Raw genomic sequence first — 64823 nt, 5'->3', positions numbered from 1 at the left:
AAATCCTGTTCTAGGAAGAAAACAAAGGGTGCGCACATTGTCTTTTGTTCTGGTTTGAAGGCAAACCTGGGGGAGAGTCTAAGTCAGAATTACAATTTAATAAGAAAGTGAAGACCAAGGCAATTATACAGAAACACTGCCTTAAACGGACAGTGTCAGGATATGACCTGACACCCTGTTGGTCAGCGTGGTGGCAGCAGTCCCATTAAATGGTGGCTGCAGTTCTGTTGGAGTGATCAACGTGATTCTGTCAGAGCAGTGATCCTGGAGAAGGGTCTGGTCTTCCTCTGGAAGTCCAGTGGTGGTTATGGAGCTCTTGTCCTCTGGGAATCCAGTAGGCAAGGTGCTCCTGGTGTGGCAAGTCTCAGCTTATATCCATGTAGGAATGCTTGGTTCCTCCCCCTGGGCGGAGCATCCCACAATGGGATGATGGAATTTTATCAGTCCTGCAGTGACACTCAATGGCCCATTAGCAGAAGATATCTCCCCTGGAGGGCGTTATCAGGGCTGAGTCATGGAAGAGATAAAGAACACTGCCCCGCCTGTTTATAGCAGTTGATGAAGATGGGGATTGAAAACATGCATTTGGTTACATCTTACATGGCAACCTGAAACAGTGGGGTAATCCCTGCTCAGGGGGGGTTGAACACCACCCCCTTTACCCAAACTGGCTCAGGTGTAAAACCCCCACCCTGGGAAGGCCACACACACAGGGGACAATGTCACACTTGCCCTGCTCCAGGGGAGGTCTCTGTCCCTGTCCCTGTCTGTTGCTCTCCCCCCTTTTCTCTTTCTTTCCCCCTTTCTCTCTACCTCACATTTACTCTTCAATAAAATATTCTTTGGATTTGGCCTCATTAGCACCTTAATTGGGCAGAGGAATTGTTGAAGTGAGGGGAGAACGACCATCCTATAATGCATCGAACTCAAGTTTATTGATCGATCAGTCAGCTTAAATAATAGTGTTAATGAACTTCATGCATATTCCAAAATCCAGGTTTATGATAGGCTAACAGAGAAAACTCTAACCACTCCTTTTGTTTTACAATACCATTGATTGTTTACACAAAATTAAACCAGTGTTCCCACTGTGATATGTACGGTTCCCAAAACTTCCATATATGTTCTCAGGGTGCCATCTTTTCCCAGAGAGGATGTTTCCCTTGTTATGGGAAGACTGCCTGAGAACCTTATTGTTTATACAATGATGCCTGAGAGAGTCTAATTGTTTATAGAAGTCAGGCTGGGAACTGTTTTGGAACTGCTTCACAGCTACCTGTTACTTTTCTCTCAATTGCATGGCTTCATGGCCTTTTTCTTCAAGCCATGCCTGAACTAAACTTTCCACATTTCCCCCGCTTTTTTCTTTGAGAGAAATGAGGTTAGTTTGCCAGGTTTTCTCTATCATCCTACTAACCATCTTTTGGATACAGCTACAGAAACAAGATAATATAAGTAAAAGCAAAAAGAGTACCCCTGATATCCCTATAGCATATGTTACAAGGTTTCTTAGCCATAGTCCCAATCTTAAACTTTTAAGCCACTCATCAATACCTAATCCTTCTTCTTCCTTAAGCTTATTAAGCCCTAGCCGTAGCTCTTTTATCTTAGCATGAATAGATACAGAATGATCAGACAAGTTCATGCAACACATCCCTTCAAACTCTTCACACCCATGGCCTTGTGCTAATAATAAGAAATCTATGGCAGCTCTATTTTGCAGAACAGCGTGATTAACACTTTGTACATCTGAAGTTAACATATCTAATATCTGTGAAGTTTTATTCAATTCACCCTTAGCCCAACACCCTATTTGTTTTGCTAAAGTCAATGCTTTGCTTGCAGCACCCCATGGTAGGAAAGCTGAAACCATCACTTGTTTACATTTACTCCAGAACCATGGATCTCCTATTTGACTACAGTCTAAATTATGTAAGCTACGCTTTTGCCTGTTTATCTTATGACTTAATTGCATTAACACAGATATATTAGGGTGGAATAGTGATAACTTGCCTAAATAACAAGGTCCACCCTGAGGTTGGGCACGTATACCATTCCAGGCTCTATCTCCGCAAATTAGAAATATCCCTGTAGGTAGTTTCTTAGGTGTCATGATGCTAGAGCCTTTACAATGGTTGTAGAGTTGTTTAGACACTATGTCTGGACTTAGAGATGAATCCAGAGTAGCCCATGTTTGTTTATGCTAACTCATCTTTTGAGGATTAGAATAATCAAAGCTGAACCATCCACCGTTGGAAGTGCTGGTCATGCTAGCATTTGCACTTCCAAAAAGCTCCAACTCCTCAGGTGGAGAATGCAAAGGAGTATTAAGTGATTGAATTAGCAGGCATTGACGGTAGCCGTCACTCTGGCTGGCAGTATACCCTTTCTGTGCAGGCAATTTAATATTTACCATACTGCGCATACATAAGGCACGGTTATTAATAAAACTGCAGAATTCTTGAGGAGACCATACTGGAAGCCCTACCAAACATGTTCGAAAAGGGTTAGTAACTCCTCCAAATGCTGAGACAAAGCGATGTCTGATTAATCTGCCTAGCAAGTGTTATCCATACATTATCTCTAGGTTGACTAAAATATGTTACCTTTAATTCTTCAGCTACCACTACACTAAGTAATATAATAAAAGGAAACCTCATTTTTCTGGTTTTACTCTGACCTTCTTTTTCTTATCAGTTTTAACCTTACTGTTCCCGAGACCTGAAGACCACACCTTTGTAACCTTCTAATGCAGTTGTCTAATGCCTGATTGGGATCTCCTTTTATAGGCCCTACAACGGAATGTTGTGTTAAAGGCACCAGTTTTCTACACCTTACTGAGGCTATATATGATGCACTTTGAACTTTAACCCTTTTCAAAATACACTGTACCTCCCACCGATAATAAGCCAAGATTTTCTGCTCATGTGATTCATAAAGATCTAAAGCTGAGGCAGTGTTTAGTCCTGTTTCATTCCGTAGTGCCCACTCCCAATTATGTTCCAAGGTATGTCTATGATTACAGGTATTACACCATAAATGAAAAAGTGACAACTGATCCACCCAAAAGGTCCTGTCACAACCCCCACAACACAGTGCCACCCAAGCAGCACAATTTGGGCTGTGACATTCAAGACAGTTCTCCTTTGCCGGTCCTTTTATATGGAAAGATGATAATGATTCAATAATGTCAATCAGTTCCCTGGTCGTCCGGCAATGGCGTGTTATGACCCTGTTGATCACCTTTGAGTGTCCCTTCAGTTGAAGCAGTAGTGGTCTCAGGATCAGGAGCAGCTTCTTCTCCAGACGGTCCTTGTCCTCTTCCGTGAGTTGATCCACCAGTCGCTGCATCAAGAACAGGTTTAGTTCACTTGGCAGGTACCCACAATGCTCCTGTAGGGGTGGAAATACAAAGATATCCCCTTCCCCAGAACAGTACCTTAGCAGGATCCTTCCATAGCCCTGTCTTGGGATCTCGGTATTTTACCCACACCTCTTTTTCCTGTTCACCAGTTTCTTGTGGCTTATAGTGTAGCTCTGCTGGGGGCTGCCCTACATCACCAAACACACACAAATGATTGATCACAAATAAGCTTTTTAGTAATCTAGAGTGGGGGTCAGTTACCTCTTCCTGCTTGGCTAAATACTTCTTTAAGGTACCATGTGCCCTTTCAATGATGGCCTGCCCTGTTGGGGAATTAGGAATACCTGTAACATGTTCAATCCCCCAATGTCTTAAGAATTTCCCTATTCTATGACTGGTATAGGCAGAACCATTATCTGTTTTAATTCTCTTTGGTGTACCCATCACTGCAAAGCAACTGTACAGATGTCTTTCTACATCTATGGCTTTTTCTCCTGACTGAGCTGTTGCCCATATATATTTGCTCTAAGTATCAACGGACACATGTACATATTTTAGGTTGCCAAAACTAGGAACATGTGTAACATCCATTTGCCACAATTCATTTGTTTGCAGGCCTCGTGGATTTACTCCTAGGCCTAAACCACTTCCCCCATTATGATGACTACAAATTGGGCAAGCCCTCACAATAGCTTTTGCTTCTGAGAGTGTTATCTTAAATTCTCTGCTTAAGCCTTTTGCATTCTGGTGAAACATCGAGTGAGCTTCTCGAGCCAATTGGTGACTTGACAGAGGTGTACTTTGGGTAATGGTAACCAATCTATCTGCCCTATCATTCCCTTCTCCTAAACCAACCTTCCATTTATGACTTCTAATATGTATTACAGCATAAGCATGTTCCCTGGATCTTGTAGCTCTCTTTAGCTGCAATAGTAGTTCATATAGTCTTTGATTTTGCACCTCCTTTATGGAAGCATCTTCAATTCTTGCTACAACTCCTGCTGCATACAGAGAGTCTGTAACAACATTCAAAAGTTCCTTAAATTGTACCATTGCCCATACCACTGCTAACAGTTCCATGGTTTGTAGGCTGTCCACTGCTTCTGCTTGCAGAATATGATGCTTCCATACTCCCTTTTCTTGCCAGGTTATTGCAGCAGTTCTTGATTTCCTGCCAGTGTCTGTAAATGCAGTAATGGCACCTGAGATAGGAGAATTCTCTCGCTTTGGAGGAGTTATCCAGTCCCAGTCCCCTATCCATTGAATGAACGCTGGTCGAAGCTAGTGTGTTTCAATAGGGCAACATGCTCCCAGAAGGGCTTCCTGCATTTCCTCTGAATTAGTCAAATACCAGTCCAAGGTATCCTTCTTCATTGGTATCTTGATGGCAGCTGGTTCTAACCCAGCTACCTGCAGCATCCTTTCTCTGCCCTTCTTTATCAAGTTCGCTAACATTTCAATTTTTTGAAGAAGAGTCTTGCTTTGCTGTAGTGGGGGGGAGATCCATTCTAATATCCGTGTTTCCCCTGTTTCTTTTACATTGTGTAAGTGCTCCCAAAAGATATTGTGGGCCTTTCCAAATGGTAAGATCTACGGGTACATCTGGATCCCTTCGATGAACATGTCCATGCATAACACAGTCCATAATTTGTTGAATGGCCCACTGTTGCTTATCAGTAATGCACACCGGATGGGCTGGATCAGTTCCTTTTAACAGTGGACGCAGCTCATCAAGCAGTTCATTAGGTATTCCCACCATCGGTTTTAACCACTGTAAATCACCTAAGAATTTCTGAGCATCATTTAAGGTAGTGATTTTTGTTTTTAATTGCAGCTTTTGAGGTTTAACAATTTGTTCTGTTATAGACCATCCCAGATATTTCCAGGGAGCAGTTGTTTGAATTTTCTCAGGAGCTACTACTAAAGAATACTGTGCCAGTGTTGTTCTTATTTCCTGGACTTGTTGTTGTGTGAAAGGCATCGGCTGAGCAAACAATACATCATGCATGTAATGATATATTACTGTATTAGGCCATTGCTTCCTAAGAGGTTGCAAAGCTGCACTGACATAAAGTTGACACAAGGTGGGGCTGTTCCGCACGCCCTGCGGAAGAACCGTCAATTCAAACCTCTGATCGGGTGCTTCTTTGTTAATTGCAGGTAATGTGAAGGCAAATAGTCGCATATCCCGCGGGTGAAGGGCGATGTAAAAAAGCAGTGAAGTAAAAAAGCAGTCCTTAAGATCAATAATTAGAAAAGGCCAATCCATCGGGATCATGGCTGGGTTAGGTAATCCAGGTTGTAATGAGCCCATAGGTTCCATCTGATCATTAACAGCACGCAAATCATGGAGCAGTCTGTATTTTTCTGACTTCTTTTTAATTACAAAAATTGGAGTATTCCAGGGGCTGGTAGACAAACGCAAATGTCCCTGTTGAAACTGTTCTGAAACGAGCTGATGTGCGTGTTGCAAACTTTCCCCTTTCAAAGGCCATTGCTTAACCCATACCGGGGTATCATCGACCCAGGTGATGGGAATTGGGAAAGTCCAAGCAATGGCTTTTACTCCAAAGGGTGTTCATTTATTAGAACAACCCCTAGCTGAGCCATAATGTCCCGGCCTATAAGGCATTGAACAGTAGGTGGTAACTGTACCACTGAAAAAGTCGCCGTCAGCTGCTTCCCGTCGATATGAACCTGAACTGGGGGTGAGTGACTCTCCAGGGTAAATCCTCCTACCCCGGATACTGCAGTGGCTGCCGGCTGCAAGGGCCAGTGATGAGGCCAGCAGTTAGGACTAATGATGCTGGAATCTGCTCCAGTATCCAGCAGACCTGAAAATGACCTTTTCTGTCCGTTGATTTCTATCTCATCTTTTTTCTTCGGTCTCTCGGCCAGATTTAAAGTTAACAAAGTAAGTCCTCCTGTAGAACCAAAAGTGCTGTCTCTCCTCTCTTGGGTTTTAATGGGTTGTATTCCTTTCGTCATTTGCTCAAGCGGTACCAGCTGAGCAATCCTTTGTCCTTTGTTTATTTGAAGAGGAGGAAAACGGGTATAAACCATGACCATAATTTCTCCCGTGTAATCCGCATCAATAACGCCAGGTAAAACAAACAGTCCTAACACAGATGCAGAAGATCTCCCAAATAGTAGCGCACCCACCGCTTTGTTTTGTATAATGATAGGTCCTTGAACCCCCGTAGGGATTTTTTGCGGGTGCGGAGTCATCAGCGTAATGTCTACTGCGGCTGCCAGGTCCATGCCGAGGCTCCCTGCGGTGGCGGGCTGGAGACTCCCGGCTGTGGCGGGTTGGAGACTGCCTGCTGCGGAAGGTTGGAGGCTCCCTGCTGTGGAGGGTTGAAGGCACGGGGTGGTGTTGTCTCTGCAGCGGCAACTTGTGTCTGGGCGCGGCTGCTACAGGAATATGCGCTCCTGGAGAAGTTTCCCGACCTCCGCTTACAGGCGCTTGTATGATGATTATCCATACAGCATTTCTGGCACCAGATTCCAACAGCCTGGCACTCCTGGCGCGTATGGCCAAAGCCTCTGCAGCGAAAACATTTCAGGTGGCCCCTTTTACTTGATGCTGCAAATGCGGCTGACACGTGAAAAGGTGCAAGCGCGGCTAAAACCTGACTCTGAGAAGACTTTGCCTGTTGCAAGCCTACTCCTAGCTGTTTAATTGCGTCTACTACTAAAGCCTGCTGCCCGGTTGGCACAAGAGCCATCCTCTCTAATGCCTCCTCTATAGTCCAATTTGCTCCTAAGGTATTAAGTATGTTTCTAGTGGCAGAATTACAATTTTGGATCGCACACTGTTTGAGGAGGGCCCCGTGCATATATTCCGCTACTCCCGCTCTCTCAATTGCAGCCGCAGCTCTATCAATAAAAGCGCCAAATGATTCTTCTCTGCCTTGCTTAATTCCCATATATACTGGTATCCCTCCTGGTTCCTTTACTCTTTCTATTGCGAGTCTGACTAACCTCATTGCCTCCCGGCACTTCTCCTGACCTATTAAAGCTTGTGCCTCAGTGCGAAGGAATGGTCCCAGACCCATAAGCTCATTAACAGTGATGCCATGGAGGGGGTCACCCTGCTGCATTTGAACTGCCACGCACTCATTTACGAGTGCCTGCCAATGGGCGTTAAACAGCAATTGCTGATGTTGGGTAAAGATTAATTTAACTATGCCACGACAATCATTAATAAGAAGAATACTGGTGTCAAAAATATAGTCGAGCATTTGCTTGGCTGGTTCGCTTTTAAAGCCAAACTGGCTAACAGTGGCTCGCAACTGAGATAACATCTTCCAGTCTAAAGCACTAATTGTAGCTTGAATGCCTCCTCCGGCCTGAGGGGTGAAAATAACCGGACAAGCCAGTTCGCTCACCAAGCTTATCAACTCCTGGTCTCCCTTTTCCACGGCATCTTTGGCAAGAGCTGCCCACGCATCCCGTCTTTCCCGTGCAATCATCGCCGCTCGATTGTTTTCCAACCCAGGGCTCTGATTGCTTTTCGGGAATGGAGCATACGTTTTTGGCTCTGGCTGCTGCGATGCAAGAGATACGGGAGACTCAGAAGTGCGATGCATAGCCTGCAGCAAAGCGGGCAATAAAGCACCCTGCGGAGCACCCTGCGGAGCTTGGCTCGTTACGGGGGGCTGGCTTGTTAAAGGAGGCGGCGTAAGCGGCACAGCAGGGAGAAAAGCCCTCTGGGGAGTTTGGCTCGGGGCCTGGCTTGTAGCCGGGCTCGCAGCCTGGCTCACAGCCTGGCTTGCCGAGCTCGCAGCCTGGCTCACAGCCTGGCTTGCCGAGGGAGGTGACGAGGTTGGTAATAAAACCGTCCTCATTGCAGGGCCGAGAGGGGTCCCCAACTCTTTATCAAACTCCCTGTCTTGATCGTATTCTTTATTACGATCCTGAGCGGCAGTAGCCTGATGGGCAGCCCTCTTTTCCGCCTGAAACTGCAACAGCTCGGTGTTAATGACCCGCCATAATTTACCCATTTTCCTAGCAATTTTATCATCGTCTAACGTAGCCTGCCATAATAAATCACCAAATTTACGCCATTCAGACAACTCGCGAATCGTGTGGGGATTCACAAAGACTCCCCGTTCCAGACCATAAGCCAAAAGACCTTGCAATTCCTTCTGTAAGTCTATCCCTTATTTTGCCTTTTTTGCAAAAACGTAATAAAAAGTTCATATGCGGCTTGCCTTTCCATACCTCTTTTAAGTGCGCACTTTCCCTTAGCAGCTTTTTTCCAGGCATTGGCCGCACGTATCGGCTGGACCCATCTAATTTGGTCGCCAGGGCACGGCGCGTATCGGCGGCTTTTTTCCTCCGCTTTGGTTTCGCACTTATTTGCCGCTCTGGCTGCTTCGGAGCCCGAACCAGTCCTCACTTCTCGTGGTGTTCGCAATCCCCATGGTGTTCGCGATCATCGTGGTGTCCGCTATCACGTCTGGGTGTCACCATTTGTTGAAGTGAGGGGAGAACGACCATCCTATAATGCATCGAACTCAAGTTTATTGATCGATCAGCCAGTTTAAATAATAGTGTTAATGAACTTCATGCATATTCCAAAATCCAGGTTTATGATAGGCTAACAGAGAAAACTCTAACCACTCCTTTTGTTTTACAATACCGTTGATTGTTTACACAAAATAAAACCAGTGTTCCCACTGTGATATATACGGTTCCCAAAACTTCCATATCTGTTCCCAGGGTGCTATCTTTTCCCAGAGAGGGTGTTTCCCTTGTTATGGGAAGACTGCCTGAGAACCTTATTGTTTATACAATGATGCCTGAGAGAGTCTAATTGTTTATAGAAGTCAGGCTGGGAACTGTTTTGGAACTGCTTCACAGCTACCTGTTACTTTTCTCTCAATTGCATGGCTTCATGGCCTTTTTCTTCAAGCCATGCCTGAACTAAACTCTCCACAAGGAATCTCTATAACAATTTGAGTAACAAGACTGTGACATTATTTTGGAACAGTGAGTTCAGGGCGCTGTTCTCTGACTCCAAGTGCCTTTAACCACAGCATGGTTCCCTTCTCTGAGGAGGCTGTGGTTCTTTCTGGGAGAACTCTTGGAAACTTGGAAACAGTCCCTCCTTCCTCCTGGGGAACTTATGGGAGAACTGATGAGGAAAATGGCTGTTGTGGGTGGCCAGTGAAAAAGAAAATATTTTGTTGTCCTTCCTTGAAAATTTGTTAAAATCACTGGAGGAAAGGGAGCAAATTATACCAGTGAGACTGACAAGGTTCATTCACCCCACGGTGAGGAGCACAAGGGGCTGCTAAAAGTCCCAGAAGAAGCCCAGTTCAAGTAGTTAAATTCCCAATAACTCCAGCCAGGGGTCACAGGGAGGATTTTTTGGAGAGTGTTCAGAGCCAGCAGATCCCGGACTAGAGCTCCGGATATCTCTGGGCTCCCTAAGAGGAGCTTTTTCGGGGACAGAGGAGCCGCGGTCGCCCCTTGGGAGGGTCCTGGGGTTCTCGTGGGGATGGCCCAGTCCCGACAGGGCGGGACATTGGTTTTGGGGATCCCCGTGAGAGCTGGGGCTGTGGAACGGGGGACCCGCGGGGCGGGGAGTGGGGAAGGGGAGATATCGGAGCTGGGGGACCCCCAGCAGCCCGGACATGAGGCGGGGATGAGACCCCCTGACTCTGACAGGGGCATGTCCTGAGGTGACTTCATGATGCTTTGTACCCCCATCGGTCTGTTTAGCCCAGAAATGAGTTCTGCACCTTTAAGGCTGGTTCTGAGAGCGAAGGGGAGGAGGAAGAAGCTGCAGTTTGTTTTCAGATACTGCACTCACTCCTCTACATTCCAGCTGCTGGATGGACAGACAGCAGGACAGAGCTCTCCTTTGCTTTTAGTTAGTTTTTAGGTCTCTGAGGCAGAGAAGTTCCCTGGACTGTGGTTTTTCTTTTTCTTTGGAGCTGTTTAAACCTGCTCTGGACTGAACACCCAGAACACCACCGGCAGCTCGTATCTGTGGCCCACCTGGCTGAGCCTGGGCCACAGCATTTCCAGTGCTGGAGGGACTGATAAGAGACTCATAAGAGACTGATAAGAGTCTGACTGAGCCCAGCTACAGCCCATGGAAGGACTTTGTGAGTTTGTCATCTCTTTTGGAGCAGCAAGAGGTTTTATTATTTAATATGGTTCATTTGTTTTGCTGGTGAATGCTTTGCCTGCTAAATAAACAGGTTTTTTGCAATTTTCTCCAAGGAAATATTTTTCTGAATCAGTCGTGGAAGAATCTGCTTGAATCTCCTGTCTAGAGAAACCCCTTTTGAGGATTTTCTCCCAAATTTGCCCTAAACCAGGGTAGGGTGGTGGGGAATGGGGGGAGCCCCAAGTGGCTGGATTGAGGGGAGGCTGGAGAGGGGAACCCAAAATCCCCCGGAATCCCTAAGCAGCACTGGAGAGGGGGGATCCCCAGGACCCATGGCACGCCCAGCAGCCCTGAGATGGGGTACTAACCAGAACCCGAGAATGATGAGACTGGAAATGGGAAACTCTGGGTGGCCTTTTTTTATGCACTCTTGATTTCTGGATATCAGGTGACTTCTAGGAATGGACTTGGGTGGGAGGAATCCCCAACCGAAGGCATTCACACCTTTTTTTCCCCAAACCAGGATTTTCCCCAAACCTTCTGGCTGTGATATCCCCCCTATCCTGCTCTGGTTGAGCTCATACAGAAACCTGATCCTGGTCTCAATCTCACTCCACATTGAGACACACTCATAGTTCCGTATTTAATCTCATCCCAGTCCCAAACTCGTCTAGCCCCAGACCCAATCCCAACCCCAGGCCTAAAGCCAATCCCATGTTTAGCCTTAACTCCAATCCCAGCTCTAATCCAAATCTCAGCCCCAGCTCCAAGCCAGTCCCAATTCCAGCCCCTTCCAAAATCCTCAGACCCAAACCAAATCCCAGGTTCAGCCCTTCTGGGGGTTTGCGGGTGTCTCTCTCCCTCTGACCCCGATGATGTTTGGTTGGGGTCACACCAGGGCTCAGAGGGACAGAGACCCTCCCCGGCCTCCCAATATGGGAGAAGGTCAGAGAGCCCCTCCAGCCTCAAGCACCCTCAGGAGTGAGAGGGACACAGAGGCCCTGGTCCCCAGCCCTGCACAGGAATTCTCTGGGGTGAGAATGATGGAGACCCCCCTGGGGAATGGCCTGCAGTGACAGGGACAGGGATAGCCTATGGGGAATAGCCTGGGGTGACAGGGACAATGACAACCCCCCCCAAACCCCTCCCAAGCACCCCCAGGGTGAGAGGCACAGAGACCCCTTGAGCATCTCTGGGGCACTGGACAAAATAAACTTGGCAGAAATCAAACTTTATCCTATGTAAAATACCTTGGTGAATATTTGATTTCCCACAAGGCACATGTGATGAAAACACAAATCCCAAACATGAATAAACTTACAATAGAAGCAATTCTATGGCAATTCCAATTTACATTGGTTCCTGCATAGCTACAGCTCAGCTGCTGGCAGGTTCCAATAAAAGCAAAGTGCAAATTTGTCCAATACAAATATTATTAAAAGAAACGGGAAACTCAGCATACCTGTCCAAAAAGGTGACAAGAATGAAGAGAATAATGATTCTGATATTTGACAAAGCCCCCAAGCCTGTGAATTCTGGAGTTATTTAGGAATTTAGCTACTTGAACTGGGCTTCTTCGGGGACTTTTAGCAGCCCCTTGTGCTCCTCACAGTGGGGTGAATGAACCTTGTCAGTCTCACTGGTATAATTTGCTCCCTTTCCTCCAGTGATTTTAACAAATTTTCAAGGAAGGACAACAAAATATTTTCTTTTTCACTGGCCACCCACAACAGCCATTTTCCTTATCAGTTCTCCCATAAGTTCCCCAGGAGGAAGGAGGGACTGTTTCCAAGTTTCCAAGAGTTCTTCCAGAAAGAACCACAGCCTCCTCAGAGAAGGGAACCATGCTGTGGTTAAAGGCACTTGGAGTCAAGAGAACAGCGCCCTGAACTCACTGTTCCAAAATAATGTCACAGTCTTGTTACTCAAATTGTTATAGAGATTCCTCTGCCCAATTAAGGTGCTAATGAGGCCAAATCCAAAGAATATTTTATTGAAGAGTAAATGTGAGGTAGAGAGAAAGGGGGAAAGAAAGAGAAAAGGGGGGAGAGCAACAGACAGGGACAGGGACAGAGACCTCCCCTGGAGCAGGGCAAGTGTGACATTGTCCCCTGTGTGTGTGGCCTTCCCAGGGTGGGGGTTTTACACCTGAGCCAGTTTGGGTAAAGGGGGTGGTGTTCAACCCCCCCTGAGCAGGGATTACCCCACTGTTTCAGGTTGCCATGTAAGATGTAACCAAATGCATGTTTTCAATCCCCATCTTCATCAACTGCTATAAACAGGCGGGGCAGTGTTCTTTATCTCTTCCATGACTCAGCCCTGATAACGCCCTCCAGGGGAGATATCTTCTGCTAATGGGCCATTGAGTGTCACTGCAGGACTGATAAAATTCCATCATCCCATTGTGGGATGCTCCGCCCAGGGGGAGGAACCAAGCATTCCTACCTGGATATAAGCTGAGACTTGCCACACCAGGAGCACCTTGCCTACTGGATTCCCAGAGGACAAGAGCTCCATAACCACCACTGGACTTCCAGAGGAAGACCAGACCCTTCTCCAGGATCACTGCTCTGACAGAATCACGTTAATCACTCCAACAGGACTGCAGCCACCATTTAATGGGACTGCTGCCACCACGCTGACCAACAGGGTGTCAGGTCATATCCTGACACTGTCCGTTTAAGGCAGTGTTTCTGTATAATTGCCTTGGTCTTCACTTTCTTATTAAATTGTAATTCTGACTTAGACTCTCCCCCAGGTTTGCCTTCAAACCAGAACAAAAGACAATGTGCGCACCCTTTGTTTTCTTCCCAGAACAGGATTTCCCATTCCCAAATCTTGATTGGATGGAGGAGGAGGCTACGAGGAAGAGGAAGGAGCCCTGGGATACCAACGCAGGTGAGGAGGAAGTCAGTACCCCTTTCCCCCTCTCTCCCACTCCATCTCCCAGCCCAGCACGGCCCCTGGCTGCAGGACAACCCTGCTGCCAACCCCGTCCTGCCGGGGATGCACTGGGGAGATCTCCTTCCCTCTGGCACGGAGGCAAATCCCATCCTTTCCTTGTCCTTCCTCCCCCAGACAAGAAGCTGAGGATGGAGACCACAGAGGACAAATCTCCTTGGAAGAACCTTGTGGAAGAGGCAGTTTTGAGTGACTCCACAGTGCAGAATTACAGTGGGGAGGAAAATCCATGGAGATTCCACAGGAGGAGGGGCTTCAAACCCAGCCCAGGGTGCTCTGAGGAGGAAAGACCCACCCTGTGCCAGGAGGGTGGACAGAGCTTCACCCAGAGCTCGAAGCTGGTGGTCCATGAGCAGTTTCATGATGGGGAGAAGCCCCACAAATGCTTGGAGTGTGAGAAGAGCTTCAGGCAGAGCAGCACCCTGATCAGCCACCAGAGGATCCACACTGGGGAATGGCCCTATGAGTGTGGGGAATGTGGGAAAGGCTTCAGCTGCAGCTCTGCCCTGATCATCCACCTGCGCATTCACACTGGGGAGAGGCCCTACGTGTGTCCCCAGTGTGGGAAGAGGTTTCGGACCAGCTCCCATCTCCTCCAGCACCAGCGGATTCACACTGAGGAGAGGCCCTTCCTCCGCCCTGACTGTGGGAAGGGCTTCAAGCAAAACTCTCACCTTGTCACCCACTGGCACATTCACACTGACGAGAGGCCCTACGAGTGCACCCAGTGTGGGAAGACATTTCAGAGCAGCTCCAATCTCCTCCTGCACGAGCGGATTCACACGGATGAGAGGCCCTTCCGCTGCCCCGACTGCGGGAGAGGCTTCAAGCACAACTCCACCCTCATCACCCACCGGTGCATCCACACTGGGGAGAGGCCCTACGAGTGTCCCCAGTGTGGGAACAGCTTCACCACCAGCTCTCACTTGACAAGACACCAACGGAGGCACCAGTAAAGGACGGCCAGCCAATGCCCCAAGTGCAGGAAGAGCTTCATGCACAACTCTAGCTTCATCCCCCATGGGAGAACCCACATTGGGAAGAACCCTAATGATCCATGTTCCCCATGATCCATGCTGGGAAGACACCCGTCCCTTTTCCTGCCCCTGCCAGTGACATGATGTGGCATTGAAAAACATGAGGGTCTGGCCATGGCTCTGTCATTACATTCACTCCCACCTCAGAACATTTCCAGGTGCAGAAAAGGGACACTCTCTCTCTCTGTCCCTGAGGAGAAAGGTGTCCTTTCCAGACAGGGGAAATTGTGGCCAGGCAGACCCAGTGAGCTGTGTTTTAGTTTTCCCTGTAAACAGTTTCATTTATCCCTTCTGTTACCAATATTGTTTCTGTTCTGTTTGTTCTTTATCTTGTTCCTGTTCCCAATAAATTCTTCTTATCCCAGCCCAGGATCTTGGCCTTTTGTGCTTTCCATGGGAGGTGGGAGGGCAGCGAGGGCAGCGTGGTTTTAGCAGGAGTAGGAAATTGGGGAATCCCATTCCTGAACCCTGGCCCCTGGAAACCGAGCATCCCAGCTCGTCCCAGCCCTGGTGGCCATGGCAACTGCCTTGGGAGCGGGTCCCTGGCTGGGGCTTTGGGAACCTCTTCCCTCTGGTGCCCAGGGACAGGAGTGGAGGGAATGGCTGCAGCTGAGTCGGGGCAGGCTCAGGTTGGATGTCAGGAAAAGGTTTTTGCCCAGAGGCTGCTGGGGCCCTGCCCAGGCTCCCCAGGGAAGGGTCCCAGCTCCAGGGCTCTCTGAGCTCCGGCAGCGTTTGGACAGCGCTGCCAGGCCCAGGCTGGCATTGTTGGGGTGTCCTGTGTAGGGCCAGCAGTTGAACTGGAGGATGCTGTTGGGTCTCTCCCAGCTCAGCCAATTCTGTGGTTCTGGGATCCCGTGAGCCTGGGGATGGGGCTGCAAATGGTTGCCATGGCAACGGGCTCTGGCTGCAGGCCTGAGCTGGTGTCCATGGGAACCACCCCTGGCATGGGGTCTCCATGGAGCTGCCACGGGACTGACCATAGCAACAGGGTGGTGGGGATTTTTACCATGGAAGCTGACCATAGCAACAGGGTGGTGGGGATGGTTGCCATGGAAACTGACCATAGCAACAGGGCCCTGGTGATGGTTGCCTGCCAAGGATCAGATTTGTCACAGGCCCTCAGAGCCGTTCCATGGGGACTTTCCAAGAGTCTCCAGGCTGTTCGAGAGCTGGAATGTCACAGGCAGAGACAGGGGCTCCATGGAGACCCTCCCAGGGGTTTCTGGGATGGTAAAGAGCCCTGTGGTCAGAGGCAGTCACAGCCTTTACATGGTGACATCCCAGGGGACTTTGGGCTACAAAGGCACCAATCTGTCACAGGCACTCACAGGGGCTCCACGGTGACATCCCAGGAGTCCCCAGGCTGTCAAAGAGCCAGGATGTCTCAGACACTCACAGGGGTTCCTGTCATGGGCACAGCGGGAGCTTCAGGCAAAAGCTTTATTTCTTTATTGGAGAAACTCCTGCTGAGTCATGAGGTGAAGAAATGACACCCAGTAGCCACCATGGTTCCTCAAACCCCTGCAGGGCCCCTAGACTTCCAAAATTCCTTCAAAGAGAGGAGACTGGGAGTGGCTGGATCCAATCCCAGCCGCAGAATTTTCAAAGGTGTAAAAGATTGAACAGGTGGAATTCAACTTTAACACAATTTGTCCTGCAGGATTAATGATAGTATACCAGATTAATTTATATAAATATGTCTCTGGCTTATTCTGATCATGATCAGATGGAAAAATCACCAGCACAGTTCTTTTCTCCAGAGTTCAGGAGCTATAAAAATTATTAGAATATAGTGCTCTAGGCAGCAATTTTGAACTCAACAGGGCCTTGCTGGGGTTGTTGGAGCCCATTGCAGGCAGAGCCTCCTGCTCCAGCAGGAACTGCCTTTCCTGTGCCATGAGCAGGGCAGGTCCCGCTGCAGGAGAAGCCCCAGGCCAGCCCCAGCACAGGGAAGGCCTCGGGCACAAGGGCAGAGTGCCATGCTGGGAGCTGTGCCAGGGAGAGTCTGAGGCAGCAAAGGCACCTTGGCAGCAGCAGCTGCTTGCAGGCCATGGCCAGAAGCCTCCCTTGGCAGCCCGGCCTGGTGGCCGCCACTGCAGAGCTGCTGCCTCAGGGCTCACTTCTGGCTGGGCTCTGAAAAGCCACTTCTACCCCAGGAGCCTGACTGGGAGGCCATTGGCCCCAGCACCTTGGGGACAAGATATTAATGACAAAACTCTTCATGGCAGCAGAACGAAGGCAGGGGCAGAGGAAAGGGGAGAGCCAGGCCCAGGGGACAGGGCTGCCATAGTGATGGCTGTGAGGTCACTGCCTCTGCAGCAGCCTGGCTGCCCTCAGCAGACATTCTTGCCACAAGCGTTGTGAGGGCACCCAGCACATCAGAGAACCCACAATGCAGGAATTCTGTCCCTAGGGATGAGAGGGTTTCACTGGGTCAGGTTGCACAAAGCTCCTGCTCATGGATAATTCGTGGGATTGGGCATCCAATTCTCTGGAAAAACAACTGCAGTTTCCTGCCACTTTCATAATTGTAAAATATTTCCTCGTTCTAACAAATGTAAATCTACCCTTATTCAGTTTAAAGATATTGACCTCTTTCTGTCATGGCAAGATTTAGGAGAAAATAACTTTGACCACTATTTTTCCATTTTCACAGACCTTATTTTTTTTCCAAAAATCACCCAAGATGGAGTTTGGAGGCCTCATCCCATAACCAGCAGGTAGAGACTGTGGACTGTGGGCTCAGTGGTGTGGAGACTGAGGAAAAATCAGGAATAGTCTGGGAGGGATGGATGGGTGGTTTCAGAGAGGCTGGAGCTTTTCTTCATAGAGGATATAAGCATGAGAAGGAAACAATGTCAGCAAGGGCAGCTGGGGAGGTGCAGAATGGACATGTGGAAAAAGGAATTTCCTTGCCAGGGCAAATCTGTGGTGCAGCATGTCCCCCAGAAGGAGCCTGGAGCAGCCCAAGGCTTTGTGTGGGCAGGCAGAGGCAGGCAGGAGGCAGAGCTGTCAGCAAAGGAAGGGGCCAGCCAGGTGAGGCAGCCGGGGGATGCTGACAGCCTGCCGGGACAGAGGCGCACGTTTGCTCAGCACCAGAGACACCTTTCCCTTGCTTGTCCCCGCCTGTCATCACTGCTTCCAGTGTTCTACTCTACCTTGAACCTGGGGACACTTTTTCAGTCTTGTGCCTCACAGGGATCTACTGAAAGTACAAGAAACTTGAGTGTTTCCATCTTATATTGAGTTCTTGAGGAATTTTTTGAGCACACTCTGAGGGACTGGGTCTGATGCAAAGAGCACCAAAGCCCCAGAGGCTCATTAAAGTCCTTGTGCTGTGTCTTTGCTGGTGAGCTGGGCTGGGCTCCTGGCCCGAAGGCAGCTCCTGGCAAGGGCAGTGCTGCAGAGAGACAGCTCTGGCCAGGAGCAGCTCCTGTGCACAGCCCAGCAGGTTGGGCTATGACATCACAGAGTTCATTGTGTGAGGTCACTGAGCAGCTAAACCATCATAGAGGGAACTGTGTGACATCACGTGGGCAGTGTGACATCACAGTGGCTGTGTGAGGTCACTGAGGAGGTCACTCTGTCCCGGCCCCCCTCACAGTTCCCCCCAGAGCAGTCCAACCCTGCTCATGCACAGCGGGGTCCCCTGTCCCCCCGGGTCCCCCCGCCCCTGGCACCACAGCCTCCCCCAGAGGATGTTCCACGAGATCGACCCCAGAGCCTGACACGGGGACGGGGGCCTGGGGCCCTGGGGTTGGGACAGGGGTACAGGGACCACCCGGCAGCGTCCCCGTGTCCCCCAGGGCCACAGCCTGGGCCAGGGCTCCTTCACCCTGCTACCAACGAGGCCTTGAGAGCGCTGGAAACATCCCCAGAAATGGATCAGCAAAAACCAGATTGGATATTAAGGGACAGCAGCACAAAGTACCTTGGCAAGAGTCATTGTGCTCCTGACTGGTCACTTCAGGCACACAAGGGAAACAAAGCAGAAACAAAACCAAACAGAATCCAGGCAATCAAAGCAGAAATTAACTGAGAAGTGTCCCTCTGTGTGTGTGTGTGTGACACAAGGACATTGGAGGCAAGGATAAAAGGAATACAACCCAAAAGCTTAACAGAGGTCAAAATTCACAGGACTTAACTTATACCTTAACCTTAACTGATACTTTCAACTTCACAATTTTGCAAAAGAGCAGAGCAGAAGCAGCATTTAACATAACTCAAACCTATGACTTTGCAGTTTAACAGAGGAATAACACTTAACAATATTGAACTTAGCTTATAATTTATATTAAACATAAGAGCTTAGCAAAAGAACAACTCTTGGCAGAAATTAGCTTCACTTAGACCTTGTGATTTAACCTTCCCTACAGGCCTGGCTGACTCACCTATCCAAGGCACTCCAACCCCTCAGAGAGCAGCATTTCTGCCACATTTCCCCAGCACAGGCACTCCTGTGTGCACACAGACACAAAGAGTCAGTGCAAGGCACCTGTCAGCAATTCCCCTGAGGGCAGGAAATGCTCACTGTGGATCCTTTGGCATCTCCCCAGCAAAGGGCAAAGGGTTGAGCCTGGAGGAGTGGGGGGATCGGCCCAGGCTCTGTGGTTGTTCAGGATCCCCGAGTGCAGCAAACAGGAGAGCTCCTGGCTGGGAGAGGCCCCACTCAGAGGGAGTCGCTGGCCCGGGAGAGCTCCAAGGGCTCCATTTGGAGCGCTGTTTGTAGGGCCCCAAGAGAGGGGCTTCAGTCCCAGCAATGGCTCATCCTGGCCACACTTGGCAGCAACAGCTTTCTTTGGCAGGTTGAGAACAGGGATCTTGTGCCACTGAGGGAACAAAAACAGTTCCCAGGGCTGCTGCTAAAGGAACCAGGAGCTGGTTGGGCAGCAGCAGTGCCTAGAGCAGACAGTGTTTGTGATGAGCTGCAGAGGAGCTGAGCCCAGGGGCTGTTGGCCAAGGCCGAGGCCCAAGGAGCATTTCTCAGCTGGCAGGGCGGCCTGAGAAGGGGAGGGGAGAATGCAGCAGCAAAGGGCCCATGGAACCAAGGGACCATTGTGACACTGTGGGGTCCTGTGACACCAAGGGATCATTGTGACACTGTGAGGCCTCATGGAATCATGGAGACCAGTGTGACATTGCTGGGCCTCATGGAACCATGGAGACACTTTGGGGTGTCATGGAACCAAGGGGCCATTGTGACACTGAGGGGCACCATGGAATCACAAAGACCATTGTGACACTCAGGGCACTCATGGAAACCTGGAGAGCATTGTGACACTATGAGTCCCATGGAATAAGCAAAGCTTTGTGACACTGCGAGGCCTCATGGAACAAGTGAGACCATTGTGACCCTGGGAGGACCATTGTGATACTGTGGGGCCTCATGGAATCAAGAGGTCTTTGTGACACTTCAGGGCTGCATGGAACCAAAGGTCCATTGTGACACTGCAGGGCCTCATGTCATCACTGGTCCATTGTGACACTGGGCAACCAAAGGAGACCACTGTGACAGTGCAGGGCTGCATGGAACCAAAGCTCCAGGTGTCACAGATTGGTCTCCTGTCATCAATGGTCCATTGTGACACTGTTGAGCCAGAGGAGACCACTGTGACACAGTAAAACCCAAGGGTCCAAAGGTCCATTGTGACATTGCATACCTCATGGAACAGAGGAGTCCTGTGACATTGTGGGGCCTGGGGAACCATGGAGACCATTGTGACACTGCAAGGGCTCATGGAATCCTTGGGACCATTGTGACACTGTGGGGCCTTATGACACCTAGGGGCCACTGTGACATTGTGGGACCCCATGGAACCTAGGGGCCAGTGTGACACTGCAGGTCTTGTAATCAAGAGGCCATTGTGACACTGCTGGAGAACATGGAATCAAGTCCCCATTATGACACTGTGGGGCCCCATGGATCCAAGGTACCATTGTGACACTATGAAGCCTCATAAAACCAAGGGAACATAGAACAGGTCTGGCTGATTTGGCCTCCCATGGACTGGCTGACTGGTCCAAGTGACCTTTGCATGTTGAGGGTCATTTCTCATCTGCTGCAAAAACACTGGGGCTCTGCGCTTTCCTTCCCAATGGAAAAGGACTGTCCTTCTGCTCCAGGCACCCATGGCCAGAATTTGGAATTTCACCTCCAAATTTCCTTATATCCAGGCATTCTTCCCATAGCAATATCACCAGGACAAGTCTGGCTGGCAGTACTTTCACAATGGTCACCTCTCATCTGTCCCCAAAACATTGGGGTAGGCTGCATGTTCTCATTCCCTTAGGAAAGAACTGTCCTGCTTGTCAAGGTGCCCATGGCTGAGATTGGGTTTCCACCTCCAAAATTCCCTATATCCAAAATCTGCTATTACTGACAAGTCTGGCTGGCCTTGGCCTACTGAGGCTCTCACCTGCCTTCCAAATCTTGGGGTTCTGTGCTTTCCTTCCTATGGAAAAGAACTGTCCTTCTCAGCCAGGTGCCCATGGCCACAATTGGGATTTCACCTCCAACATTGCCTGTTATGACAGACTGGAGGAGATTGTTGGCAATAAACATTTTGTGTGTGGGGGAGGAAGGGGCAGGTCCAGCCATGCCCTGTAAGCCCAGCCCTGCCCTGCCCTGTGACCCCAGTCCCCCCAGGGGCCTCCAGTGGGTTTACGGTTTCTACCTGACCCGCAGCACACTGATCCCCCAGCACTACCGTCCCACCCTGGGCACTGGGGCCCTCTTGGCTCTACTCAGTGCTGCTGCTGTACTCAGGGCACCCCAAATTCCTGTAGGGACCCGTGTGCACCCACTCCAGGGATTGTGTGCGACTCACACTGCCCCGATCCTCCACGCACCCGGAGCTCCGTTCGGGGTTTGCGTGCCAACTCACCAATTCGTCTGCCACCCTCAACACGCCCTGAGGGTGCCTACCAAGCCTTAAGGGGGAAGGCCAACCCCTTGTGTGCCACTCACATTTCTGTTCCTCCGCATGCCCGGAGGGGGGCCCACCTTATCCCCCTGGGAGGCCTCTCACTCACTCAGGCTTCCCTTGCTTCCCTCTGTTTGTGGTCGATCCCCTCGCAGGAGTCCAGAACCGCGGTGCTGGGAGGGCCACAGCTGCTTTGGGGCTCCGAGCTGCCGGGCCCCGTCGCACACACACTTCTTTTGCTTGCCTCCTACTCCTGCCACCGGCTTCACTTATCGATGTTCCTCCACACTGTTTGGTCATAGGGTGCTGCCGACCACTCCAGATAGGGCCAGATATCCCGGAGGCCCTCAGTCCTCTTCGGGTGTGGCCTATCCCAGAGCAGTCCCCAAGACTGGTATAAATGGCACGTGATCAGCTCTTTAGTGATTTCAGCTTTACTGGAAACAGTCTAGGTAGGGGACCCATGGGTTGTGCGCACACCACCGCTCCTCCCGAGATGGTGTGGAGGAGGAGGAGGAGGAGGTCAGCTCCATCGTGCAGCAGAGCTGGGTCTTTTTCCTCACAAGAGTCTCTGAGTAGGTGCCTCTTGGCATCAGGTTCATAGTCTTTATACTGCTCTTGGCCCGCTCTGGTTAGGCTGACGAAGGTGAAAAGTTCTGACCAGGGTCTTTGATACTATCTTATGTTCTCTCTGTTTAGAGGTGTTATTGCGATTCTTTATTGCATGGTTGGTCATTGTTTTAGGGATTTTTGTTATGTAATCCTTTTCTGCTAAGTCCTATGGGAGTTTCATATTTGCTTATTAGGTGACATAATCATCTTCTTCATGATCTAGGATCCTTCGCCATTTTAGATGAGAGTGGGAGCAGCGGGAGTAATACCCAACGGTAAGGAGATTTACATAATTATAAAACCTTTAACAAGCAATTAATAACTAACATTGGAACTTTACATAACTATAAGACATTAAACAAACAATCTAGAACTATCATTGGAACTTTATATTAACTCTTTGAACAATGTATTCTCTACAACACTGTGGGAAGTTGTGGAACCAAGGGGATCGTTGTGGCACTGTTGGGGCCCATGGAACCAAGGGGCCAGTGTGGAAACAAGAGGCCACTGTGAGCCTGTGGGGTGTAACAACCCAGAACACTGAAATGCTGGAGGTAAGCAAAGGCTCCTTTACTCATGTTTGGTGCAAAGGTGAAACATCAGCCCAATATTCACAAGAGGCCAAAATGACACAAAATTTTACTGCCAAAGTACACAAAATCAAGAAACTTTGGAAGAGGTTTCAATGCAACATCCAATTACACAGAAAACATTTATCATAGCAGCAACTTCATTACCTTAGCTCATTTCACCTAGAAACCTTTATGCTGTTGAGGTACCCAAAAATGTTCTATATAAAGAGCATTAGAAGGAGAAAAGAGAGAGACAGAAAGACAGAAGCTCTATAGCAAGACACGCATATGACTATCAGTTCCTAGGGTTCCAGTGTGGGTGAGACACAAACCCCAGGAGAACGCAGAGTGCATACCAGGGGCTGACCTTGTGCTTGGTGTTTTTAAGCCCCCAGGCCTTTGTGAGCCTCCCCCCAGGTGGGATTTCTGATTGCTCGGGCAATCGGGGCTGGGTTAGCACTGTCCCCACTGTGTGACTGACTGACAGTTCATCCCATGGTGTCTCAGGACATTGATCTCACCCAGCCTCTGACAGTGACCATGGTGACACCGGGAAACCTCATGCAACCATGGGTCAGTTGTGACCAGGTGGGTCTGTTGAAGATTGCAATGCAAGACGTTTTCTATTACCATCTGTATGGCAGATTATCTTTTGTCCAGTGGGCAGTTTGCCTTATCTCTCTCTTTGAGTAACCACAATCACACCTCGCTGGGAGGGGACATCTGCTGATAACAGACTATTGAACGTCTATGCATGGCATGACTGATAAGAACTATAACATCCCATTGTGAGAAATGAGCCCAGAGGGAGGAGTCAAGCATTGCTACCCAGATATAATCCAGAGGTTTTTGAGACACCAGCACGGCTTTCTCCATGGGATTTCCCAGAGGAACAGCAGCTGTCTCTTTTCCCACTGGGTCTTCGGAGGAAGAATACATCCTTCTCTACACAACCCCCTTGCTCCAACAGAACCATACCTGACACTTCAGGAGGGCTGCAGCCACATTTCCAATTGGATTGCCACCAACACCCCAACCCACAGGGTGTCAGGTTGGGTTCTGACTCTGTCAGTGTTGTTCTAGTGTACCGCACTGTTAATTTTATCCTTTTATTTTTTTCCTTTCCCTATTAAAGAACAGTTATTTCCTGCTCCCATATTTTTGCCTGAGAGCCCCTTAATTTAAAATTTATAGCAATTCAGAGGGGTGGGGAGGGTTTACATTCTCCATTTCAGGGGTGGCTCCTGCCTTCCTTAGCAGACTCCCGTCTTTGCAAATCAAGACAGTATTGATGACACTGATAGGGTCAATGCTGTGCGTATTGATCACACTGAGAGGGTCCTGCTGTGGGTATTGATCACAGTGACAGGGTTCTGCTATGTGTATTGATCACACTGACAGGGTCAATGCTGGTGGTATTGATCACAATGAGAGGGTCCTGCTGTGGGTATTGATCACACTGATAGGGTCAATGCTGTGGGTACTGATCACACTGGCAGGGTCAATGCTGGTTCTGCTGTAGGGGACACACTCTTGGGGAGGGCACTGGTCCCATTGTGGATAAATGTTGGGCAGGATGAAAGTCTGACAAGGAAATTTCACAGATATGCACGTATGGCAGAAGGATTTTTAAATGTAGAATCTGATGAAGGAATAGAAATGAAAGCAAGTTTTGATATAGAAGAAAAGTATTGGTGAGCCAGTCTTACTGGATAACCAAGAAGGAAAGGGTGTGTTAGTTAGAAGAAGTTTTTATGACTTAGAGCAAAGGATAAACCCACCTCAAACAAGAAGATGTTTTTACCAAGCAGGAAGATAGCGCAGGCAAACAAGGCAGCAAAGCTACAAGTAGAAAAAAGGTCTCAGAATTTTCCACTGCAAGAAAACTGAAAAACAACTTCTAGCTTAAATTGTAATGTACTAACTTTTAGTGATTGGAGAACTAAATTTTAGTGATTGAATATGGTAATTGTAGTGGTTATGATAGGCTATGGATAACAGTTAAGGTATAGATTGGTTCTGCTGTATTAAGATGCTCATCAAAGAAGAGTATATAATATAATAAATGTATAAGAAAATATATCATAAATCTCTTTTCTGAAGTTTATAACTAAAAATATAAAATAAAAATATATTAAAATAATAGTGAAAAATTAAAATAATAAATAAATATATAAAATAAAATTTTAAAATAAATAAAAAATCTATTTAAATAAAATAAAGTAAAAAATAAATTAAAAATATATAAAAAAAGTATATAATATATGCAAAACCAAAGGGTCTCCAGGCCTGCCTGCAGCTGGAGCTGACAGCTGTGGGCACAGCTCTGTCAGCCACGGCCCTGGACTGCTGTGACACCTTGGATGGAATAAACTGCACTTACTGTACAATAAACTGCATTTTGTATACAATAAACTGCATTTTGGAGACAATGAAATGCAATTTGTGTACAATAAACTGCATTTTGTATATAATAAACTGCATTTTAACTGCATTTTGTGTACAATAAACTGCATTTTGGAGAGCAGCCTGGAGTTCCACATCCCTCATTTACAGGTGTGGGTGATGAAGATGAAGCTGATGATGATGATGATGATGATGGTGTGAGCAGTGTCATGGTGATGGTGTCAGTGGTGTTGGATGAGGAGGATGTTGGTGATTAATGGGACCATAGTGTGGGTGCTGGGATATGTGATGATGATGATGACGATGATGAAGATGATGGAGGCGCTGTGAGCAGTGTCCCAGCCTGCCCTGCCCAGGAAGGCAGAGGGAGCCCTGGGAGCCCCAGAGTGGCTCCGCTCAGTGTGGGGGAGAAACCAGAGACCCCCAGGGCTGGGTGAGGGGGGACAGACACAGGGACAGTTAGACGGACAGGGGACAGACACAGGGACATGGGACAGACACAGGGACAGACAGATGGATAGACATAGGGACAGGGAAGAGACACAGGGACAGACACAGGGACAGACAGAGGGACAGGGGACAGACACATGGACATGGGACAGACACAGGGACAGATAGACGGACAGGGGACAGACACAGGGACAGACAGACAGACAGTGGACAGACACAGGGACAGACAGAGGGACACACACAGACAGGGGACAGACAGAAGGACAGGGGCATGAGCACACACCCATTCATATGAGAAAAGCACCCATGAACACACAGAGTTGCTTTGCTGAAGGGTTTATTGATTATTGACTATTGATTATTGATTATTGATTATCAATCATTGATTATCAATTATCGATTATCAGTTTTTCCAGGGCCATTCCCAGGCTCCCAGGGCAGCTCTCCAGGAATGATCAAATCCTGACGGCCTTACAGGGACAGGAGCTGAGTGTGACCCCAGGGTGACCCCAGGGTGACGCCAGGGTGACCCCAGTGCGTCTCCAGAGCCCCCCAGAGACGTCCAAACCCCCCCCAGAGCCCCCCAGGACCATCCCAAACTGGGGCAAACTGGGGGGGACTGGGGGGCACTGGGGGGTACTGGCATGCCCCCAGTGCCATCCCCAGCACAGCTCCGGGTACCCACCTCAGCCCTCTGCACTCCGAAGCCTTTGGGTTTCTGCAGAGAGGGGGCAGAGGGCACCGGGGTCACCACGGGGTCACCGGGGTCACCGCGGGGTCACCAGCCCAGCCGGGCAGGGGGCACAACTGGCCCCCAATATCCCCCAGTGCCCCCCAGTGCCCCAGAGTTCCACCAGTGCCCCCCATTCCATCCCAGTCCATCCCAGTTCCCCCCAATTCCCCCCAGTCCATCCCAGTTCCCTCCCAGTATCCCCAGTTCCCCCCAGTCCATCCCAGTATCTCCCAGTTCCCCCCAGTTCTGCCCAGTTAATCCCAGTATTCTGCAGTTCCCTCCATATCCTCCAGTCCATCCCAGTTCCTCCCCAGCCCATCTCAGTCCATCCAAGTCCATTCCAGTTCCCCCAGTCCATCCCAGTCCATCCCAGTTCCCCCAGTCTCACCTTGATGCAGCCCCCAATGCCTCCCACGATCCCGGACTGCAGGGGCAGAGCAAAGGGGGTTTGGGATTTGGGGGTTTAGGGATTTGGGATTTGGGAATTGGGGATTTGGGGATTGGGGGATTTTGGGGATTGGGGGATTGGGATTTGGGGATTTAAGGTTTGGGGGTTTGGGGATTTGGGAGTTTAGGGATTTGGGGGATTAGGGATTTGGGTTTTGGTGATTTGGGATTTGGAGATTGTGGATTTGGTAATTTGGGAGTTTGGGGATTTGGGATTGGGAGTTTGGGGATTTGGGATTGGGGGATTGGGAATTTGGATATTTGGGGGGATTGGGGATTTGGGGGCTGTACTGGGATGTCCTGGGCTATACTGGGCTATACTGGTACCCACCTGGCCATCACCAATGCCACCAATTTGCTGTGGGGAGAGCAGGAGTTGTCCCCAAGGTCACTGGGGTGTCCCCCATTGCCCCCCATTGTCCCCCATTGCCCCCAGTGTTCCCCAGTGCCCCCCATTGCTCCCCATTGCCCCCCAGTGCCCCCAGTGCCCCCCCAGTCCTTCCCAGTATCTCCCAGTCTTACCCAGTCCATCCCAGTGACCCCAGTCCATTCCAGTTCCCCTAGTCCATCCCAGTATCTCCCAGTGCCCCCCAGTCCATCCCAGTCCATCCCAGTGCCCCCAGTGCCCCCAGTCTCACCCCAGCACAGATCACTCCGCTGCCCTCCATGTCGGCCTGGGCAGGGACAGCAAAGGTTGGTCAGGGGATGGGATGGGATGAGGAGCCCCAAAAGGATGAGATGGGATGGGATCCATGAAATGGATGGGATTTTTGGGGAGCCCCAAAAGAATGGGATTTTTGGGGAGCCCCAAAAGAATGGGATGGGATTTTTGGGGAGCCCCAAAAGAATGGGATGGGTTCAATGGGATCAATAGGATGGGATGGGGTGGGATAAATGGGATGGGATGGGGAGTCCCAAAAGGATGGGATGGGATCCATGGGATGGATGGGATGGGATGGGATTTCTGGGGAGACCCCAGCCCTGAGCCCAGCCTGGGGCCCTGCAGCCTCACCTGGCTCTGAGCTGGCAGGCACAGCAGGATGGAGAAGAGCAGGGCCACGCTGAGCACAGCCACCTTCATCTTCCTCTGGCTCTGGGCAGCGCTGCCTGAGGCTGCAGCAGGTGAGGAGCACCTTTATCCCTGCCGCAACTCCTCCCTGCACCCTCCCTGCCAGCCCCCAGGCCAAAGCCTGGCTTGGCACAGCCCCCCGCCCTTGCCACAAACCCAGCCCTGGCACAGAGCCCATCCCACCCCACCTGTGGCACAGATCCACCCACCTCACCCGGCATCCCTCCAGCTTCCTGCACGGGGCAGCTGCCCCTGGAAGGGCCCAGGCACCTGGGGGGCCAAGGGGGGCAGGCAGGGAGCCAAAGGCACCTGGGGACCCTGTGGGGACAACCCCCAGTCCAACACAGTCCATCCTCCAACAGCTCCCCAGTCTCGGGGTTTTGCTGCTCAGGGTGACCCCAGATGTGGCACAAAGTCTCTTTTCCCATCCTGGCAGTCAGAGGAGCCAGACCTCCTCATTTCTCATTCCCAAGGTTGTTTATTGTTTTTTATCTATAAAATTCTTTCTCTGGCCTGCCCAGGTCCACTCAGCAAGACACTCCAGGCACTCTACCTCCTTCGGGGTGATGTTATCTTTTTATATATTTTTATTTCTACTTTATATTTATATATTTTAGGGATATGTATATATTATTATTTACACATATTTTTATATATTATAATTTTTACATATTTTTACATATTTTTATATATCTTATGTTTATATTTTATTCATATTAATTTATTTATATTTATAATGTTTATTTATATTTATAATGTTTTTGTCTATTTATGTGTTCTATTTTGTATATATTTATACATATTTTTATATATTATTTTTATCTATTTATTTAAAATTATATTATATTTATTTATCTATTTATTTATGTATTTTAGATTTATATTTTTTTCAAAATTCCACGTACAATATTTACAAGTCCTTCCCAATACCTATGACTTGTGTTAGACAGTGAGCTTCTACCCTAAACTAACCCAAAAGTGCCACCATCACCCAGAGGACAGAGGCCAAGAAGAAGAAGAAAGACAAAGGCTGGACACACCCAGATCCCCCCATCTTGCCCCCTGAACCCCCATTCTAAAAACCCCAAAATTCTCCATTTTCACCCTGTGACAAATTCACTCGCATTCCACTCAAACTCTCTTGCCTTGTAATTCTTCCCATCAAGGTGGGGATTTGCTCCAAGGGTCACAATCCCAGTCCCAGCTGTCCTGGGCTCTGTGCCCAAGGCTCTGAGCCCCCCCTGGAGCCATCCAAGACAGACACACGGATGTGCTGGGGCCTGAAGCCCAGGGGAGATCCCCTGCCTGCCCCACTGTTCCACCCAGCCCCACTGGGTCCTGCTGGATCCCCCAATCCTGCTGGATCCCCCAAACCGATCCTGCTGGATCCCCCCAGTCGTGCTGGATCCCCCCAGTCGTGCTGGATCCCGCAATCTTGCTGGATCCCCCAATCCTGATGGATCCCCAAATCCAACCCTGCTGGATCCCCCCATCCAATCCTGCTGGGTCCCCCCAGTTGTGCTGGATCCCCCAATCCAATCCTGCTGGATCCCCCAATCCAACCCTGCTGGATCCCCCAACCCTGCTGGATTCCCCAAATCCCACTGGATCCAATCCAACCCTGCTGGATCTCCCAATCCAATCCTGCTCCTGTGCGCCATGGAGAGAGATTTGGGGATCAGAATCTGATTTTATTGTGGGATCCAATAAATACATAATAATATATTGGGGACATATCATTATATATTTTTAATTATTAATATTAAAGTATTATTATTTATTATTTTAAAAATAATATTATAATTATTATAATGTATATTAAATTATATAATAGACATTTTAATAATATATAATGATATATTATTAAATTATATATAATTATATATTATGTATATTAATTTATTAAATTATTATAATCGTTAAATTATTATTAATATCATCTATTGTTAAAATATAAATATTATTAGTATCAAAATGTATTATAATAGATATAATAAATATATATAACATTTATTATATATATAATAAACAATCATTAGATAGTATTATAATAAATATATATTTTTCTATAAAAATATATATTAAATTTAGATAGAATAATCTATATAATATATAGATTTATAACTATAGATTATTATAATAAATATAATAAATACTAATAATACCACTTATATAATAAATATATAATAAGATATCCCATTTCAGGGAGACCGGCAATGTGTGCTGGAATGATTGGGTAAGAGTCACACAGACAAAATTATGGGATTTATATTTATAATATTATTTTTAAAATAATAAATAATAATACTTTAATATTAATAATTAAAATATATATAATGGTATGTCCCCAATATATTATTATGTATTTATTGGATCCCACAATAAAATCAGATTCTGATCCCCAAATCTCTCTCCATGGCTCACAGGAGCAGGAATGGATTGGGAGATCCAGCAGGGTTGGATTGGATCCAGTGGGATTTGGGGAATCCAGCAGGGTTGGGGGATCCAGCAGGGTTGGATTGGGGGATCCAGCAGGATTGGATTGGGGGATCCAGCACAACTGGGGGGACCCAGCAGGATTGGATGGGGGGATCCAGCAGGGTTGGATTTGGGGATCCATCAGGATTAGGGGATCCAGAAAGATTGCGGGATCCAGCACGACTGGGGGGATCCAGCACGACTGGGGGGATCCAGCAGGATCGGTTTGGGGGATCCAGCAGGATCGGTTTGGTGGATCCAGCAGGACCCAGTGGGGCTGGGTGGAACAGTGGGGCAGGCAGGGGATCTCCCCTGGGCTTCAGGCCCCAGCACATCCGTGTGTCTGTCTTGGATGGCTCCAGGGGGGGCTCAGAGCCTTGGGCACAGAGCCCAGGACAGCTGGGACTGGGATTGTGACCCTTGGAGCAAATCCCCACCTTGATGGGAAGAATTACAAGGCAAGAGAGTTTGAGCGGAATGCGAGTGAATTTGTCACAGGGTGAAAATGGAGAATTTTGGGGTTTTTAGAATGGGGGTTCAGGGGGCAAGATGGGGGGATCTGGGTGTGTCCAGCCTTTGTCTTTCTTCTTCTTCTTGGCCTCTGTCCTCTGGGTGATGGTGGCACTTTTGGGTTAGTTTAGGGTAGAAGCTCACTGTCTAACACAAGTCATAGGTATTGGGAAGGAATTGTAAATATTGTATGTGGAATTTTGAAAAAAAATATAAATCTAAAATACATAAATAAATAGATAAACAAATATAATATAATTATAAATAAATAGATAAATATAATATATAAAAAAGTGTATAAATATATACAAAATAGAATACATAAATAGACAAAAACATTATAAGTATAAATAAACATTATAAATATAAATAAATTAATATGAATAAAATATAAACATAAGATATATAAAAATATGTAAAATATGTAAAAATTATAATATATAAAATATGTGTAAATAATAATATATACATATCCCTAAAATATATAAATATAAAGTAGAAATAAAAATATATAAATACCCCGAAGGAGGTAGAGTGCCTGGAGTGTCTTGCTGAGTGGACCTGGGCAGGCCAGAGAAAGAATTTTATAGATAAAAAACAATAAACAACCTTGGGAATGAGAAATGAGGAGGTCTGGCTCCTCTGACTGCCAGGATGGGAAAAGAGACTTTGTGCCACATCTGGGGTCACCCTGAGCAGCAAAACCCCGAGACTGGGGAGCTGTTGGAGGATGGACTGTGTTGGACTGGGGGTTGTCCCCACAGGGTCCCCAGGTGCCTTTGGCTCCCTGCCTGCCCCCCTTGGCCCCCCAGGTGCCTGGGCCCTTCCAGGGGCAGCTGCCCTATGCAGGAAGCTGGAGGGATGTCGGGTGAGGTGGGTGGATCTGTGCCACAGGTGGGGTGGGATGGGCTCTGTGCCAGGGCTGGGCTTGTGGCCAGGGCGGGGGGCTGTGCCAAGCTGGGCTTTGGCCTGGGGGCTGGCAGGGAGGGTGCAGGGAGGAGTTGTGGCAGGGATAAAGGTGCTCCTCACCTGCTGCAGCCTCAGGCAGCGCTGCCCAGAGCCAGAGGAAGATGAAGGTGGCTGTGCTCAGCGTGGCCCTGCTCTTCTCCATCCTGCTGTGCCTGCCAGCTCAGAGCCAGGTGAGGCTGCAGGGCCCCAGGCTGGGCTCAGGGCTGGGGTCTCCCCAGAAATCCCATCCCATCCCATCCATCCCATGGATCCCATCCCATCCTTTTGGGACTCCCCATCCCATCCCATTTATCCCACCCCATCCCATCCTATTGATCCCATTGAACCCATCCCATTCTTTTGGGGCTCCCCAAAAATCCCATCCCATTCTTTTGGGGCTCCCCAAAAATCCCATTCTTTTGGGGCTCCCCAAAAATCCCATCCATTTCATGGATCCCATCCCATCTCATCCTTTTGGGGCTCCTCATCCCATCCCATCCCCTGACCAACCTTTGCTGTCCCTGCCCAGGCCGACATGGAGGGCAGCGGAGTGATCTGTGCTGGGGTGAGACTGGGGGCACTGGGGGCACTGGGATGGACTGGGATGGACTGGGGGGCACTGGGAGATACTGGGATGGACTAGGGGAACTGGAATGGACTGGGGTCACTGGGATGGACTGGGATGGACTGGGGTCACTGGGATCGACTGGGAGATACTGGGAAGGACTGGGGGGGAACTGGGGGCACTGGGGGGCAGTGGGGAGCAATGGGGGGCACTGGGGGCACTGGGGGGCACTGGGGGCAATGGGGGACAATGGGGGGCAATGGGGGCAATGGGGGACACCCCGCGACCTTGGGGACATCTCCTGCTCTCCCCACAGCGAATTGGTGGCATTGGTGATGGCCAGGTGGGTACCAGTATAGCCCAGTATAGCCCAGGACATCCCAGTACAGCCCCCAAATACCCAATTCCCCCAAATATCCAAATCCCCAATCCCCCAATCCCAAACCCCAAACTCCCAAATTACCAAATCCGCAATCTCCAAATCCCAAATCCCCAAAACCCAAATCCCTAATCCCTCAAATCCCCCAAATCCCCAAATCACCAAAACCCAAACCCCTAAAATCCCCAAATCCCTAAACCCCCAAATCCCAAATCCCCTTTGCTCTGCCCCTGCAGTCCGGGATCGTGGGAGGCATTGGGGGCTGCATCAAGGTGAGACTGGGGGAACTGGGATGGACTGGGATGGAATGGGGGGAACTGGGGGAACAGGGGGATACTGGGGGGGAACTGGGATGGACTGGGGGGAATTGGGGGGAACTGGGATCGACTGGTATGGAATTGGGGGAACTGGGGGAACAGGGGGATACTGAGGGTGAACTAGGATGGACTGGGGGGCACTGGGGGGCACTAAGGAATATTGGGGGCCAGTTGGGCCCCCCGCCCGGCTGGGCTGGTGACCCCGCGGTGACCCCGTGGTGACCCCGGTGCCCTCTGCCCCCTCTCTGCAGAAACCCAAAGGCTTCGGAGTGCAGAGGGCTGAGGTGGGTACCCGGAGCTGTGCTGGGGATGGCACTGGGGGCATGCCAGTACCCCCCAGTGCCCCCCAGTCCCCCCCAGTTTGCCCCAGTTTGGGATGGTCCTGGGGGGCTCTGGGGGAGTTTGGATGTCTCTGGGGGGCTCTGGAGACGCACTGGGGTCACCCTGGCGTCACCCTGGGGTCACCCTGGGGTCACACTCAGCTCCTGTCCCTGTCAGGCCGTCAGGATTTGATCATTCCTGGAGAGCTGCCCTGGGAGCCTGGGAATGGCCCTGGAACAACTGATAATTGATAATCGATAATCAATGATTGATAATCAATAATCAATAGTCAATAATCAATAAACCCTTCAGCAAAGCAACTCTGTGTGTTCATGGGTGCTTTTCTCATATGGATGGGTGTGTGCTCATGCCCCTGTCCCTCTGTCTGTCCCTCTGTCTGTCCCTGTCTCTGTTTCCTGTCCCTCTGTCTGTCCCTCTGTCTGTCCCTGTGTCTGTCTGTGTCTGTGTCTGTCCCCTGTCCGTGTGTGTCTCTCTGTCTGTCCCTGTGTCTGTCTACTGTCTGTTTGTCTGTCCCTGTGTCTGTCCCTATGTCTGTCCCGTGTCCGCCTGTCTGTCCCTGTGTCAGTCCCTGTGTCTTTCCCCTGTCCTCTGTCTGTCCCTGTGTCTGTCCCCCCTCACCCAGCCCTGAGGGTCTCTGGTTTCTCCCCCACCCTGAGCGGAGCCACTCTGGGGCTCCCAGGGCTCCCTCTGCCTTCCTGGGCAGGGCAGGCTGGGACACTGCTCACAGCGCCTCCATCATCTTCATCATCGTCATCATCATCATCACATATCCCAGCACCCACACTATGGTCACATTAATCACCAACATCCTCCTCATCCAACACCACTGACACCGTCACCATGACACTGCTCACACCATCATCATCATCATCAGCTTCATCTTCATCACCCACACCTGTAAATGAGGGATGTGGAACTCCAGGCTGCTCTCCAAAATGCAGTTTATTGTACACAAAATGCAGTTAAAATGCAGTTTATTATATACAAAATGCAGTTTATTGTACACAAATTGCATTTCATTGTCTCCAAAATGCAGTTTATTGTATACAAAATGCAGTTTATTGTACAGTAAGTGCAGTTTATTCCATCCAAGGTGTCACAGCAGTCCAGGGCCGTGGCTGACAGAGCTGTGCCCACAGCTGTCAGCTCCAGCTGCAGGCAGGCCTGGAGACCCTTTGGTTTTGCATATATTATATACTTTTTTTTATATATTTTTAATTTATTTTTTATTTTATTTTATTTAAATAATTTTTTATTTATTTCTAAACTTTATTTTATATATTTATTTGTTATTTTATTTTTTCACTATTATTTTAATATATTTTTATTTTATATTTTTAGTTATAAACTTCAGAAAAGAGATTTATGATATATTTTCTTATACATTTATTATATTATATACTCTTCTTTGATGAGCATCTTAATACAGCAGAACCAATCTATACCTTAACTGTTATCCATAGCCTATCATAACCACTACAATTACCATATTCAATCACTAAAATTTAGTTCTCCAATCACTAAAAGTTAGTACATTACAATTTAAGCTAGAAGTTGTTTTTCAGTTTTCTTGCAGTGGAAAATTCTGAGACCTTTTTTCTACTTGTAGCTTTGCTGCCTTGTTTGCCTGCACTATCTTCCTGCTTGGTAAAAACATCTTCTTGTTTGAGGTGGGTTTATCCTTTGCTCTAAGTCATAAAAACTTCTTCTAACTAACACACCCTTTCCTTCTTGGTTATCCAGTAAGACTGGCTCACCAATACTTTTCTTCTATATCAAAACTTGCTTTCATTTCTATTCCTTTATCAGATTCTACATTTAAAAATCCTTCTGCCATACGTGCATATCTGTGAAATTTCCTTGTCAGACTTTCATCCTGCCCAACATTTATCCACAATGGGACCACTGCCCTCCCCAAGAGTGTGTCCCCTACAGCAGAACCAGCATTGACCCTCTCATTGTGATCAATACCCACAGCATTGACCCTGTCAGTGTGATCAATACCCACAGCGGGACCCTGTCAGTGTGATCAATACCCACAGAAGAACCCTGACAGTGTGATCAATACAGTCTTGGTTTGCAAAGACAGGAGTCTGCTAAGGAAGGCAGGAGCCACCCCTGAAATGGAGAATGTAAACCCTCCCCACCCCTCTGAATTGCTATAAATTTTAAATTAAGGGGCTCTCAGGCAAAAATATGGGAGCAGGAAATAACTGTTCTTTAATAGGGAAAGGAAAAAAATAAAAGGATAAAATTAACAGTGCGGTACACTAGAACAACACTGACAGAGTCAGAACCCAACCTGACACCCTGTGGGTTGGGGTGTTGGTGGCAATCCAATTGGAAATGTGGCTGCAGCCCTCCTGAAGTGTCAGGTATGGTTCTGTTGGAGCAAGGGGGTTGTGTAGAGAAGGATGTATTCTTCCTCCGAAGACCCAGTGGGAAAAGAGACAGCTGCTGTTCCTCTGGGAAATCCCATGGAGAAAGCCGTGCTGGTGTCTCAAAAACCTCTGGATTATATCTGGGTAGCAATGCTTGACTCCTCCCTCTGGGCTCATTTCTCACAATGGGATGTTATAGTTCTTATCAGTCATGCCATGCGTAGACGTTCAATAGTCTGTTATCAGCAGATGTCCCCTCCCAGCGAGGTGTGATTGTGGTTACTCAAAGAGAGAGATAAGGCAAACTGCCCACTGGACAAAAGATAATCTGCCATACAGATGGTAATAGAAAACGTCTTGCATTGCAATCTTCAACAGACCCACCTGGTCACAACTGACCCATGGTTGCATGAGGTTTCCCGGTGTCACCATGGTCACTGTCAGAGGCTGGGTGAGATCAATGTCCTGAGACACCATGGGATGAACTGTCAGTCAGTCACACAGTGGGGACAGTGCTAACCCAGCCCCGATTGCCCGAGCAATCAGAAATCCCACCTGGGGGGAGGCTCACAAAGGCCTGGGGGCTTAAAAACACCAAGCACAAGGTCAGCCCCTGGTATGCACTCTGCGTTCTCCTGGGGTTTGTGTCTCACCCACACTGGAACCCTAGGAACTGATAGTCATATGCGTGTCTTGCTATAGAGCTTCTGTCTTTCTGTCTCTCTCTTTTCTCCTTCTAATGCTCTTTATATAGAACATTTTTGGGTACCTCAACAGCTTAAAGGTTTCTAGGTGAAATGAGCTAAGGTAATGAAGTTGCTGCTATGATAAATGTTTTCTGTGTAATTGGATGTTGCATTGAAACCTCTTCCAAAGTTTCTTGATTTTGTGTACTTTGGCAGTAAAATTTTGTGTCATTTTGGCCTCTTGTGAATATTGGGCTGATGTTTCACCTTTGCACCAAACATGAGTAAAGGAGCCTTTGCTTACCTCCAGCATTTCAGTGTTCTGGGTTGTTACACCCCACAGGCTCACAGTGGCCTCTTGTTTCCACACTGGCCCCTTGGTTCCATGGGCCCCAACAGTGCCACAACGATCCCCTTGGTTCCACAACTTCCCACAGTGTTGTAGAGAATACATTGTTCAAGGAGTTAATATAAAGTTCCAATGACAGTTCTAGAGTGTTTGTTTAATGTCTTATAGTTATGTAAAGTTCCAATGTTAGTTATTAATTGCTTGTTAAAGGTTTTATAATTATGTAAATCTCCTTACTGTGGGGTATTACCCCCGCTGCTCCCACTCTCATCTAAAATGGCGAAGGATCCTAGATCATAAAGAAGATGATTATGTCACCTAATAAGCAAATATGAAACTCCCATAGGACTTAGCAGAAAAGGATTACATAACAAAAATCCCTAAAACAATGACCAACCATGCAAATAAAGAATCGCAATAAATAACACCTCTAAACAGAGAGAACATAAGATAGTATCAAAGACCCTGGTCAGAACTTTTCACCTTCGTCAGCCTAACCAGAGCGGGCCAAGAGCAGTATAAAGACTATGAATCTGATGCCAAGAGGCACCTACTCAGAGACTCTTGTGAGGAAAAAGACCTAGCTCTGCTGCACGATGGAGCTGACCTCCTCCTCCTCCTCCTCCTCCTCCTCCTCCTCCTTGCCGCCTCGGGAGGAGCGGTGGTGTGCGCACACCCCATGGGTCCCCTACCTAGGCTGTTTCCAGTAAAACTGAAATCACTAAAGAGCTGATCACGTGCCATTCATACCAGTCTTGGGGACTGGTCTGTGATAGGCCACACCCGAAGAGGACTGAGGGCCTCCAGGATATCTGGCCCTATCTGGAGCGGTCGGCAGCAGCCTAGGAACAAACAGTGTGGAGGAACATCGGTAAGTGAAGCCAGTGGCAGGAGTAGGAGGCAAGCAAAAGAAGTGTGTGTGCAACGGGGCCCGGCAGCTCGGAGCCCCAAAGCAGCTGTGGCCCTCCCAGCACCGCGGTTCTGGACTCCTGCGAGGGGAACGGCCACAAACAGAGGGAAGCAAGAGAAGCCTAAGTGAGTGAGAGGCCTCCCAGGGGGATAGGGTGGGCCCCCCTCCGGGCGTGCAGAGGAACAGAAATGTGAGTGGCACACAAGGGGTCGGCCTTCCCCCTTAAGGATTGGTAGGCGCCCTCAGGGCGTGCTGAGGGTGGCAGACAAATTGGTGAGTTGGCACGCAAACCCCGAACGGAGCTCCGGGTGCGTGGAGGATTGGGGCAGTGTGAGTCGCACACAATCCCTGGAGTGGGTGCACACGGGTCCCTACGGGAGTTTGGGGTGCCCTGAGTACAGCAGCAGCATTGAGTAGAGCCAAGAGGACCCCAGTGCCCAGGGTGGGACAGTGGTGCTGGGGGATCAGTGTGCTGCGGGTCAGATAGAAACCGTAAACCCACTGGAGGCCCCTGGGGGGACTGGGGTCAAAGGGCAGGGCAGGGCTGGGCTTACAGGGCAGGGCATGGCTGGACCTGCCCCTTCCTCCCCCACACACAAAATGTTTATTGCCAACAATCTCCTCCAGTCTGTCATAACAGGAAATGTTGGAGGTGAAATCCCAATTGTGGCCATGGGCACCTGGCTGAGAAGGACAGTTCTTTTCCATAGGAAGGAAAGCACAAAACCCCAAGATTTGGAAGGCAGGTGAGAGCCTCAGTAGGCCAAGGCCAGCCAGACTTGTCAGTAATAGCAGATTTTGGATATAGGGAATTTTGGAGGTGGAAACCCAATCTCGGCCATGGGCACCTTGACAAGCAGGACTGTTCTTTCCCATGGGAAGGAGAGCATCAGCCTACCCCAATGTTTTGGGGACAGATGAGAGGTGACCATTGTGAAAGTACTGCCAGCCAGACTTGTCCTGGTGATATTGCTATCCGAAGAATGCCTGGATATAAGGAAATTTGGAGGTGAAATTCCAAATTCTGGCCATGGGTGCCTGGAGCAGAAGGACAGTCCTTTTCCATTGGGAAGGAAAGCGCAGAGCCCCAGTGTTTTGGCAGCAGATGAGAAATGACCCTCAACATGCAAAGGTCACTTGGACCAGTCAGGCACTCCATGGGAGGCCAAACCAGCTAAACCTGTTCTGTGTTCCCTTGGTTTTAAGGGGCTCCATAGTGTCACAATGGTGCCTTGGATCCATGGGGCCCCACAGTGTCATAATGGGGACTTGACTCCATGGGTTCCAGCAGTGTCACATTGGCCTCTTGGTTACAAGACCTGCAGTGTCACACTGGCCCCTAGGTTCCATGGGGTACCACAATGTCACAGTGGCCCCAAGGTGTCATAAGGCCCCACAGTGTCACAATGGTCCCAAGGATTCCATGAGCCCTTGCAGTGTCACAATGGTCTCCATGGTTCCCCAGGCCCCACAATGTCACAGGACTCCTCTGTTCCATGAGGTATGCAATGTCACAATGGACCTTTGGACCCTTGGGTTTTGCAGTGTCACAATGATCTTCTTTGGTTCCACAGTGTCACAATGGACCATTAATGATAGTAGGCAACTCTGGAGCTTTGGTTCCATGCAGCCCTGCAGTGTCACAAAGACCTCTTGGTTTCACGAGGCCCCACAATATCACAATGATCCTCCCAGGGTCACAATGGTCTCACTGGTTCTATGAGGCCTCGCAATGTCACAATGCTTTGCTTATTCCATGGGGCCCCTCAGTGTTACAATGGTCTCCATGTTTCCATGTGTCCCCTGAGTGTCAAAATGGTCTCTGTGATTCCATGGTGCCCCTCAGTGTCACAATGGCCCCTTGGTTCCATGACACCCCAAAGTGTCATAATGGTCTCCATGGTTCCATGCAGCCCCACAGTGTCACATTTGACCCTTGGTTCCATGGGGCCTCTCAGTGTCACAATGATCCCTGCATTCCATGCAGCCACACAGCATCAGTACAGTCCCCTTGGTTCCATGAGTCCCCACAGTGTCACAATGGTCCCTTGGTCTCACAGGGCCCCACAGTGTCACAATGGTCCCTTGGTCTCACAGGGCCCCACAGTGTCACAATGGTCCCTTGGTTCCATGGGCCCTGTGCTTCCCCTCCCCTTCTCAGGCCGCCCTGCCAGCTGAGAAATGCTCCTTGGGCCTTGGCCTTGGCCAACAGCCCCTGGGCTCAGCTCCTCTGCAGCTCATCACAAACACTGTCTGCTCCAGGCACTGCTGCTGCCCAACCAGCTCCTGGTTCCTTTAGCAGCAGCCCTGGGAACTGTTTTTGTTCCCCCCGTGGCACAAGATCCCTGTTCTCACCCTGTCAAAGAAAGCTGTTGCTGCCAAGTGTGGCCAGGATGAGCCATTGCTGGGACTGAAGCCCCTCTCTTGGGGCCCTGCAAACAGCGCTCCAAATGGAGCCCTTGGAGCTCTCCTGGGCCAGGCACTCCCTCTGAGTGGGGCCTCTCCCAGCCTGGAACTCTCCCGTTTGCTGCACTTGGGGATCCCGAACAACCACAAAGCCTGGGCTGATCCCCCCACTCCTTCAGGCTCAACCCTTTGCCCTTTTCTGGGGAGATGCCAAAGCATCAGCAGTGAGCATTTCCTGCCCTCAAGGGAATTGCTCACATGTGCCTTGCACTGACTCTTTGTGTCTATGTGCACACAGGAGTGCCTGTGCAGGGGAAATGTGGCAGAAATGCTGTTCTCTGAGGGGTTGGAGTGCCTTGGGTAGCTGAGTCAGTCAGGCCTGTAGGGAAGGGTAAATCACAAGGTCTAAGTGAAGATAAATGCAGTTTAAAGTTGTTATTTTTCTAATTTGTTACCTTTAATAAAAGGTATAAGCTAAGTTCAATATCGTTAAGTGTTATTCCTCTGTTAAACTGCAAAGTCATAGGTTTGAGTTAGGTTAAATGCTGTTATGCTCTGCTCTTTTGCTAAATTGTGACGTAGAAAGTATCAGTTAAGGTTAAGGTGTAAGTTAACAGGACTTAAGTTTGAGTTCTGTTAAGCTTTTAGGCCGTATTCCTTTTATCCTTGCCTCCAATGTCCTTGTGTCACACACACACACAGAGGGAGAGTTCTCGGTTAATTTCTGGTTTGATTGCCTGGATTCTGTTTGGTTTTGTTTCTGCTTTGTTTCCCTTGTGTGCCTGAAGTGACCAGTCAGGAGCAAAGTGACTCTTGCCAAGGAACTTTCTGCTGCTGTCCCTTAATACTCAATCTGGTTTTTGCTGCTCCCTTGCTGGGGATTTTTTCAGCGCTCTCAAGGCCTCGTTTGTAACAGGGTGAAGGAGCCCTGGCCCAGGCTCTGGCCCTGGGGGACACGGGGATGCTGCCGGGGGGTCCCTGTCCCCCTGTGCCACCCCCAGGGCCCCGGCCCCCCGGCCCCATGTCAGGCTCTGGGGTTGATCTCGTGGAACATCCTCTGGGGGAGGCCACGGGGCCGGGGGCAGGGGGACCCAGGAGGACAGGGGACCCCGCTGTGCACGAGCAGGGTTGGACTGCTCTGGGGGGAGCTGTGAGGGGGGCCGGGGCAGAGTGACCTCCCCAGTGACCTCACACAGCCCCTGCAATGTCACACAGCTCCTGAGATGTCACACAGCCCCTGAGATGTCACACTGTCCCTGTGATGTCACACAGCCCCTGAGATGTCACACTGCCCCTGTGATGTCATACTGCCCCTGTGATGTCACACAGCCATCTCTATGTCACCTTGTGATGTCATACAGCAGTTATGTGACGTCACAGGAGACTGATGGCACAAAGTCACCCTGTAATGGCACAATCTGTTCTGTGATGTTACAGCCGGCTCTATGATGTTACACAGCCACCAGGTGATGTCACAACCCACTCTCTGATGCCACAGAGCCACCCTCTATGTTGGCAGACTCTGCTCTATGGCCTCACACCCTACTCTGGGATGTCACAGCCAGCTCTGTGATGTCACAGCCTGCTCTGTAATGTCACAAACCCCTCAAGAACTCAGTTACATTGAAACATTGAAGTCTCTTGTACCTTGAAGAGATCCCTGTCAGGGACACAAGTGAGAAAGTGTCCCCAGGTTCCAGGGAGAGCAGAACACTGGAAGGAGTGATGCCAGATGGGCACAAACAAGGCAAAGGTGTCTCTGGTGCTGAGCACACCTGGATGTGTTTCAGGAATGCCAAGGGCCAAGGCCTGAGCCCCAGCCCCTGGCCAGGCAGATCCTGTCCCTCCCTCCTTGCTCAGGGCTCTTCCTGGGATGGGCACTGGCAAGTGGGGATGTGCAATGCCAGGGGCAGGACCACGGGGAGGCCCCTGCCAGGCTGCTGAGCAGGGACAAGGAGGCAATGAGGCCCCAGCCCTGCAAGGGTCACTTGTCCCCTCCTGGCCCCAGGACCAGCAGCCATGGCCAAAGTGCTGCCCAAGCTGGCTCTGGCAGGGCTGTCTTGCAGCTGCTGCCCATCCCTGTGCCCGGTGCAGCCCAGGTTGTCCCACGGTGTCCCTGCCCTGCGCCTCTGTCCCTGCAGGCTGTCGGCATCCCCAGGCTGCCTCAGCTGGCTGGGCCCTTCCTTTGCTGACAGCTCTGCCTCCTGCCTGCCTCTGCCTGCCCACACAAAGCCTTGGGCTTATTATCAAAAGGGTTAATTTATTTTTACTGTGCCTGTGAGCTTCTGGCACAGGAACAAGGCATGCAGGGGCTGCTTTCCCAGCAAGGATGGCTTGAAGAGAAGAAGAAAATATCTGGCTCAAGAATGCAGTGATAGAAAAAGCAAGGACTGAATCTGTGAACCTGAGGTGTGTTTTGTGGAAATGGGTAAATGTTGCCTTCTGATATAAGGCAAGGCGACCTGGTTTCCAGGAGCAGCCCAGCAACCCAAACTCTCCGGGGTCGCTCGGGCCAAAGAGCACGCAGACACCAATATGGTAGACGGTCAAAGGCCTTTAATATCTCATCTTGTGGGGTTTTATAGTCTAAGGGGCTTCTCTATGTCAGAGGGGGTCTGCAGTACCATCTATGGTTAGTAAGGAGTGGAAAGTTACTAGCATTACTATCGTTAGGGAGGCTATATTCCTGGTTACATTCCTAGAGTCATCTCTTATCTCAAGGGATTAGGGGAAAAGGAGTCCTGCCGCTTTCTGTCACATCACATGATCTTCCGATCGCCTGTCCCTATCTACCACATCTCCCCCCCCTTTTTCACAAATGAATGAGGTAGTCATATACATAGGCACTGAAACGAGGTATAAGGTTGTAGTTTGACAAGGGAAAGGGGTTTGGTAAACCTGAGTAAGTTTTTGCCAGTAAGTTTTTTTAGAAAATCTTGTGACTGGCAGTGTTCCCTGGTTGAATTCACAGCATTTGTTGCCGGCCTATGAACAGGATGTTGGCCCATTCTAGGTGGGTCTGAACAAATGAGACTAGCTTGTTCAGCAGGCATGGTCCAAAGGTAACAGCTAAAAGTAGCATTGCCAATGGACCTATTAGGGTAGAAATTAGGGTGGTTAGCCATGGTGATTGATTGAACCAGGACTCGAACCAGTCCTGTTCGGCTTCCCTGTCTGTCTCTGAACCAGTCTGTTTTGGAGTTCTGCCATGGAGTCTCTAACGACTCCTGTGTGGTCCGCGTAGAAACAGCACTCCTCTTTCAAGGCGGCACACAGGTCTCCTTGCTGCATGAACAGGAGGTCCAGTCCTCGCCTGTCCTGCAAGACCACTTCTGAGAGTGAGGAGACTGACTTCTCTAGAAAGGAAATGGATTTCTCGATCCTTTGCAGGTCCTCATCGATGGTCATTTGCAGCTGGGATAGTCCTTGATGTTGGGTCACTAGGGCTAAGACACCCGTTGCCGTTCCTGCTGCTCCTAGGCCAAGCAGCATTGCGATAGTTATACCTGTTATTACTTCTCTTTTGTGGAGCCAGCTCGGTTCCTCAAAAAGGTGGTACACTTCTTCGTCTGAGTGGTACAGAACCCTAGGGACAATCAGAACTTTGACACAAAAGTCATTAGAGTCATTGAATTTGGCAAGGAACACACAGGGACTCATTCCAGATCACTGGCAAACCCACATCCCAGATGCAGATGGGACTACCCACTTATTGTCTTTACCATCGGGCTTGACAACTTTGGTGCAGACGTTGCCTTTTCGCCTAGCTAGGGTTGCATTGCCAAAGCATCTGCCCTGGCCTGTGACTTGACTCAGGGTGATTCCTTTGCGGGGGGTATCCCATCTGCACTGGTGAGGGGCATCAGTTGTGAAGTAACTGAAGGGAGTGTTGAAAGCGACCTCTTCGTAAAAGGGGGGTTTAACATCGTAACAAAGCCAGCAGGATTCGGTTAGGTTAGGGTTGGATTCGTTCAGGGACACAAAGGTAGCTTCTAGCATGCGAAGGATTGGGTCTGAGTCCGACCCGGCTGAGCGGCCTATCTGAAAGGCTCCCGCATGGCTGGTCGGCATATTGGTGACCTTTGTGGGCAAGGCTTTGGGGTAGGTCGCATTTCTCCCTTTCTGCGTGCTTTGTTGGGTCCGACCGCTCGGGGTGCCGATGGTTGGAGCCTAATAATTTGCACATTCATCCTCTTTTTCGACCCTTGAAGGACTACTGTCCACGTTCTGCCTATGGCCCAACTATCTGGCTGCAAAACCGTCATGTTATAGCCAGTGCATTTCCGAATTTTTGGGACTTTATGGTGGTTTCGATAGAAACTTCCCTGAAGGAAGATGGGTGTTTTGCAGCTGGTGGGTGCCCAGGTGAACTGGAAGAATTTGTCAGGCTCTTGCAGCTCCCACCCAGGCCCTGACGGTCTGGCATCTGTAACAATGGTTTTGCAGCCCCAGTGCCCACAATATCTCCACCCTGGGTGATTGCAGTAACTTTTTCCTGGGTTTGAAGCTGGGCACCAATAGGATAGGTACATGTGTGTGGTGTGTGGGGAATAGGGGTCTACCTTTGGTAGTCCTGGAAACAGGTCGGTAATGCGGAGCACGAAGGATGGGGCGTTCAGTGTGGTGATTTCTTTGAGCACCTTGTCGCTACTAAGGTGTTGCATGACCCACCTGAATGGCCGATGGGGGTAGTGGTCTGGGCTGGCTTGCCCTCTGGCGACAAGCCCCAAAAGCAAAATCACACAGAAACACCGTTGATGCTTGGGTCTCACCCGCACGAGTCTCTCGGGCCCTGCCTGGCGGCTTGGTGGTCTGTCACTTTCCTCTGGAATGAGGATGTACACGTCACGAGGACGTCCCACAAGCATGCCCTGTAAACATAAACTTGCAATTCTCATCAGTCTCATTCTGCTCGTTGTGAAGGTCGGGCTTGATTGACTTAAGTGGACACCACCTGATTTTGCCGTCCTTTTTGACATCCGTGTACCCTCGCCCCGTGAGCATCAGCCTCCAGCCCTGTTCCCATTCGCCTAGCTCATTTCTAATTACAACCTGCGGGGCCTCCTCTAGTGCTTGGGTGGCCCAGTGCTTTTGGACGGGACTGTTTTGTTTCATCTCCCCTAGGGAATTGATTCAGTGCTAGCAAAGCGGTTGCCAGTATACGCCCCTGATCTCCTGGGGGAATAGAATTGGCAAAGTCCTCTGCTTTCACCAACACTTCTAGCTTGGTTTTCAGGGTCTGATTTGCTCTGTCAACTATGGCCTGCCCGGTACTGTTATATGGGATACCTTGCACTAATGTGATGCCCCATTTTGAGGCGAATTCTTGCACTGGTTTGGAGGTGAAATTGGAACTGTTGTCAGTTTTGATCTGCTTGGGGATACCAAGCCAAGCCATGGCTGTCAGCCAGTGCTGAATTTTGGCCTTGGAGTTAGTTTTGGGGTGCTGTGTGGCTATGATCGTTCCGCTATAAGTGTCTACTGTCACTGCAAGCCATGCTCGGGGCTTCAGCAGCTGACACAAGGTGAAGTCCGATTGCCAGATCTCTAAAGGCTTAAGACCTCTCAGGTTGACCCCACAGGTCCAAAGGGGTGACTTCTGGCAATGAGGGCAGGTGGCTACCACATGTTTCGTGTCTGCTGTCAAGATTCAGCATCTCTTTGCCAGTGCTTTGGCTCCGATGTGGAGCGACTCGTGCAGTTGACGAGCTTCCTGCAACGTCCATCCACCTTTTTCTGCGGCGTCCGCTTTGTCGTTGCCGATCTGGAAGTAACGTTTGACTGGGTCATGGCTGCTGATGTGAATGACTGACATGGTGCCCTGTCGCGAGGAGAGTGCTTCTTCCAGCATTAGGGCTGCTGCAGATGTTGACACACCTGGTCCTGCCATGGCTAGGCAGAACCTTGCCACGAATATAGAGTCCGTTACAATGTTGAGGTGTTCATCTTGGAAGAGTTCATACGCCAAGACTGCTGCTGCCTCCAGTTGTTGCACTGACAATGTGGGGTCACACGCTTTGACGCAATGCCATTGTTCTCCTGCCTGTCACACTGCTGTTGTGGTTGAAGTCGTGGAGGAAGCGTCTGTGAAGACCGTTGGTCCTGGCTGCGGTCGATCAATAACCTTTGGCGTCATGTCTATGTCAACAATGGTTAGCAGCTGAGTCCAGGGTGGTCTGGCGGAGTAGTAGATTTCTCCTCCAAAGCCGGTGAGAGCAAAGGCTACGTGCTCCGATATTGTGGCTGACTCCGTGGTCGGTTGCTTGCGGAAAGGAAGGTGGATGCTTGTCGGCTCGGTTCCTAGGTGTTTCAAGGCGAGTTTCCTGCCTTTCATGATGAGGTTAGCGATGCATTCGATTCCCGGGGAAAATGCACGAGCAGGTCTTCCGAGGACCACCCATTGGATTGGTCGGGACTTTTCAGAAGGTCCTTGGGCCAGTGCTCCCACTCCCCCCTTCGGTGTAAAGTGGACGTATAGGTCCAGCGGCATGGCTGGGTTCCACCTGGCAAGTGTGCCAGTGGACATCTGGCTTTCAATGAAATCGAGGGAGCTCGTTGCTTGTGGTGTCAGCTCCTTGGGTTCCCAGGGGTGCTTTCTTTCAGGAGGTCATATAGAGGGTCCATGACCTCGGGAGGAATGAGGATGATGTTGCGAAGCCACTGCAGCAATCCCACAAGGCGCTGCACATCGTGGAGCGTCTTGATGTCTCGACGGACCTTCGCCTTGGGGGGGGTCACGTAGGAGCTTGTGATCCCCACTCCCAGGAAGGTCACGCAGGGTCCTCTCTTGATCTTTGCGCTCGCGATCTCGAAGCCGTTGGCCTGAAGGGTTTCCGTGATTGTGGACACCAGGTGATCTACTTGGCTTGCCGATGGTGCAGTGACTAGGATGTCGTCCATGTATTGGATGATGATTGCAGTGGGGTAGGAGTGTCGGACCGGCATTAGTGCTTTGTCCACGGTGATTTGGCATATGGCTGGGCTGTCTACTAGGCCTTGTCTTAATACTCGCCATTGGAAGTGGAGGTTGGGCCGTTTGCCATTTGGGAACACAACTGAAAAGGCGAATTGTTCTTTGTCCTCAGGGTGCAGGGATATCGAAAAGAAACAGTCTTTGATGTCCAGCACTGCGCATGGCTGCCCTGCGGGGATGGCTGAGTTCGTGGGTAGCAGTGTCTGAACTGGACCCATGGGTCGGATTGTCTTGTTCACTTCTCTCAGGTTGTGGATGAGGCGATAACCTTCTCCAGACCTTTTGGGGATCACGAATACAGGGGTGTTTCATAGGCTGATGGAGGATTCTATGTGACCCTTTTGCAGTTCGCGGTCGACCAGTTCCAGCAAGACTGCCACTCGAGGCTCTGTCAGGGGCCACTGCTCGACCCATATGGGGTCTGATGATTTCCAAGTCAATTTGATTGGCAGCGGAGGGTGTACGGCAGTGGTCCTCATGATAAATTTGTAATCCTGACTCCTAGCATAGCAAAGACATCCCTTCCTATCAGGGGTGGAGAATTTTGCAAAATGTAGGGTTAGATTTCTACTGTCTGTTCTGGTCCCTTTTTCGTGTGAAGTGTTATAGCCACCAGCTGGGTGCTTTTCCATGCCTGGGACTGCCCTCCCACTCCGTTCACTGGAGGGACTTCTTTGAATTGCCAATGTCCGGGCCAATACGCTTGGGGAAAAATCGTGCAGTCTGATCCCATGTCTGCCCAAAACTGAAACCCTAAGACGTGTGGATCCTGACTGCCATAAAGGCGGCATGTCCCCCACACCATCAGGGGCTCCTTCCCTATTTTCATGGCCAGGGCCACCCAGGGGTCCCACTCTGGGGCATCCCCTGCTGGTCCTGTGGCACCGGCATGGCTTGAGGCGGTGGGGGGTGCGAAAGTATTACTGGCGGTGCTGCACAACTCTGCCATTGTGCTGCTAGTGGGGGTCGGAACTGACTGCTCCCTGTGGGGGCATGGGGTATGAGGGTCCCCTGCCCCACTGGGGGTTGCTGTAGCTGGGCCGCTGCATGTTCCAGGTGGGAAGATGCTGGATACGGCCCGGCTGCCCCCTCCCTCTCCCGTTTCCCTGAGGTCTGGATCTGCATTCCTTAGCTAAATGCCCCTTCCTTCCACATGCCCAGCATGGTCCCCTAAGTCCCTCCTGGCATGGTGGAGTAGCTGCTGGTGGGGGGCGTCTTGGCTGAGGGCAGTTTACTGCCAAGTGGCCTGCCTGGCCACACTTAAGGCATGCCATCACACTGGTTATTGCAGTGTGGACTGCTGCTTGCATGGGAGCTAGATGTTCCTCCTTTGCAGCGTGTCTGATCATGGCAGCTATATTAGACCCCTGCGGCAGTGATCTTAAAATGTCCTTGGTGGCTGAGTTGCATTGCTGGCGTAGGCATTCTGCCAGCACAGGACCCTTCGCCTCTGAGGGTAATGCAGAGGAATCTAATGCTGCCTGAAGACGGTCCACGAACTGAGTGAAGCTCTCACTCTCACTCTGTTTTATACATGACCATGGGGAGGGTTTGGATATTACTTTGGAAGCAACACGGATGGCTTCTCAGGCAGCACGGGTTGTTGTCATAACTTCATGGGCCCGCAAGCCCTCAGCCAGCGCCTGTGGGGTGATCATAGTGGGGTCTGTTCCCATTACCTCTGTATGCTGGAGCCATGCAGTGGATGGTCAGCTCCCGTTACCAAAGCTAGCTGCTTTATACAGTTGTCCTCCCACTCCTGTTTAAAGACGATCATCCCTGCCCCATCAAAAATCATCCTGCAAGTCTGCTTAATATCAAAGGGTAGCATGTCATCCCCTCCATAAACGCTGTCAATGAGTGTGGAAACCATGGCAGAATTATTTCCCTTGTCTGCAATTGCTTTGATAATTGCCTGCATGTCTTGCGGATTTACTGGGGAATAGGTTCTTTGATTTCCGCCTGCCTTAACCCCCACGGACCGGGAACACCAGTGTGGCAGACGGAGCCCACTCCGCTCACGCTATTTTTATTTTCCGCCAGTCTGTAAGTGGGGTTCGATCTTTTTTTGATAACCCCTTCACCCACGCAAGAGCGCTGTGGATAGTGACCTTACATGCCGTTGCTCTCTTTCTGTTAAAACTAGAATCCAAGTTGGAATCCTCCGATCCCCTCTTGAGCTTGGAACTCGAGTCAGAGTCCGAGCCGGAAGTCGACTGGCCGGTCGTTTCCCGGCTGCTCTGCCGTTTTCTCGGGCTCTGACCCCGCCCCTTCCTGTGGGGGTTGGGCCGTTCCCTCACCCTGGGGTCCCCCCGCCTCCTGCTGGGGGAGGTCCTTGCCCTATAAGGACCTAATGTGAACTGAGCGCTCTGATTGGTCTTATGCTCCTCCGCGGGGGCCACCCCTTCTCCCGGCTCGCCCGGGCATGCGTTGTCAAGCAGGCTGACTGCATTTCCGCCCTCTGCGTCTTCCTTTCCACCCTGAACACACGGTTTGATGCCATTTTCAAATGCATAGGGTGGGGGGGACGTTTTTATCGATCCCTACAGCGTCCGACAATCTGGCCGCAATCCGCGCCTCCTCCGCGAGCCCCTGCCAAAATGCCCGCGCGTGTTCCCCCCCCTCTGATGGTGAGTCTGCTTGCTGAGGGGGTTCTGGTGTTCGCGCCTCCGCGCGCTCACCCGGGTCAAAGTTCTTTGCAGTTTGCGTCGCCACGCCCACCCCCAGCTGAGGCGTGGCTAATAAACAAGTTCGCACGGCTTTCCAGGTTTCTTGCTCTTGTCGAGCTTTTTGCAGAGCCTGGATAACTCTGCCCCACAATTTTAGGGCTTTCCCTGAGCCTGAGGACATAGCTTCCTCGGCCAGAGCTTTTGTACAATTATCCCAAACCCCCAGATGGAGGATATCCACTGGGCTTTCTGTAGCCCCAAGCTTAATCAGTCTCGTTAATGCAAGACATAAATCTTTAAGCTTACACTCAATACCCCATTGCGCATGCATCTGACTTACAACCTTCGCTATGGCCTCCATGGTGCACGTTGGTCCAGGGCGTCCCCCCCGCTGCAGACGGTCCCGCTGCTGCAGCCGCCATCCTTTGTCCAGGCGAATTCCCGTTACCCGAGCTTCTTCCCGGGTGTCGGCACCAGTTGTTGCCTTCTGATATAAGGCAAGGCGACCTGGTTTCCAGGAGCAGCACGGCGACCCAAACTCTCCAGGGTCGCTCGGGCCAAAGAGCACGCAGACACCAATGTGGTAGACGGTCAAAGGCCTTTATTATCTCATCTTGTGGGGTTTTATAGTCTAAGGGGCTTCTCTACGTCAGAGGGTATCTGCAGTACCATCTATGGTTAGTAAGGAGTGGAAAGTTACTAGCATTACTATCATTAGGGGGGCTACATTCCTGGTTACATTCCTAGAGTCATCTCTTATCTCAAGGGATTAGGGGAAAAGGAGTCCTGCCGCTTTCTGTCACATCACGTGATCTTCCGATCGCCTGTCCCTCTCTACCACAGGTAAATTTTAATATACACATAATGACTGTATATAAGCGATAACACTTGTAGAATCACATGTCCATGTGAGGAGTTATCACCTGCTGGACCTCAGGCCTGAATAAATTATGCTCTCTTAAACACCAAATTAGTGTTAAGGAGTCTTACTCTGATATTTTGGACATTTGGTGACAGCAGAGGCTCACAGAACCAAGGATCCAGCTGTGACACTTGGAACCTCATGGAACAAAGGGTCCATTGTGATGCAATGGAACCTCATGGAACCACAAATCCGTTGTATTAGAACAGGGCCTCGTGGAACCCAGTAGACCATTGCTGACAGTGTGGAAGCTCATGGAGCCATGGGGTCATTGTGAGAGTTTGGGGGTGCATGGAACCAACGGTCCATTGTGACACAGCAGAACCTTCTGGAATCAAGGTGGTCATGTTATGCTATAGAACCTCATGGAACAAAGGATCCAAGGTGACACTGTGGAACTCTGACCATTGTTGACAGTGCAGAAGTTCATGGAACCAAGGGTCCATTGTGGCTCTGTGGGGTTTCACAGAACCAAGGAGACCATTCTGACACTGTGGGGCCTCATGGAACCCCCTGCCACTGTGACATAGCAGGACCAAATGGAGCCAAGGGGCCATTAAGACACTGAGGAACCTCATGGAACCAAAGTCTATTGTGATGCAATGGAACCTCATGGAACCAAAGGTCTGTTGTTACACTGTGGGGCCCTGTGGAACCAATGGGACCATGGTGACACTGTGGTACTCCATGGAACAAAGGGACCATGGTGACATCGTGGTGCCTCATGGAACCAAGGCGCTCCATGGAACCAAGGGGCCATTCTGATTCTGCTTTGCCTCATGGAACCAAGGGGCCACTATGATACTGCAGGGCCTTGTGGAACTAAGGCAGCCTTGTGACACAGTGGGGCCTTTGGAACCAAGGGTCCATTGGGATATTGCAGGGCCTCATGGAACCAAGGGGGCCACTATGAGCCTTCGGAATCCATTGTAACCAAGGGGCCATTGTAGCACGGCAGGGCCTCATGGAACCAGGGGAACACAGTGACACCGTGGGGTTCCATGGAACAAGGAGCCTTTCTGACACCATGCAACCAAGGAGACCATTGCTGTGCTACTGGGCATCATGGAACCAAAGAGGCCATTGTGACACAGCAAGGCCTCATGGAACCATGGAGACCATTGTGACACATGGGGCCTTGTGCAACCAAAGGGCCACTGCGGCACTGCAGGGCCTCATGGAACCAAGGGCACAATAGTGACACTGTGGGGCTCCAAGGGACCAAAGGAGCATTCTTAAAGTGCAGAACCAAGGAGGCCGTTGTGACACTCTGGGGCATCACGGAGTCGAGAGTCCATTGTGACACAACACAGCCTCGTGAAACCATGGAGGCCATTTTTACACTTTGAGGCCTTGTGAAACCAAAGGGCCATCGTGGCACTTTGTGTCCCCAAGGAACCAAGGAGTCCATTGGGGCACTACAAGGCCTCATGGAACCAAGGAGTCCCTTGGGATACTATGCAGCCCTGTTGGGCCAAAGGGCAATTGTGGCACTGTGTGGCACCCTAGAACCAAGGAGAAAATTGTGATACTACAGGGCTCCATGGAACTAAGGACTGATGGAACAATGTGGGACTCATGGAACCAAAGATTCGTTGTGACATTGCAGGGCCTTGTGGAATACTGGAGCCCATTGTGACATTTCAAAGCTTCATTGAACCAAGGGGCTCTGCAGGACCTTGTGGAACCAAAGAGAAAGTTTTGACACTGCAAAATACACTATGGAAAACAATACAGAGAGAATTTTCTTGTGCTGTATTCTTTTCTGATTTATAGACTGATACCAGCAATGTCCAATTGATATTGACCCCCAGAACCTCCTAATGCAGTCTCAATAGATATGAAAATCAAAACCCTTCATGGCTGACAATGAATCCCACTTTATCCCTAACCCCTCCCTACCATTTCCCTCGTCCAAGCTCTGGGACTCCTATGGATCAGGAATGGTGTGGCCAGCAGGAGCAGAGCAGGGATTCTTCCCCTGTGCTTAGCACTGCTTCAGCAGCACCTGGAGTGCTGTGTCCAGTTCTGGGCCCCCAATTTAGGAAGGCCATGGAGGGGCTGGATTGTGTCCAGAGAAGGGCAACAAGGCTGGTGAGGGGTCTGGAACACAAGTCCTGTGAGGAGCAACTGAGGGAACTGGGGTTGTTTATCCTGGTGTCCTGGTTTGAAAAGGAGGTGAGTTTTTTTGGATGCTGTGGTCAAGCCAATAGGTGCTCAGATTTGAATATTGGCACATGGTGTGGCCACTGAGGACATGAATATGCCTCTGAGAACACAGGGGGTTCAAAGCAGAGAACTGCCAAGAAAACTTTCTTTTGGTTCCAGTGGGTGAAAGAGGTCAGAGTTCCCCTGCCCAGCTGCAGGCTGGGTGGGGAAGGGGAAGCCATAGGGCTGGGTAAGGTAGGCCGGGGCCTTGGACAGAGAGGGGAGGTGAAGGCCCCTGCAGGATGGAAGGGTGGAGGAGCACTGAGAGGCAGCAGGCAGCCCCCGGCCCCCGAGACAGAGAGAGACAGAGCCTGTGCCTGTGCTTGTGCCACCTTGAAATTTGACATCATGTGCTGGCAGCGCGGCTGAAGGAGAAGGGGGGCATGCAGCAAGGGTGTGGCGAGAAGGTGCCCAGCAGGGCCAGCATGGGAGTCCTGGACAGGCAGAGCCTGAGATTTGAACTCTTTTCTTGGATGATGGAAACCTTACAAATGCTGATCCTCCTGGATCTGAATGACAAGAGAGATTGAGATGAAATAGAAGGAAATGGACAAGCGTGATAAAAGTCCGTGCAAGTGAAAGATATCAGAAGAGTAGAGAAAAATCCTAGGTGGCAGGAGATGATGGAATGGCCTTTGGCTGGACTTCTTTTGTATAGCCATCGACAGAACCATTTTTCCTGTGACACAGAGACTGCATTTAGGGGGAGGCAATGCTTTGGAGCCAAGGGAGTGTGGTGCTGTTATGTGAAGGAGTGCATGAACAGAGGCAACGGGTGAGGAGGGTGGTGGTGCCCTCGATCTTCAGTGGAGAAGATCTCTGTTCTTGTGACCCCTCGGCCCCAGGGGGTAGAATTTTGGAGGGGACAGGTGTCCCAAAAGTGAGAGACTGTGCTTTTTTTGGAACTGGGCAAAGCATCCTTAAAAGGGGAACCCTAGAAGCAGCTCTGGTCCATGTGCAATGGTGAGAGCACTGGGCATGGAAGGAAGATGTCACGATGGCAAATGTTCTCTGGGTGGTGCCACGTGTGACATGGAAACACAAGAGGTCTCAAATGTGTTTCCAGGGGAAGCCTATGGCACAAGAGGGACTCCTCTCCTCTTGATGAACTGAGAATTGATTATCTGAAGGTTGGTGATGGACTGAGAGTTGGTGATCTGAGGGGTGGTAACTGAATTGAGAATCCAAGGTTTTGCTTACCGTGATGTATCAGGAATTTGGTCGGGGGAGGAGGAATGTTTGGAAGGTTTTCATCCTGAGTTCTGTGTGTTTCTTTTATATATTCTAACTTAATAAAGTTTTTTTTTTCCCTTTTATTCCTAAGCTGGAGCCTGCTTTGCTCTGTTCCTGGTCACATCTCACAGCAGACACCAAGGAGAATGTATTTTCATGGGGGCACTGGCATTGTGCCAGTGTCAAACCATGACACCTTTGTAGCAGATGCCTGGCCCGTCTATAACTCGGAACTCCTCCGCACCACAGGTAAGAGACCCAACCTGGCAGATACTGGGGACAGGTGGACAAAAATACTGCCCAATGCTCTAGAGGAACCCCAAGAACTGAACCTGTTGGGGTCCTCCAAGGCCACATCCTGTGTCAAATTTTACTTTAGATGTCTGAAAAACAATTGGCCAGAAATTGGACAAAAACACATACCAAAAAGACACATCAGCAATTAACAAAGCCTGTAACTATCCCTATGGATAGCTATCAACTATATTGAAAAGCGGTAAATGCAACGCCTTATTACCTATCAAATTGTAACATGGTCTGATTTCTTTAACAAGAATGCTAACAAATTTGCCATATAAAATGATGCCAGATACAGTCACAAAAAACTGTTGGGTTGTTAAGCAATATGCTAAATTGCACGTTATTATATTTATTTTCCAGTAAGCCTGCACTTTAAAAAGTCCTACTGAATTTCTGTTTCCATGGAATTTGCAGTTACCATGGGTTTTTCTCATAAGTAATTTACTTATAATTCTAATATGCTTGTTACAACTTGAATCCCTCCAGTACACCATCAAGCTATTATTTCACTTATGGCTTATTCACCTTTAAGTAATCTTTTTGTGTTGATAACCTTGCACAAAATTACATCATGTCATACCTATAACTTTTAAGGATGTTCATTTTAATTCTGTTAAATTAAAGCCCAATATTGTAATGGTCAGTTACCTTCTGTTAAATGAAATAAGGCAAAGTTTTATTTGGTTAATTTTGGTAGATTTTATTTCTGTTAAGTTTCAGTATTACTAAGTTTGAACAATGTTCTATTCCAGTTTTTATGGATCCAGTTACGTTTGGTATTAATAACAATTAACTTTGAGTTCTCTTGAGTGTGCTTTTTGTTCTACAAAGGTGATAATGAAATTATATTTATTAATTTGAAATCCTTTTAGGGCTGGGTTTAAGTTCCTCTTGCTGAGCTCTAGCGCTGTCCAAATAAATTTCTATCAGGTTTGAGTGTTGTTTAATCTGAGGTATCGTCAATTTTACCAGTGAGATGTTCAGTGTTTTCCTTTGATGCATTTATTCTGTCATAAATACATGAATCTTTGTATTACTGTTTTTATAGCCAGCTTTTTATAAGCCTTACCATCTTTTGGTGTCATTATCTACAAGACACATGTCATTTCAGGATCCTCCTTTTGTTCTCTAGGTGCTTATGTGTCTCTCAGACCAGACTACCCCTCTAGCTGGGCTTCACACTGTGGCTCTATGGTTTGACCCAGTGCTGTCTCATCATTTTTAAGTATTTTTCAGAGGTCCAAGAAATGATATCTCAGCTTTGTCAGAAGCCTTCTCTAAACTGATGGTATTGTGACATCTACTCAGCAATCAGATGAAGCTCCAATTATTATTACAGAACCACTCCAACAGTTCGCTGGATTTAAAGCATCTCTATGCTGAGGAAATTTTGGAGGAGACAGCTATTGAATGGTTCATTAGTCTGTCACCCCTAGACCTTTACTCCTAAGTGCTACTCTCAAGAGCCTTGTTTTAAATTATGTTTAAGGAATTCTCTCCCGCTTAGAGCTTGGTGGTGGCCAGGCCTTAGCTCTACCTGGATGGGAATTTGCCAACAGACCCTGATGTTTTCTGCATCAAAACTAGATTTGAGTTGCTTTGACTTGGCAATTTGACCCGCTAGACATGACAGTTGAACTGTTTTTAAAGGGAGCTTGGGAATTATTATCAGGAAATATTTATCAAAATCTCCACTGAATCGAGGTTTGTCAGCTGTTTGCAGACTCTGGGATGATGTTACATTATTTTAGAGATTGCTATTTACCTAAATCCTCCTATGTTGTTAGCTTTGTCTGTTATTTGAAATATTCCTGATTGTTGTATCCAAATTATTCCTAATTGCTGTAAGTTTCTTGTCCGCTGCATGTATTATTTTGCTATGATGTTTCATCATACTCATAACAAAAGGCATGCATCTCATTCTGTGTGAAGGTTTGACACTGGCACAAGGCCAAATGCTCCCATGAAAATACACTTTCTCTGGTGTCTGCTGTGAGATTTTGACCAGGAATAAACAAAGCAGGCTCTCACTTGAAAAAAGAGAAAAGTTTATTAACTAAACTACAAAAACAATTACTAAACTACACACAAAAGATAAAGAAAATACAAGGAAAATGAAAACCTCACAAAAACACTCTCCTCCTCCTCCCCCCTAAATTCCCAATACAATACATCTTCCAAAATCACCAGTTCTGGGTCCAGCACCACCCTTTAGAATGCTCAACTTTCAGTTCCTCAAGAGGAGAGGGAGTCCTTCCATGTGTCGTGGTGGCCTTTTCCGTCCTTGTTCCGGTGCTCTCACCACCGAACAGGAATCAGGGCTGCTTCCGGGGTTGTCTTTTTAAGGATGCTTTGTCCAGTTCCAGGAAAGCACAGTATCTCACCTTTGGGACATCTGTCCCCCCCATATTTTATATACCCCCTGGGGCAGAGGGGTACCCACACTGAATCTTCTTTCGCTCTGTGACATTTCTCCCCCTGGACTCAGTCTCTGTATCACACGGAAACATGGCTCTGTCCATGGCTACACAAAAGAGTCCAGCATAAAATGCCACTCCATCTTCTCCATTCTTCCAACATCTCTCACTCTCTCTCTCTCTGGTCCAGACCTTCATCACTCGTCTAGGAAAGGTTAATCACAGAATCACAGAATCACAGAATTTTCAAGACTGGAAGAGACCTATAAGATCATCTAGTCCAGCCGATGTTCTAACTGTTCAGCTAGATCATGGCAGCAAGTGCCACATCCAGTCTTTTTTTAAATTCTTCAAGGGATGATGCCTCTACCACCTCACTGGGTAAATGATTCCAGTTTCTGACCACTCTTTCTGTGAAGTATTTCCTTCTTACTTCTAACTTACATCTAGCTTGACGTTCTGTGAAGTTTTCGTTGTCCAAGAAGGGTTAAAAACTCCTCCAAGTGGCTGGACTCCTGGCTGCACCCCCCCCCCCCCCCCCCCCAATCTCCTCAGCCGGGCTGCCTGCTGCCACCACATGTTTACTAAATTTCAAGGTAACGGCCACATTGGCCCTATCTACAGCATCCCAGAAATCCTGTTTTTGTCCGGGTCAAACCATGACATTCTGAAAAAAACAAAAAAGAAGAGGAATGAATGCCTTAAGAATGTTAAAGTAATGCAATATGTACATGAGAAATTTGGACAACTAATCATTTTGAATAATGCAATATTTACATGAGAAATTTGGGGAAAAGATCATCACATCTAAATCCCAATTGGCTGTACCACAGTGAAGCCTGATTGATTCATTAACTTCAGGAGAAGATGTGCCTGTGTTTTATCATCAGTAGTTCAAAGCAGTCACCTGTTCATTCCATCAGATACTGATCAGCTCTGAAAAAATGAGGCCCAGTGAAAGGAGAAATACCCTCATCACCTTGCAGCCTTTGTGGCCAGAGCAGGAGCAGAAGGAGGACTGCCAAGACATGGCTGTGGCTGGAAACTGAAAGAGGCAATTTGCCAACAAAAACCTCATGGCATCCTCATGGTACAGTGCTCCTATGAACCTTCTGCAGTTATTTCCTGTTCCAGCTCCCAGGAGGACATCCAGTAATGCCAAAGATCAACATTTCCAGCTCATAGACTTTCTCATACTTTTCAACTCATTGGAAACAATGGTCATTTCTTTCCATTTCCCTAAGAGACATTGGACATTATTATTTTGTTTTCTCATGCTGCAAAACCTTGTGTCAATGACTTGATAGAATTTGCTAAGTTTTGTTGATTGTTATTGCTCTTTTAACTATCTTATCCCATATCTAACAGATAACCAGTGATAACCTTGATGAGATAATACCCTCACAAGAGTGAGCTGTTTCAGCATCAGAACATAGGAGCCTTTTTTAAATGAACAAAAAGGGGGAGATGTAATAGACAGGTAGAATAATGATAAAAGAAAGGCCTTTTGAAATCAGGCCTTGTTCTGCTACGGCATATTAATAGCTGGCCTGTCATCTCTTCTGAGTGCAGCTAAGCAGTTACAAGTTCCCATGTGAAGCTCTTTTGAGAATGAGACTTTGTGAACAATCTGTTCTGAGGGTGAAAAACAAATGCACCTGCAACCACAAGGGATTTGTTCCATGAGAATCAGTGAAGAGGTAAACAATATAATACAGAGATTTGATGCTCAAGTAAAATCTATTTTATTAATCAATAATAGAATAACTGATAAGAAATCTATGAACTAACTAAAGTTTCACATGAGGTCTGTCACACTGTGTAAAATGAGTTCTGTGAATAAAAAAAAAAGAGTTCTTCTCCATCTCAGCTGGGTCCTGTGGGATTTCAGTTCCCCCCTTCTTTGAGTCTTTGGGTTCCCCCTTCTTTAGGGCTTTCGGTTCCCCCTTCTTTGGGGCTTTGGTTTCCCTCTTCTCTGGGATTTTGGCTTCGTTTCCTCTCGGATGCTTTGGTTTCTTTCTTCACTGGGATTTTGGTTTCCTTCTTCACTGGGATTTTGGTTTCATTCTTCTCTGATGATTTGGTGTCCTTCTTCTCTGGGGCCTTGGTTTCTTTCTTCTCTGGGATTTTGGTCTCCTTCTTCTCTGGGATTTTGGTTTTTTTCTTCTCTGGGATTTTAGTTTCCTTCCTCTCTGATGCTTTGGTTTCCTTCTTCTCCGGGATTTTGGTTTCCTTCCTCTCTGGGGATTCGGTTTCCTTTTTGGGGATTTTGGTTTCCTTATTCTCCTGGGTCTTGGTTTTCCCCTTCACTAGTTTTGGAGGTTGCTTCCCAACAGAGACACCCTTCTTTTCCTTCTTCAGCCTTTCTTTCTCCTTCTGCCTCTCTTCCTCCTCTAAGGCTTTTGGCTCCTCCTCAAGCTTTTGAGCCTGCTGCTTCAGCTCCCTTCTGCAGACAAAACAGAAAACATGGCTGAGAGTCCCACCAGAAACTTGGGCTCCCTAGTCCTGGCTGGCCCTGCACTTCATTCCTTGACCCTGAGGCCATTTCCGTGAATCTCCTCAACCCGCAGAGGTTGGGAACATCCCAAGAGAGGGCATGGGTGGAAGGGGACCTCCAGGTCGCATTCCCCATCCATCCATCCATCCATCCATCCATCCATCCATCCATCCATCCATCCATCCTTCCATTGGCTATGGTGCTGGGACCCTGCCAAGCTCTGCCAGCCTTGGGCTTGGGGAGATTTCTGCCAGCTGTCCCGAGCTCCGTAATTGTGCTCTCTGTTCCAGGAAGCAAGCAAGAAAGATTTAAAAACCCCAAAACAAACTACAACAGAGAAATCTAAAAAACCTTCAACAGCTCAACCCTGCTCAAGTTATTTCTTTAGGGACAGCTACCACTCTCCAGCTGAAATGCTGGGCTTTTGGGGAAAAAGAAAATTACATGTTCACCTCCGAATTAAAAAGGATTAAGGTAAGAGAACCTTTCAAACTAAAAATTATTGTCCCAAAGCTTTTACCTTTGCAAGAAATCTCTAGGTAAGACCAGCCTGACAGTTAAACAACTGGTTCTTCTGGTGGGGAGAAACCTCCTCTTTAAGGGAAGCAGCCTGATAGTTAAAAGCAACTGTTTGGTCAAACTTCAGGCTCCCTGGCACAGCCTGCATTGCCTGTCCTTCCTGTTCACTGATTTACAGGCAGTGCCACAATGCCTGGGTTCAGATGTTTGCTGCCATCCAGGGAATTTGGCATCGCCATTTCCATATGTTTTAATCAGAGTTTCAATCCTTGCAACCAGTCTTCAAATGCCAGCTTTCCTTTCTTTTACAGGAAGCTCAAGGTTCCCAGAAGTCTTCTGACATCCTCTTTTGTGCTCAGAGAGATGACATTTTCAAACAGATGTTTCCAAAGTTAACAGCATTTGGAAGAATAATGAACTCAAATCCCCCTGGATTCCAGCTTAGCCCAACTCCATTCTGTGTCAGACACTGAGATTCCCACCTCTAAGGCAGGAGCTGTTTGTGCCACCCATCCCTCCTGTCCTTCTCCCCAGCAGCCTGTGCCTGTTTTCCCCAGCAGAATTCCTGTCCCTGTGCACCCTGCCAGGAGCAGCTGCACACAGGCTCACATCTCCCCTTGCCCTCACCAGGGGGTTTCTCTCATCCCCGAACACGCCGATGAGAACGTCGGTGCGATGAGTGCCCAGGGCCTGCACTGCCACCACAACTGGGATCTCTGCTGTGCTCTGGGGCTACACAATCCCACAGGGCTTGGGGCTGGAGTAGAGCACAGCAGAGTCCTCCTTGCGTTTCTGGAAGGGACACAATGAAATGCAGCTTCAGAGGGACCTCTGGAGAAACTTTAGGCTCCTTAACATCCACCGCAACAGCAACTTAAACATTTAAAACTCCCCAGGACAAAGGCAAAAGGCACAAACAAGATGCAAGAATTGTAGGCTTAGCACTCCTAGGGGATCCTGCAAGGAGGCTGCCAGCCCAGGCACTGGTGTCTGTGGGTGCAGCAGCTTTTCACAACCCTCTAAGGTCTCCCACAAGAAAACACCCTGAGGACTGGAACATCACCTGTTTCCTCAGGAGCTTAAACTGCCACCTAAAGTTTACAGTTGGGTAGGATCCTGTTCTCAGCAGATCTTTAAGACTGAATTGAAACCAGCAAGATCTTATCCAAATCATTTTTTCCCCTAGTAATCTCCTCAGTAATATTTGACAGGAGGAGGTGGATGTGATGCCAAACCTGGGGAATAAGCCCGTAACAGCCAGGAAGGTGGCCGGGATTCCTAATGAGGATCTTCCTCTCATATGGCACCTTCAGGTGGCACTCATCATACAGCAGGACTGGGGAGGACACTTGGAGCTCAGGAACGAGACATCTGGGCAAAGAGATGACCCCAGGACAATCAGAGATACTGAGAGAATGGAGAACGTTTACCCCAAAAGATTGTGAAATGGAGTAGAACACATTGGTCACTGTCAAACGCACATTGAAGAGCCCTACAGGGATAAATTGCCTTCTACCTCTTCCCACTTTAACATGTCTTGTCAAAGAGGGGCAAACCCTGAGAGGCAGCACCCAGAGGCTGCCAAGTGCCCCAGGCAGAGCACTTTGCCCCACAGCTGCCTCAGGCCCTCCTTTACCCAAGAAGGCTTGCAAGGACTCCTGGAACAGTCCCAGAGACCTGCGAGCTCTGGGGGAGCCTTCCCAACAAGGATCAGTGCTCCCTAAGGCTCAAGGAACACACAACTCCAGGGTCTCAGTAAAAATGACTCCCTTCTCTGCCATGGTGCTGTTGCCCTGCCTGAGAACTCAGCTCTTTGCCCCAGCCCTGGAGGGCACGAGACAGCAGCTGCCCCACACAGGGGCTGATCAGCCCCTGCCAGGCCCTGCAGCTCCCTGGCTCCTTCACTGCACAGCTCCAGGCACTGCCTGGCCCCAGCTCCACCTGCTGTACACAGTGGCAGCACAGGCACTGCCTGGATGGCTCTGCCTGGCACAGGGAACAGCACCAGGGAGCTGCATCCCTCTGGGCATCACACTGACACCCACAGCAGCACAGCAGCATGGAATTCTGCTGCAGCAACAACGACTTTTGCTCTCAACTCTGACAACATTAAAGCTCAAAATGGGAAGCAGAGGGAAGGAGAAAAACTGGAGCTGACCTGCCACATCAAGGGCTGCTTTCCCCTTGTCAGACCTTGCCCTCCCCATTCTTGCTGGGAGCCACTTCCCCCCTGCCATGTGCCCTCATGGACAGAGCCAGACCCTGACTCTCAGCAGCTGCTTGGTGTGGCCCAAACCAGTGCACGGTGCTCACAACCAGCACAACTCCACCTCTTGCAGCAAGAAGGAGAGGAGGCCCTCAGGAAATTTGTTCCACCTCAAGCACCAAAAACAAGGCCAATCAATGATATCATTCCTGGTGCCTTTAGAAGAAGGCCCAGGACCGTGCTGGGCTGTAAGCAGAGGTGCTTTTCACCACAGGCTGCTGCCCAAGCACTGCTGTTCTTGTGTCCAGCTGGCACAACATGAGGGCATTCAGCAGCACTTCTCCTTGGCAGCTGCAGCCAGCACAGCCTGGGCAAGGCAGTGCCTGGGGGAGGCCAGGCAAGGGCTGGTACCTGGCTGTGATGATCAGGGATGCCACTCCCTTGCCAATACCCTCCAGGTCCACCAGCAATCTCCGGTAGAACTCCATCACTGTGTTGGAGCACAGGGTCACCTGGTGGAAGAGAAGAATAGTCAATTCTTCTTTCCAAAAGCTCATTACCCACGGGTGGTACCCTCCAGTTCCTGAGGGAGGATTTTGGCCTTAATTCTTCTGCTGCTCCATGTGTAGAGCACAGTCTCAGAGTAACAAAAGCCTTCTGGCAATGCCAGATTTGTTAAACACACCTTGCTATCAGGGCACAGGTCAGCTACATTAAAACAATACAGGCTCTCATGGACTCCTTGGAGGAGAGAATTGGTGGCCAGGATGGCACAAAATCCTCTGAGACACCCAGTGTGGAAAGGAAAATCCAAAGTACCTTCAACACCTTGAGTGTCTCAAAGCATTAATGAGTCCCACTAAGTGTCAGTACAAAGCTCTCCAGGGACTAATTAATGCAGATAATTGGGGCCATGATTGCACAAACCTCTCCCAGAGTCTGTATCCAAAGGGAAACACCAAGTACCTTAAAATAACTGAAGTACCTTGAAGCATTAGTGAGCCCCACTGAGTGTTGTTACTGACAAAGCTTCTCCAGGGACTAATTACAGCAGGTAATTGGAGGCCATGATTGCACAAAGCTCTCAGAGACTCCAAGGCAAAAGCAAAACTCCAAGTCCTTTGAAAAACCTGCAGTCCCTGGGAGCATTCAGGAGCCCCCAGGGCCATTGCTGAGCAAGGCTCCGCAGGGATTCCTTCCAGCAGATCCTTGAGGCCACTGGGATGTGGGCTAGGGGGGATGCTGAGGGAAGGACAAGGGGCTGACAGTGCCCAGCCTGGCTGGGGCTGTGCCAGGAGGCCCCAGTGCCTCAGGACAAGGTGTCTCCTCCCAGCCCTTGGTGGCACAGACCCTGCTGTGCCCCAGGGCAGCAAGGCTTGGCTTCTCTTTGTCCCCACCTGTCATCACTGCCTCCAGTTTTCTGCTCTGCCTGGGGCCTGGGGACACTTCCCCAGTCATGTCCCTCAGTGGGACCCATTAAAAGTCCAAGAAACTTTGGAGTTGGATTGTGACTTGGAGCTCTGGAGAGGTTTCTTCAGCTCCCTCTCAGGGACTGATGTTCAGGGCCTGAGCACAAAGCCCCAGAGGGTCATAAAGTCCTTGTGCTGTGTCTGTGCTGCTGAGCTGGGACAGGCTCCTGGCACAGAGGCAGCTCCTGGCAAGGGCAGCGCTGCAGAGAGACAGCTCTGGCCAGGAGCAGCTCCTGCTCCATCAGGGCTGGGGCACTGCCTGCAGCCACCCTAGGCACAGCACAGAGGCACAGAGATCTTCAATCAGTCAGGGCTGGGAAGGGGCTGAGAAGTGCCTGGGGCATGATCACTGCCAGCCCTTGGCACAGGAACCTCTGGCTGCAGGACAATGCAGCTGCAGCTCCTGCAGGGATCTCCTAAAGCTGCAACATCCCAATGCCTACAGACCCTGTGAGTACAACTCTGAGTATTTCTGCTGCAGGGGAGCTGAAATGCTCATGAAGCTCTGACATGCTGAGGGTTTCTGATCAGTCACAGAATATTTCCAAGACAAGGATTTTGATCAAAATGAGGCAATTTCCTAAGAATTTGTCTTCAGATTCTTACTACTGGAGAGTGGCAGGGAGGGGGAAAAAATATTAAAGGATGATTATGAATTATTAGTTATGAATTTTGACAAGTGGTGCCTGAGACGACCAAACTTTTCCTTTTAGTGACCAGCAGGTTCACAGGAGATCCCTAATGTGCCTTCAGCCACTCTGCCCATGGACAGCAGCAGCAGCACTTTGCTGGAGCCATCAGGCTCAGTCTGAGCTGTCCTTTCTCCAAGCTGCAAACAGAACCTGCCCCCAGGCAGTGCCCTGCAAACAGGCAGGTTCTGTCAGGCCAAGGAGAGTGCACAGAGATTTGGGGTCTGTGAGCGCTGGCACAGGGAGATCAGGCACAGGGAAACACCTGAAGGAGGAAAATCTGCAGGGAGCAGAGAGAAGATCAGGGAAGGAGAGAAAACAAAATACAGAAATGCTGTGGCAGGGAGAGTTTAGAGATGCCCACAGGATCCCCTCCAGTGCAGCCCCTCCCTCTGAACAAGCCCCCTCCCTCCTGTGCCCCCTGCAAGCCTCTGCCCTCAGGGCTGGGGCCCCAAGGCGTGCAGCCCCTCCTGTGCAGGCAGAGCTGCAGCAGAGCCGTGGGGCAGCTCTGCAGCCCCGGGCCCAGTTCCCTCTGCAGAGCACAGGGCTGGGAGCAGCTGCCTGGCCCTGGGGGCTCTGGAGGGGGCACAGCTGGCTCAGGGTGACGCTGTTCCCAGTGCCCGGCTCTGGGCAATGCTGGCAGGGCAGCCAGGGAAGGAGCTGCATCTCCCTCAATCCAGTGCCATCACAAGGACACTTGGAAGTCTCCCTGGATTTCAGTCCAGGCTGGGAGCTTCACCCCAGCAT

At 49.4% G+C, this 64823-nt stretch overlaps 2 long non-coding RNA genes across 2 annotated transcripts; one reads left to right on the top strand and one right to left on the bottom strand.

Moving 5' to 3' along the window:
- Positions 1 to 25774: 25774 nt before the first annotated feature.
- LOC131565831 (uncharacterized) lies at positions 25775 to 27736 on the bottom strand. Its single transcript, XR_009275487.1, has 6 exons — positions 27647 to 27736; positions 27273 to 27308; positions 26966 to 26992; positions 26576 to 26611; positions 26140 to 26172; positions 25775 to 25924 (listed from the first exon to the last, which is right to left on the bottom strand). It is a non-coding gene; the product is annotated as an uncharacterized LOC131565831 (long non-coding RNA).
- Positions 27737 to 31736: 4000 nt separating this feature from the next.
- Positions 31737 to 33541, top strand: LOC131565830 (uncharacterized). The gene is made up of 6 exons (XR_009275486.1): positions 31737 to 31830; positions 32169 to 32204; positions 32521 to 32547; positions 32820 to 32855; positions 33152 to 33184; positions 33399 to 33541. It is a non-coding gene; the product is annotated as an uncharacterized LOC131565830 (long non-coding RNA).
- Positions 33542 to 64823: the final 31282 nt, after the last annotated feature.

This window comes from Ammospiza caudacuta, chromosome 18, assembly GCF_027887145.1.
Source record: "Ammospiza caudacuta isolate bAmmCau1 chromosome 18, bAmmCau1.pri, whole genome shotgun sequence".
Taxonomy (NCBI): Eukaryota; Metazoa; Chordata; class Aves; order Passeriformes; family Passerellidae; genus Ammospiza; species Ammospiza caudacuta.
The sequence above is the reverse complement of the archived record's forward strand: the minus strand, read 5'-3'. Positions and strand labels throughout refer to the sequence as shown.